This window comes from Leptonychotes weddellii, chromosome 5 (genome assembly GCF_054177405.1).
Source record: "Leptonychotes weddellii isolate Sample4059 chromosome 5, ASM5417740v2, whole genome shotgun sequence".
Taxonomy (NCBI): Eukaryota; Metazoa; Chordata; class Mammalia; order Carnivora; family Phocidae; genus Leptonychotes; species Leptonychotes weddellii.
The window spans coordinates 151,157,789-151,226,595 of record NC_138373.1 but is presented as its reverse complement, the minus strand read 5'-3'; the positions used below and the strand labels follow the sequence as shown (position 1 = coordinate 151,226,595).

Sequence of the window (68,807 nt, the reverse complement as noted above, 5' to 3'; positions counted from 1 at the left end):
ACCCCCAGGTGAGTAGGCCCACCTCACCAGGGCCCCTGGCCTGCGGAGGCAGTGAATCAAGAGTCCTCCTCATCTGAGCCGCCCCCTGAGGCCTTCCCCCTCCCCACACTGTCCTCCACACGGACTGCATCCCCCTCTCCCTCCCGAGGAATCCTGTGTCCAAAGTGGACACAGACTGCACCCGCTCTGTGAGCCGGGATTCCTCATGCCAGCCCCAGCCAGAGCCTCGTACACTGGCCCGTCTCTGGTGGGGGGCAGGGGACAGTGCCAGTGACGAAGGCTGCAGAGGGCACAGGGTCCCATGAAGGGACACACAGCCCACCCTCGCATCCGGGGTGGGGGGGGCTTCCTGGAGGAGATGCCATTGTCACTAGGATTTGAAGGTTTTTTTTTTTTTTTAAGATTTTATTTATTTGACAGAGAGACACAGCGAGAGAGGGAACACAAGCAGGGGGAGCGGGAGAGGGAGAAGCAGGCCTCCTGCGGAGCAGGGAGCCTGATGTGGGGCTCGATCCCAGGACCCCGGGATCATGACCTGAGCCGAAGGCAGACGCCCAACGACTGAGCCACCCAGGTGCCCCTAGGATTTGAAGGATTTAAGAGTGTGCGTGTGAGTTAGTGGAGTGTTAGCAGGAAAAGTGAGATGGGCCTCCAGGTAGAGGTCACAAGGGTGTGGAGGCTGGAAGCAGCACGAGGGGTGCGGGAACCGTAGGCAAGTTGCCAGGCTGTTACTGGAAACTGAGGACAGAAAGGAGCAGACTGGGGACAGGGGCTCGGGGAGGAGGCTCTGGGTGGGGCTTGTTGGCCTGAGTTGGTCCAAGGGCGGGTCCCCTAATCTTGCCTCCCAGCTAAATATGTCCTGCCCTGTGTTCACTTGTGCCCTAGAGAGTGAGCCCGGGGGGCCGTGGGAGCTGGCTGGCAGGCCATCGTTCCGGGGCTGAAAGGGATCACGTGCTCTGTGGGCCATCCGGGTGTTGCCCTGTCCCTCAGCTTCTTCCAGGACACGCAGGAGGCCCGAGCCGACTCCAGCCCTCCGATGCCTGGGCTCCAGTCCCCTGCAGCACCAAAGGGTTCACGCTCTGCAGCTGGCCGGCCGGGTCCAAACCCTGGCACCCCACTTACCAGCAGGAGCCCAGACCGGCTGCTCATGTTGTGTACTTGCTGGGTCTCGGTGTCCTTACGGCTGAAGTGGAGACAGGAAGACCTGTGTGCTGAGGCCAATAAGAGGCGCTCACCGCTGTGAGTCCCCTTCCCCGTGTTGCAGGACCTCCCTCCCTGCTGAGGCCAAGGGGAGGGACCTAGGCTGGCGGTGCCCTGCAGGGGGAGGAGAGCACAGCTGGGGGAGGGGGGCGTAGGCACAGAACCAGATGCCGGAGGAGGTGGGGGGTCATGTGAGGCCATGGCATCCACCCACAGGTGACAGTCTGGGCACGCGCCACCAGGGCTGGGGGTGGGCATCTCACTGGGGCTACGGGGCTGCCCCAGAAGGCAGGGAGCTCAGTGAGGGCGAGGCGGGAACCCGTAGCCCTCGGAATCCAGGTTGGGCTGCTGTCAGAGACGGATAAGTTTGCTGATCCCTGGGGTGGGCGATGAGAAAGAACGACTGATTGGTCACTTCACCGTGATGGTCCTTTCCTCCCCTCAGCCACCCCAAGTAAGGGCACTATGTCCATCTCACAGGCCAGGAAACGGAGGTTCACCGGCCCCTGGCCAGCTACAGAGAGGGGTCAGGTCAACAGAATCTGGGCCCAGGTGTAGCTGGGATCTGGGGAAAGTGGCAGAAATCAGGGGTGGTACGTGTACAGTCAGAGCCCAAGGGAGTCACTGCTTTATGGCAGAATGCGGGGGCGGAGGTCCTTCTGCCACTCCCCATCCCCAGCGCTTGAGTGGGCCGAGGCTGGTAAGGGACAGGAGCCGGGCAGCCTTTCCCAGGACTGGGCCGCATGCCCCTCCGACTCCAGTATGGAGCCCGGGCTGAGCGGTAGCCCCACACATCTGAAGGCGCCATGGGCACCTTTGTGCCCAAACCTGTCCGGCCAAATGTACGTGGTGCCACCCCGGAGATGCTCCTGCTGCAAGAGCCAGAAGGCCAAGTGAGCGGGGACAAACCTCTCATCTAGAAGAGCTCTGGTCAAGGCCATGGGCACCGGGTGTCTGCCAGGCCTCCCCCTCATTGTGCATGTGGTTCCTGTGAGCTCCAGGGCAGGCACTGGCCAAAGGAAAAGAGAAATGTGCTCTGGATTCAGAAAGCTCCGGTTTTATCAGTAACTGGCTATGTGACCTTGGACAGACCAACTATATCTCTGAGCACAAACACATCAGTTTTTTCATCTGTAAAATGGAGACAGCAATGCCCACCAGGGATGGTTGTTTTTCATTCATTCAACTGGTATTTGCTGAGCACCTACGATGCTAGGCACTGGGGAAGTAGCACAGTGAGTCGCTCTTATTAGGCAATGGTGGGCACCTTCCAGAAATCCAAGTTTCCAGATGCCAGCCAAGGGCCAGTCTTGAAAGCAGGCCTTTGTCGCAAGCCTGCTGTGTTCATTCTTTTCTGGGTAAGGTGGGGAGGGGAGACTATGAGGCTGGGGGGAGGACAGAGGCCACACCATGGGGGCCTTCTAGGCCAGGCTGGACTTGACCCAGGGCTTGATGGAGCCAGGGACGGGTGGTAAGCTAGAGGCAGCTGACAACGTACAGCCTGTGCTTAAGAAAGATTGTTCTGGAAGCTTTGTGGAGGCCAGAGGGAAAGTGTGGGGTGGGGGGAAGCTGGGAAGCTGCAGAAATCATTCAGAATCCAGTTCTGGAACCGGGGTTCTTAGGGGACGATGACAGCATGACAGGCCTTAAGGGGCAGAGGGACTGTCGGGTGGGTGAGGGGGGGGCACCACACTGAGGGGTCCCAAGGGGAGAGGCTGGAGCCTAGGGAGGGGAGCAGAAGGGGATGCAGGATCCAAGGGGCGGGTCCTGGGAGGGAGGCTGGCAGTTAGGGGTGAGGTGTGGGGTGGGGCAGGGACCCAGTTCTGAAGGGTCTGGGATGAGGGTGACAGCTGGGGAGGGGCTGGAAGAGGGAGACCGAGAAACTGCCTGAATTTCAAATAACCACAGCCACCTTGTCCCCAAGAGGAAAGCTGCCAACACAGGAGAAGGATGGATTAACAGAGAAGAGAAGTGGGGGCTGGGACAGGAAGGCGGGGGAGAGAACAGGAGAGTTTGGAGCATTCCAGACACAAAGGAGAAAGAGATGTGACCTGCAGGACCCTCAGAGCCTGTGTGGCAGGAGCCGGGGAGCCAGCCGGGGGGAGAGAGAGGAGGGAGGCTAGAGCAGGCTCAGGTCAGCGCCCCCCACCCCGACACCCCGTGTGCGCTGTCCCCGTGTGGCGGGCACCGGACCGGGTGCACAGGGAGGTAACTCACTGCCCGTCCTGGGGGCCGGACAGGTTCGGGCTGGGGTGGCCGGGGTACAAACGGGAGCGGGGGCAGCCACTGCCAGCCAGGACGGCTGAGCCGGGGATGGACTCTGGAACGGACCCCTGCCGCGGGCACAGGAGCACGCTGAGGCTTGCCTGAGGCCATGTCATCCCCAAGTGACAGCCCGAGACGGCTGTCCATGCTGTACGCACGCGGGCACGTGCACATGCGCTCCACGCACACTCGCCCCCAGCTGCTAGAGGCGAGTCTTCTGGACCCCATCCCTCTCTGCTTCCCCCGACCCTTCTTTAGCATCAAGAAGTCAAATGTCCTGACCCCCAGGGAGCCGTGGCTGCAGGCTGGGCTGGACACGGGGTCCAGGCGCATGGACCGGGGCCCTTGGAGGTGTTGGCAGAGAAGCTACCGGCTGGTAGGACTGAGCCGGGCAGAGGACCACGTGTGGGCGCTGCGGTCCCTGCCCCACCTGTGTGCCACCAGAGTCAGCCAGCCGGATCCCCCCACACCTGGGGAAGTACAGACCTCCAGGAAGCAAGGGCCGTGGGGGCAGGGGGAAGGGCACAGGGGAGCTGAACGAACTGGGGTCCCCAGATTGATACGCCCTCGGCCATGGGCAGAGGCTCCCAAGTCCCGCACCCTCTCTGGGAACCACACCGAGTGACTCACGATGACGGAATGTTCCTCCCCGAGCAAGCTGCCGTGCTGACAGCCGGGGCCGCATGAGGAGGGCCCTTCTGAGGTCTGTCCCTGCGTGGGAAAGCCATGCTGGCCACACCAAGAATAGCACCGTGAGGACGGCTGCCCCGGGGTCCCCGTGCAGCTCAGCCCAGCCTCGCCACAGCCACCTGGAGGGCAGGGCAGGGCAGGACGGCAGTCCCTCCCCCTGCCCCGCGGAGCTGGCCTGCTGGGGGCTGCAGCCCTGGAGGAGGGGGCCCGGTGAGGGGCGAGTGGCGGAGGATTTGTTGGCGTTGGGGAGGGGCTGGGGTGCTGCTGAGGCTTCTCACGTTAGCCCAGGGGACACGGGCAAAGAGTCCAGTGATGGCTGGGAGGGGGCAGAGGCTGTCTCCACACAATGTGCCTGGAGGGTCCGGCCATGTCCCCTGAGCCGAGTGCTCGCCCTGCTGTCCCCTCTGTCCCCTGGCTACTCCTCTTGCCCTGATTCAGGTCACTGTCTCTGGCAGCTTCCCTGACTCCCCAAATCTGGGCGAGGGGAGTCACAGCCAGTCCCTCCCTTACACGCAGCAGGCACAGGGCCAGGGCCCGCAACACACTTCAGGCCCGCGGAAATGCCTTCATTATTTTTTCAATCAGAAGGAAAAAAAAAAAATGAATACAATCCAGCCTGGATTATGTTCTCCTTTATACCAACACAGCCACAAAATAGAATTTTTAATATTTTTATGGAGGTCAAATAAATAAATAAATAATCTTAAAAAAAAAAAAAAAGAGGCTGTCTCTCCAAAAAAAAAAAAAAAGATATTTTTATGGAGGAAGGGGCCCATGAAAATGATACTGAGGCCTTGACCATGGGGGCCCCTAGAGGCCTGTGTCCCTCCTGGGGCCCCACTGTGTGACCTGCTTCCTCACGCCCTTCTCCAGCAGGGCCGGGTCCTACTCCCTGGCAAAGCAGGGATGCAGCAGGCCTAGAATACATAGATGCTTGTAAATTAAAAAGTAGTTAACACTGATGGAGCACTCACTCTGTGCCAGGCACTGGGCTAGGCTTCTAGGAAGTAGACACATCAATGTCATCCCCATTTTACAGATGAGAACATTGAGGCTGAGAAAGCCTAAATGGCCCGCGCTGTTCACCTGGAGCGTCTGAGTGTCAAGCCTGCGCTGGGAACCACTGGCCCAGCGATGTCCCCACAGCAGGTAGAGCAGCAGTGGGGGTGTCAAGGGGCTGAGAGTCCTTTCCAGGAGAGACAACCTCATGGGGATATCGGGCCAGTCCCTCTAGATGAGCCCATGAGTCATGACCCGTGGAGGCTCTAGCGCCACCCCTGACTCCTTCTGACCCCGGAGGCGCGGCAAGCCATTCCTCCAGGCACCCAGGTACCTTGCGGGGGCCAATGAGTGACTCATCGAAGCTTACACTGAGGGCTCGTGCTATCTGTAGGGGCCGTGGGTGACTGTTAGTCCCATTCCAGAACACAGCGTGGGACGTGCCTGCATAGAGGGGATGGGGAACGTGGGAACATGGTGCAGGAGCCATTCTTTCTGCCTTGGGAACTTGGAGACAGGGAAGGAAGCCTCCATGGGAGAAGTGCTATCTGAGCCCATCCTTGAAAGCTTCGTAGTATCTCATCAGGCAGAAAAATGGGGAAAGGGCATTCTAGGCTAACGCACAGCCCGAGCAAAGGTGTGGGAGTGGGAGGGGCCCTGGGTGAGGCCGAGGGCGGCTCAGCTCTGGGGAGCGCAAGTGGGGCGCTCAGGGCTCTGCGGCCGCCACACTAGGGAGTGGGGTGTTTGAAGATCGGGGAGCTGCAGTGAGGCAGTTAGTTGATGCGTGTTTATTGAGCAGTTCTTAGGAGCCTGGCTCTGTGATAGGCGTGAGGGGACCGAGATGACTTCAGGCACGCTCACCCATAAGAGCCTGGCTGGCCCGCTAACTAACCTGGATCCAGCACCTTTCCTTCCTCGGACTGGCCTTCCCCTTCCATAAAAGCCCAGGCTTTACTGGGCTTGTCACCAGATGACAGAGCTCTTTGAGGTCTTGGGATGAAAGATCCCGTAAATATGGAGCCCTGTCGCCAGCCGGGGCAGGGTGGAGTTGGGAGCCCACATCAGATCCCCGACAGGATAGAGAAACAGCCCCTGGGGGGTGGGAGGGCACCAGGATCCTCTGAGGTTACCGCCCTCCACAGCTGCCAAACGTGTTCCTGCTGCCAGGAAGCCTGACATTAAAGTCCTCCCCATCCCGCCCCCAGCAAGGACACTGCTTGGGGTGATTAAATGACAGACGCCGACACCCTGTCTGCTGACCCATGCTGACAGCAGGGAGGGAGAAATAGAGTTGGCCTTGGCAGCAGCGAAGTGACTAGAGGCTCTGCTGTCGCTTTCGTGTTCCTCTGACATGGGCACACTGAGTCCCTGGCACACGAGTCTGGAGCTGGGGCAGGCAGACAGGTGCACAAGTCACCCCACCTCCATGTGGGACGGTCACATCTCCCCGACGCGACTATGAGTCCAGGACAGACCAACAGCCCAACCTCCTCGTCTTCCCAAAGATCTCCGGCAGCAAAAGCCCTTTGTGTTGAAGCAGTTTCTCTCCTCACTTGACCTCACACACGAGGAAAGAGAGGCCAGAGGGCCTTGCTGACTTGTCCAAGGTCACGCACAGGACAGTTGTCATTATTCACGGGAGGAAAATGGCTCCGAGAGGTCAAGTGGCCACCCCAGGATCACAGAGCAAGCAAGCGGGGCAGGTGGCCTGGAGCCAGAGCTGCGGGTCCCACTTTGCTTTTTATCATCCCTACACGGACGTGAGACTTCCTATGGCTGCTCTGGGTGAGAGCAGAAGAGTGCTCAGTGGCCCGGGGGGGCCCCCCCGCAGGCCGGGGCTGGGGCAGGAGCCCATTTTGGCTCCCCTGGCTGAGCCGTCTGTTTCTCAGCATCTCCAGCAGAGCAGGCAGGGCGCCCAGGGCCCACGATAAGGAAATGGTTTCATTTTCATCCTTTTAACATCAGAAGAAAAATTCCGTATAATCATAATAATAAATACTTACGAATGAATCAAGCCTAGATTGCAGTCATCTTTCTGCCAACGCGGTCCTAACATATATGTTTACATATTTTTTTTTTAAATAAAGGAAGGGGCTGCCAAGGCAAAAGTGCCTGGTGACAAAGAAAGCCATCACGTGGCCCCCACCGCAGGGGCTGCATGGTCAGCCACTGAGATCTTGTTCCAGGGGACGAAGCGGTCCGCCTCCTGCCCCGCCACTGGGTATGAAATGATGAGGAGAGAAGGAGGAGCAAGAACGGGGCGGAGGCCAAGAGGAGAAGACTGGCCACATGAATGGCAGCCACGCAGGGAAGAGCCCGAGGGAGTGAGAGTTGCTGAGGGAGCCGGGGGAGATAGGTGAGGGGCCGAGAGAGGGGGAGACGGGTCTGCGTGTGATGGGCGGCACGGCACAAACACGGGACCCCCGAACAGTGAAGCCAAGAATTTCTCCTGGCTCTCACTACTTCCCTGTGGCTGTGGTAACAAGTTGGCACAAATTTAGGGACTTATAAGCAACAGAAACGTATTCTCTCACAGTTCAGAAGACCAGAAGTCCAAAATCAAAATCACTGGACCGAAATCCAGGTGTCAGCAAAGCCGTGCTCCCTCCCGAGGCTTTAGGGGAGAATGGGGTCCTTGCCTCTTCCAGCTTCTGGGAGCGGCCAGCATCGCTTATCCCATGACAACATCGCTCCAATCTCTGCCTCCGGGGTCCCGCTGCCCTCTCCTCTTCTCTCCCTCTCTCTTAAAGAACACTTGTAATTACATGTAGTGCCACCTTAATAATGCAAGATAATCTCCCTATCTCAAAATCCTTCATTTAATGGCGTCTGCAAAGATTCACCACTTTCACTCACATGCACAGTCTCCAGGGATTAGGACCTAATATCCTTGGGGCCATTATTCACCTTCTGCTGGCCCAGAGAGGCAACATGGTTCAAGAGGGACCTGCCTCCAGCCGGCAGAAGGCACGCCCCAGGAAAGGGTCCTTCTGCCAGGATCCTCGGAGAGTGAAACAGGCCTGCAGGGGCGAGGGTGAGATATGGACACTGCGCTGGAACTGATGAGGACAGGACTGGGGAGTTAAGCGCCCAGGTGAGAAGGTGTCAAGAGAGGCCCCTGGGAAGCTGGCCCTACATCTGATTTGCGTTCTCATTTCACTCATTCCACGGGCAGCAGATACTCAGACCCGAGCCAGGCCCCGTGCGGGGTCCTGGAGAGCCAGCCCTGTCCTCAGGGTCTAACCCTTGTCTTCAGGATGCTGCAAGTGCAGGTGAGGGCCCCCTCTTTTCCAGGGGGAGCAGTAGAGGCCCAGGAAGGTGGGTCGTTTTTGTCTGGAGTGCTAAATTGTTAGCCCAAGGGCTTCACTCTTCCTCAAGCCTCTACCTACCCCCCACCCCCCCACCCCGCCCCACCACACCTTCCTGTCCTGTCTCAGTGATTTTGTAATTTCTGGTCTCTTCCTCTTGGTGCTTTAAAAGTGAAATAACCACAGTTACCCCTAGAAGAACTTGCACAGGAAATGACTCCTCCTGAGCTGTGCACTTGTGCATCTGTAAAGTTGGCGGGAGGCGGGCTGCTGGAGTCTGGCAGCATTTGACCCGCTCAGTATCTATCTATCACACGAATCTGAGTGAGGGAGAGGAAGAGGTAACCAGCCTTGCCTTCTCAGTATCAAATGCAGCAAACTTCCTCCTTAAAGTGGAGAAAAACTTCTGCAGTGAAACTTGGACCTGGGAGCAGACGGGGAAGTGACGGAGCCTTCTGCCATGTCTGGAATCCCAAAATCAGCCCTAAAGCGGCAAAATCAGACTTGGATGTGAAGAGAATCTCCTAATCTCAATTCTGCCTCTTTCTAGCTGTGACTTTAAGCAAATCCCTTAAAACCTCTCTGAACCTGTTTCCTAATCTCTAAAATGGTTGTAGAAATGCCTTGGCTAAAGGGACAATTACGCATGCGCCAGGCGTTTAGCAAGCCTTCAACAATCCACTAACAATCCACTAAGGGCTAACTATCGCTACCCCTCCAGGTGGGCCTGAGGTCAGGGGTCTTCTACTCTCCTTGCTCCCCACTTCCTTGGGCCATCCTCAGAGAGGCTGTGTCTCCCCAGTCACCCGATGCCTTTAAGGCCCCGGCACCCGGGCTTGCGGAGTCGGCTTGCGGGGCGCTGGGACGCCGCGGCCGGAAGGCCACGGGTGGGGTGAGGCGCACGAGGCCGCGCTCGGAGCCGGATCAGGTGTTTTGAGCCGCCAGGCCGGGAGTCAAGTGCGCAGTCAGGCCCGACCGGGCCCCCACCCGCGGGCTCCAGCAGCGTCCTCCAGCGGCCCGCCGCCGCCCCCGCGCCTCCCACGCGCGGACTCCGGGCAAGGCGCGCCGGGCCACCCCCCTCCGCCACCGCCCACGCGGTGGGAGGAGCGAACCGGGGCCTTTGTGTTCAAACCGCCCAATGGGCGGTGGCAGTGGGCGGTGACGCGGGCGGGGCCTGGCCAATGGGCCGCGGCCTGTCAGCGCTGATTGGCAGGCGCACACATACACACTCGGCCACGCGCGCGGCGGCCGGCCCCACTGGCGCAGCGCGGTTGTGCGCGGGTCGCATTGTCTGCCGCGCCGTCCCGCCCGCTGGCCTCGTCCCGCGCCGCCGCTGCCCGCGCGCCCGGGGCCCCTCACCGAGCACCGCTCGCGGGATTCCGACGCGGGAAGGGGGCGCGCCCGGGCGGCGCAGCGGGCCTCGGACGCCCCCGGCCCCGCACGGAGCAGCCGCGGCAGCAGCAGGTAACCGCCGGCCGTGGGCCTCGGGCGGGTGGACGTGCGGGGCAAGGGTATGTGGGCCGGCCTCGCGCGCCTCCCCGCGGGCCGCCGACTCCCGGGGTCATCGTCGGGCCGCTCCGGCCAGGGCCGAGCTGCCCAGGCCTGCTTCTTCCTCTCCGGGCCAAGCTGGGCCGGGCTCCAGCCCCGCCCGGCGCACGCCCCTGGGCCGGTCGGGAAGGGCCAGCGCCGTGCCGGGGGCCAGCCGCCCTGACTCATCTCCGCAGCCCGCCCACTGGCCAGCCGGGAGGGCGGATGTCTCCAGGCGGGACTTCCCCGGGCACGACCTCCCCGAGAGGAGGGGAGCGAGAGCCGGGCCACCTCCGACCGGCCCAGGGGAGTGCCTGTTTTCGTGCCAGGCAGGCGGTTTCCAGGGACAGGCAGTTCCCTGCCTCTGCCTGTCAGACTCTGGGAATGGGAGGAAGGCCCATTTTGTTCCGTTCTTAAAAAAAGAAGCCAAACAAATAGGAGGCGGGAGTGTGACTTAGAACAGAGTGGCAGGGAAGGCGCGTGGTTGGTTTAAAAAAAAAAAAAAAAAAAAGCAAATGTCTGCAGGTTCAGCCCGGAGGGAAAATGAGGGGAGAAGGGAGTTAGCACCTGGAGCGTTTTACAGGTCCCACGAGGGAAAGTAGTGTGAAAACGCCCCGTGGAAAACGCCCGAGATCTAGGTTAAGTCTGAAGACTGGCTGGTTACTGCCATATAAGTTTGTGGAGGGGGGTGTGGGGGAAGGTGGAGTTGAGAGAAGGATGTGGTTCAGCCCAGAAGTGGGGAGGGATGTTGTGTTTGAGGGTTTCTTAACTGGGGTGTGTGTGTTGGTGAGGGTGGGGTCTATTCTGATATGCAAAAGATTTGAGCTCCTAGAGGCCCTTGTTTTGTTTTGGAGGATTCAGGCCTTGACCTTTCGCATCTTCTGAAACCCAGGCTCAGTTGCAAACTGTTTCGTGATACCAGGACTACAGGAAAGACTGGGAGGGCGGAGGAGGGGACTGCTGACAGTTTTCACCACCCCCTTCCACCCTCCACCCCACACACCTCCCTCTGAATATTTATATTCTTGCCAAGAGAGTTGGCAGAAACATTGTTTTGTTTCTGCCCCAGGGTGAAGGCTTCCTTCCCTTCAGCAGGCAGGGGTTAAGAGGAGGAGCCTGTATGGGCCTCTGGAGCTTTCAGGTGGGGAGGGCAGTCGAGGGGGTGGAATTACCTTATAAGGAGTGGAATATAGAAAAGGACCCAGGCCAACTTCCTGCTTTGGCTACTACCAATTGGTCCCTTTACCAACACAGGCCTAAAACCACGGAGGGATGCTAGGTGGGCATCCTACCTGGGAAGACGCCAGTAAGACCAAGACGTGAGGCTGCTTGTTTTTCAGAAGAGGACTTTCTAGAATTCTCCAGCTGGACTAACCAGAACTTCTGGTTTCCACATCCTTGAGTTGGGAAATATTAGAGTCTATGCCGTTTGTACAACATAGGGACCTAACAGTGTAAAGATCACCCAGGAATATTAGAAGTGATAATAAGTCAAAAGTACTGGGGACTCTTGCGTGGGTCTAAGTATAACAAAGACTTTGTAACATGGGCAGGCAAAGGCACCACGTTGAGACTCCTCACATTGGTCATCTGAGATTTTGAATTTGGGTTTTATATCTGGAAGGCTTATTAATCCTCCTCTGGTTATCAAACGCTGTGTTTTGCCTGGTCTCCTCACCTTGGCCTCCTTTGAGTCCTCGATATCAATTCCAGAGCCTTGATTTCTCACCCCATGTGCTGACTTGTTCCCTCCGGCAGAGACTGACCGAAATCCCACACCTGTCAGATCTACGCTCAAATCCTGAGTCTGTCATTCATAGGCTAGGTGACTGTGGGCAAGGTCACCCATCACCTCCGTGTCCCAGGGTCCTCCCTTGTACAATGGCAGGAATGGTACTTCCCATGTTCACAAGGATCAGAGATGGCTGTGTAAGGAGCCGGTTACCTAGGAGGCATTTAACAAAGTATTCTGTCCTCACCATCACCATCCTACCAGGATGCACTGCTGTTGCTGCACGCTAATCACTGAGGGGACACAGCATGCAGACCCCTTCAGGATGGAGGTGGGGCTTACCAGGAGAAAGGTTTTCTCCAGTCCAAGTTGGATTGGCGCTGTGAATCAATGAGTACAGCCACAAGGAAAAGAAAGTGTGTCCCCTCGAAGAGAAACAGTTGGAATGAGCGCACACATACCTCTAGGGGGAGGGCAGCATGGTGGGATGGCTGGACTGGAGCGTCTGGGTGAGGCAGCAGCGATCAGAGGCATTCAGTGAGCATCTATCGGGTGCCTGTCGTGTTCGACGTGCTCTGCTCCGTGCCGAAGGTTGCAGAAGGTCCGGGTCTGCCTCTCAGGCAGCTCAGCATCAGGTTAACTGAAAACTAGAAAAGCCTGTGGAAAGCACCCAGAGAGGCCACCCGGGTACTAAGTGAGCCCGACGCCGGGCAGGGACTGCGGCGGGGTGGGTGCCGGCAGATGCTTAATAAATGCCTCACGTCTCCACCTCTCAGGCTGGGTTGAATGCACAGGGGGTGGACTGTTTCCTGGGAGCCAGGTCCCCAGAGATGAGCTGAGAACAACCGCAGGCCTCACATGTCCTCCTTTCTCTCCCAAGCGTCTCTCCAGCGGGAGGGTCCCCATCCTACCTCGTCATGTCCCGCCGAAGCCAGCGCCTCACGCGCTACTCCCAGGCTGATGACGATAGCGGCAGCAGCAGCGGAGGGAGTTCGGTGATGGGGAGCCAGAGCACCCTGTTGAAAGACAGTCCTCTCAGGTAGGGGATTACCGTGGATCGCACAGGGCTCGGGCAGGTCTTCCTGTTGCCACCTCAGCGGGCAGAGATCAGATGCCCATCCGGTCGAGGGGGAACCTTCACACCTTTGAGGATGCCAGGACCCAGCACTGCCGCTTCTTCTCACCCTGTTGCAGGCCAGGCTGTTGTCCTCATGTTCGGAGGACAGGCCGCGGGGAGAGGCAGCTTCAAGAACAAGCCAGGCCAGAGCCCCCCAGAGTGCAAGTGGGGTTCACAGGAGCCCCTTCTGCTATGGATAGGTGTGCCCTTCTGACCCTCCGCCCCCGACCCATGTGTACTTTCTGTAAGGCTTCAGCCGGGCCAGCGAAGCCGCCCAGGGGAGGACCAAGTCTGAGGGGCACAGCAAATGAGCTGAAGCAGGTGCCCGCCTCATCCTGCCCGGCTGGCAGATATGGGGCCCAGAGAGCAGCTCACGAGGCTTTGGCTAGTCCTAGGAGGCCAGGTCGGGTTGGTCCGGGTTTTCAGTGGGCGGTAGAAATTTTTTTTTTTTTTTTAAAGATTTTATTTATTTATTTGACAGAGAAGAGACAGTGAGAAAGGGAACACAAGCAGGGGGAGTGGGAGAGGGAGAAACAGACTTCCCGCGGAGCAGGGAGCCCGATGCGGGGCTCGATCGCAGGACCCTGGGATCATGACCTGAGCCGAAGGCAGACGCTTAACGACTGAGCCACCCAGGCACCCCGTGGGCGGTAGAAATTGGTACTGCTTTAAGAAGCAGGAGAAGAAACTTTGACTTTGAAGTTAGGGACCTGGATTTGAATCCTGACTCCATCACTTAACTGCTGGTGAGATTTAGAGCTAATGGGAGCCAAGAGAGCACTTGTGGTTAGCACCCGCAGGAGCCAGGAAGCTGTTGGTTGCCTAGCAACAGGGCTGACCCACTCACTAGAGGCGGGCAGAGCGGCTTGCTTCCCTATTCCTGGCTGGGCTTACCTGCCTGTTCCCGGCCTCTCCCCTCCTGGCTGACCTCCCACAGGACCTTGAAGAGGAAATCCAGCAACATGAAGCGCCTCTCCCCAGCGCCCCAGCTGGGCCCCTCCTCCGACGCACACACCTCCTACTACAGCGAGTCGGTGGTCAGGGAGTCCTACTTTGGTAGCCCCCGGGCCTCCTCCCTGGCCAGGAGCTCCATCCTCGACGACCACCTGCATAGTGACTCCTACTGGAGTGAGTATCTGAGACCTTTCGCCTGGGGCTTTGCTTCCTTTGCTTCTAGTGGAAACTTAAGGTCCAAAATCTCCCCGAGTGGTTTCCTAAGCACTGCTGGGCCAGAGGAGGGGCTCCCCATCTTCAGAAACCCTTAGAAGGGGAGCCGAGTGTCTGAACTCACAGGCCACATCAGACAACGAAGTGGTCATGGAGCTGCTCCAGGCCCAGAGACCCTCCTATGGACCCAGGGAGCTCGGGAGAAGTGAAGGGCAGTCCCATCTGTCCATGAGAGATGCTCCTCAAGGTGTCCGCATGAGGCCGTGTGGCGTAGCCTCCTGGGAGCAGCTCTCGGCCCCCGGAGAACCCCACGTTCTTCCCTCCACAGGTGAGGACTTGCGGGTGGGGAGGAGGAGGGGCACAGGCGGCATGGAGAGCAGCAAACTCAACGGGCTTGCTGAGAACAAGAGCTCCGAGGACTTCCTGGGCTCTTCCTCGGGCTACTCTTCTGAGGATGACTTCGCAGGTAGGTGACGCCTCGGGGATACACTCCAGCAGCTCCTGGGACTGCTGGGGCAGTGATGGGGGAGGCCCAGGGAAGGTGACCCCCTGACCGCCTGAGAGAGCACAGTATCCGGCGGGCGTCTCCACAGGCCAGCCGGGCATCCGCCCCAACCCCCGTGCCACCACGGCTCCCTGAACCGGGCCTGGGGGGCCCTTAACACACCGTGACTGCCCTGTCCCCATCAGTTTGAGCAGCCTGTGGTCAACTCCATCGTGTTTGACTTGTTTCCAGCCAGTACTTAACGTGCGGCTTCACATAGAGGAGGGGCTTGACCCCTTTAGTCTAGTTCTGAACGATGGTTTGAAGGACTGCTGGTGAGGAGAGGGATGCAGACGAGAAGCTCAAAGCAAACAAAATGTCAGAAGCCTACCACTTCATTCCTTTGACAGACGTTTACCGACCTGCTGGGGGCCAGCCTGTGTGACGCTCTGGGGATGCAAAGGAGAATGATAGGTGGTCTCAGCTCACAGTCTAAAGGAGACAACTAATAGGCAGTCTCCATATCCCTGGGCGCGTAAAAGTGAGGACAGACTGAGTGTGGCCTCTCTGTCCCTGCAGGATACTCGGAGACTGACCACCGTGATTCAGGTTCACGGTTAAGGAACGCCATCTCCTGGGCAGCCTCTTGTTTCTGGACGCTTGTCACTTCTCCAGGTGGGTGCTGGCTATTCTGTGCACGATTATTTCCATTCTCTATAGCAGCCCCTTCTCCCCGCTTCTCCCTGTGGTTGGGCAGCCCACCAAGAGACCATAGGACCATCAGGGAAAGCTCATTCTAGAATAATCACTGGAGACCAGGAGCCATAGTAACACTCTAGCATTCTCGGGTGGAGGGGCAGGAGGAGCTGCAGAGCCGGATGGAGGATGTTGGCAGACCAGGCAGGTGGGATCAGAGGGACGGGGTGGCCTCGGACAGGACAGAGGTGCTCTGGCAGCTCAGAGTTGGGGGTGGGGGCGGGGGCAGAGAGGGCGGCAGGTGGACAGAGCGGTGCTCTGAACCATGACCTGCAGGCCTCTGGCTCAGGGTGACACTTGGGCCTTGCCGGTCCCTCTTGTAGGCCGGCTCTTTGGCCTCCTCTACTGGTGGGTTGGCACCACCTGGTATCGCCTGACGACAGCTGCCTCTCTTCTCGATGTCTTCGTTTTAACCAGGTGAGCGAGACCCCCACTTTGACAATGAATCCGGAAGGCCTGGGACGGAAGGGACCCATAAAGCTCCTAAACCCCTAGATGTCATCTCTCTGAAGGTGGTTGTCCCAGTTCACGGGTAGCTTTTATCAGTGAGCAGGGCGCAGACTCCCCAGAGCCCCTCTTTGCCTGACAGATGATGGGACTGAGTCAGGTGTTTTCCAAACCAATAGCTCTCTTCAGGGAGTATTCTGGAATTACGGGTTCCTGTTTCTTAGATTCTTCCTGCTAAATGCCAGCCCCGTCTGGCCACTTCTGTGTCTGCCGAGCCTGGCCTTCCTCCTGCTGGTCAGGTTTTAGGCTCCGGCCAACAAGTGGTGTTGCCAAGAAAGTTGGGTTTCCCTCTTGACCCCGTGGCAGTCTAGAACCCAGTGTTCTCCGAGGCATGTTCAGAAGCCAGGAATAGGTGCTGTGTGAGGATGCTGTGGGTTTCTTTCCCAAGTCCCTGAGCCAGCAGAGCCCGGAAAGAAGACTGAGCCAGGAAGTCCGGGTCCTCGGGCCGTAGTCCTGGCTGGGTGTTTGGCCAGCTGTGCTGAGAGGGGCAAGGATGGACCTGTATCACCAGAAGAAGGTTCCTCACTTTTCTAAAAGAAAACATTGTTTAGGGAGTTCTGGTTTTTTTTTTCCTAGAATTGCTTGCTTAGAGGACCTCTGTATATGAAAATTTCAGGTTTTTCAAGACCCCATGTTTTTAAGTAACATCAATAAAATTCAGAGAGTCCGAATTCTCCCCATTATTCCAAGACCTACAGGTAAAGCTCTAAAGTGTCCAGCCCTGGGGAGATGAGACACTTCAGGGCACCCCACTCCAACTCTAGTTTAGCACTCAGGAAAAGCCTCTGCAGACTCCCTGTGGGGATAAAGAGGCCCGAATGCCCTCTTGACACCTCCGCCGCTGCCCCCCCCCCCCCCGCTGTCCCCTCCTGTGGTCCAGGCGCTTCTCGTCTGTGAAGACATTCCTATGGTTCCTCTTGCTGCTGCTGCTCATGACCGGCCTGACCTATGGTGAGCTTGCCCGGGGCTGCAGGGGAGGGGTAGGATGAGCATGCTGGGCCGAAATGGCGCTGGCGTGCCAGAGGGGCAGGGCAGGGTGGGGTGGGGGCTGGCGCTGAGTGGAGATGTGAAAACCACAGGGACTGTGATGACCTACAGGAAAGGGAAGGAGGCAGGATGAGTGGGATCAGACTGAGCCTGGGCAGCTCCCAAGCCCCAGGCCAGTCCTGTCTGGCTCTCCTGGGTCCTCACTGACCCATGCAGCATTCTCAGGGTGCCCAGTGGGTGAGAGGGGATATGCCCCAGTCCACTGACCTGGTCCTGTTTGGGGGCCTGCTCTGGACTGCCTGGCATGTCTAGAGCATTCTTGGAGCCACCTGGCTCAGGACATGCCCTAATACAGCAGCACTGGGGTAAAAGCCAGGATCTTGACACTGTTATTAGTAGTCCTTTTCCCTCCATTTGAAAGCAGGACATCGTCTGGGTGAGTGAATTCGTCTTACGACGTCAAGTTCAATCTTTAGCTATCTTTGAGATCAAAACAAAGTAGTAAAGAGAAGCATGCTCTTTTATACTAATATAGCTCATTTATAAAGTGTTTGACATTGTTCCAGTCTCTATCCTACGACTATTTTGTGTGTTTTACATAGTTGTAATAATTGTGTGTATATATTTTGTGTTCAGCTTGTAATCTGACAATATCATAGGAGTCTCACAATTCCATAGGAGTTGTCTCTATGGCCCCCAGCCTGTTTTAATGATTGTACCAATCTACAATTAATTGATAGAGACCATGCCTTATTTTTTTTAGAGTTGATTTTTTTAAGTTTTTATTTATTTATTTGAGAGAGAGACACAGATTGAGGGGGGAGGAGAGGGACAAGCAGACTCCCCGATGAGCAGGGAGCCCCAGGTGGGGCTCGATCCCAGGACCCTGGGATCATAACCTGAGCCGAAAGCAGATGCTTAACGGGCTGAGCCATCCAGGTGCCCCTAGAGTTGGTTTTATAGGTTTAGCATCTACTCAACTTGTATTTACTGAATAGCAAGGTAGAAAATTTTTCCAAGTGTTGATTTCCTTTTCGTTTGCTGTTACAAGAACAGCTTGTTCATGTCCAGTGGAAACTGGGCATCACCCTTAAAATAAGAATGATCCTTTACAGTTGTATAGTGCTTTGTTCATGAGTTACCTCCGATAATTTGAGTTTCACCGCAGCCTCGTGGGGTCGATGGAGCTGAGTCCCAGTGGCATCTCTCACGAAGAGATGTGAGATGCGTGTGGAGAGTCTGAAAGGCGGGGGGAGTGGCCCGTTTCGGGAGGGGAGTGCATGAAGTGAGGCGCGTCCAGAGGGACTGACTGAAAGCCTGGTGGGCGTGTGATTCCCGCTGCACTTGCTCCCAGCCAGTGACTGAGTGGCAGGTGTGGTCCTACCCGGATGGAGATGCATGCAGCTTTTCAGATGCCCTCATCCCCACACACACACATGCATGTGCATAACTCAGGAGTAAACGCATCACAAGCAGATGACCCCTAAAGCAAGATGCAAGTGTCCCTGTGGCTGTAGCACCCTCTCTTAGCAGGTGTCTTGTTTTAGTGATTCTCAATCACAGTAGTCCATGAGAGTTACCTGGGGAGCTTGTTTTTCTTTTTTATAAGTAGGCTCCATGCCCAGCATGGAGCCCAATGCTGGGCTTGAACTCATGACCCTGAGATCAAGAGTCAGACACTTAACCAACTGAGCCACCCAGGGGCCCCTCCTGAGGAGCTTTTAAGACTCACCTACAGGGACAGTGCAGTGGCTCGGTTGGGCATCCAACTCTTGGTTTCGGCTTAGGTCATGATCTTGGGCTCGTGGAATCAAGCCCCGCATCAGGCTCCGCGCCTCTGCACGGAGTCTGCTTCTCCCTTTCCCTCTGCTCCTCCCCCAACTCTCTCTTTCTCTAAGTAAGTAAAATCTTTCACCTCACCTACAGAAGGATCCCCCAGACCAGTGAATTCATGCTCTAGAGAGAGTGGGGTCAGATACTGGGTATTTTAAAAGCTTCCTGGGTGATTCTGATGGACATTCGGGAGTGGCCTCTGGTTCTACCGCTGGATCATCCCTAGCTTATTAGAGCCATGTTCTCTGAGTTTTGCCATCCAGAGAAAGATGAGGGTTCCTGAGAGATGTGAGAACGCATATACTCTGGGACTGTCGGGTGGAAGTTACCGCCTCAAAGAATGATGGGAACCTCCATTCCACCATCCCTCCATCCCTTCCAGAAGAAATGCAGCTCACAGGAATGAGACAGGCTGCTAATAACCCGTGTTGATTAGGCTGCCCTCTTCAGCAGCTTGTGCCTTCCTGCTCTTGGCCACTGGCCTGGATAACCCCCTCTCCTCTGTGGACAGGCGCTTGGTATTTCTACCCGTATGGGCTGCAGACATTCCACCCTGCTGTGGTTTCCTGGTGGGCAGCGAAGAGCAGCGGCAGACAGCAGGATGTGTGCGAGTCCAGAGACTCCTCCCACTTCCAGGTGAGGATCTGAGGGTCGCGGGTCCTCGCTCTGCCTGTGTTTGTAGTTGATTTCCCTGCCCTTACACCTTACATACAGGGCTGAGAAGAGGCGTCGTCCTCGCTGATAAACTGCCTTGTCTCCCAGGACACCCCTTTCTATACTGTTTGGGGTGCAGGTCCTGGGGGAGCAGTTTGCTTGTGCTTAAATAGGACTTCAAACCGTCCCAAAGTTAGTTGCCGTCTTAAGCACAGAAAACCGAAGGAAAAAGAATGAGACCAATCGTTTTGTCTACTTTTATTCCTTTGTAATATAATTTCATAAATATTTACTAAGCATCTTCTACGAATAAGGTGATATGTTGGTCAGTTACCAATTACCATAAGTAAATCACCCCTAAAATCAGTGCCTTAAAACTACAAGCATTTGATTAGCTCACGAGTCTGGGGCTCCTCTGGGTGGCTTCTCTGGTCTAAGCAAGGACCGGCTAATCTAGGCTGGGCTCCCTTGTGTGTCTGCAGCTGGCTGTGCACCACACCTGCTTTTCTCGTCCAGCAGGCTAGCCTGAGCTTGTTCTCATAGCAGCTGACCATGGTTCCATGAGAGCAGAATCAGGCCTACATTCAGAACTGTCCCTTCCACCACATTCTAGGCCGAAGGCAGTCTCAAAGCCAGGCTACATTCCAAGAGGGGGACATAGACTCCACCTGCAAGCCCACACTGCGGAGGGTGTGGATACAGGGCAGAGGGTAGAACGGGGGCCAGTTTTGCAGCCCAGGCTGTGTCCTCAAGGAGCCTGCAGTCCAGTGGGGGTGACAAGTGCCCAGATAACCAGAATGTGTGCGTGTGACAATGAAAATTTAAAATTCTTTTTTTTTAAAGATTCCATCCATTTATTTGAGAGAGAGAGAATGAGAGAGAGCACATGAGAGAGGGGAGGGTCAGAGGGAGAAGCAGACTCCCCGCTGAGCGGGGAGCCCAATGTGGGACTCGATCCCGGGACTCCAGGATCATGACCTGAGCCGAAGGCAGTCGCTCAACCAACTGAGCCACCCAGGTGCCCCGAAAATTTAAAATTCTTTACTCCCTAAATATATTTGAATTTTGCTTGCATCTTGCTGAATCTAATTGGGTAACACATTTTTAACCATTTATGTTGGTGGATATTACTTTTCTCACCATCTTGTTATTTCATAAAATAATAACCTATTTTGGCAATATAACTTTCCTTTTTGTAATCATTAGTAAAGATGTTAAATACAATTTCAGGACCACCTTTTCTGTGCAAAGGGGGAGTATATCTTTGTACTTGCTTACATTTGCATAAAGACATGAATGAAAATCGTTGCTTGGTTTGGGAGCAGGTGGTGGTTGAGAGCACCAGGTGGATAGGGACACAGGTTAGAATAACTTACTGTTTGCTTTTTGAGTCCTGCAAATGTACCTATTTAAAAAATTTTAAAAATCAGAAGCAACTTCTGTGCTTAGGAGGTTCCTGTCTTTAACTGACAGTTGACAGATTATATCTTCCCTTGGCAAAGATTTTTGTTTTTAAGCCAGGAAGTTTCTAAAAATTCATACCATGCTATCAGGTGCAACCCTCAAGTCCAAACAACTTCTATTTTCTCTGTGGGCCCTCCAATTAAAGAGAAGAAAAGAAAGCCTTTTCAAATTATTTTGTCTTTTAGCCCTAGTTCTCTTGGACAGACTTAGTGGGAGCTGCTGAAGTCAGCAGCTGAACCCCTCGGCCCCTCGCTTTCTGGCATGCGCACCCATGTAGCAGAGGGAAGGGGGCTGGGGTCAGCCCAGCAGGCCACACAGTCCCCTGCGGCTCCCTCCTTGCTATGTCCCCGCTCACCTGGCCCACACCCACTCCTCCTTGGGGATCAGACCCTTCCGGGCCACGTGTGTCCAGCATCCTGTGCCGCACGGTCACCACACGTCAGCAGCCTTAGGGCACCCGGGCTCCCTGCTGGCGTCCTCCCCTACCTGCGGGGCACAGAGCATCCTCTGTCACTCACCTCCGTGGCTTTTCCCTCCCCACCCCGCCAGGCTGAGCAGCGCATCTTGTCCCGGGTCCACTCTCTGGAGCGGCGTCTGGAAGCTCTCGCTGCTGAATTTTCCTCCAACTGGCAGAAGGAGGCTATGCGGCTGGAGCGGCTGGAGCTGCGGCAGGGAGCCGCTGGTGGGGGAGGCCACGTGGGCCTGAGCCAGGACGACACCCTGGCGCTTCTGGAGGGGCTAGTGAGCCGCCGTGAGGCTGCCCTGAAGGAGGACTTCCGCAGGGACACCGCCGCTCGGATCCAGGTCTCCGAACGGGAGCGGAGTAGCGTTTGGGTGGCGCGGTGGGTGTATGGGATGGAGGGGCAAGGCCCTGCGCACCCTGACATGACAGAGACAGCAGTGTGTCACTTGGCAGTTACCTTCTCTAAGCCTTAGTTCCCTGTAAAACGGAGGCTCTCGTGTTTACCCTTGCACCCCCACCCAGTCGTGCGAGCGCAAGACTGTAGAGTGCCTGGCACAAGAGGTGTGCAGTAAGATCCAGGGAGTCTTGCGTGTTCCCGAGGAGCACTGGAGAAGAAGGGCCAGGAGCTGAAGTTCGCAGTCAGACAGGCCTGGTTCAAGTTCCCATCTGACCCCCTACTGGCTAAGTTCCCTCTGCCTGTAACTCCGGAAAGTCCTCAGCCTCTCTCTCCTCTGACAGGAAGAACTGGTCACCCTGAGAGCAGAGCATCAACAAGACTCTGAAGACCTCTTTAAGAAAATTGTCCAGGCTTCCCAGGTCGGTGGGGCCCTTATCCAGTTCAACATCTGCTCTTGGGCTGAGACAGCGTAGATCTCCCGAAGGGCCTGCTTAGACACCAGATGGGGGGGTAGAGTCCCCTAACTTCTGCGAGGGCCAAACCCACGGGCTCTGGAATGCTTTGCAGGGACGCGCTGGGGCATGCTTGAGGAAGGGGGGCTTTCAGGAGGTCTGTTGTGCTGGGTATAACATGCCGAGTGAATGAATGAGTGAATGAATGAATGCCGAAGTGTGCCAGGAGGGAGACTCTCTTGGGGACCTTGACCAGGAGGTGTTTAAGGTTTGCCAGGGTGGGGCTGTAGTGAAACAAAGACTCCAAAGGGAACAGATCCTGCTCCGGGAGACCGGTTGCTGTGAGCTTGGCATTTGTTGTATCTGTGCCTTCTTCTCGCTACAGGAGTCTGAGGCTCGACTCCAGCAGCTGAAGTCTGAGTGGCAAAGGTAATGGGCACTGCCATCTGGCCTAGGCCTGCTCCTCCCTGCTCCTTCCCCCCACACCCAGGCAGGCCTGGGGAGCAGAGCCTCAGAGCAGAGAGGGGATGGCTGAAACCTAGCTCAGGAACACCTGCTTAGAGCCTGTCCTTAAGATGCAAGAGAGGTTGGGTATAGGAGGCACTGCAGGAGAATTGGGATTTGTGGGTTTGGGTGTAGACATGCCATTTTTTCTGTACACACTCATGTAGGCTGCCTTCCCATACCCCAGACATGCGTATGTGTGGAGGGTGGGAGAGGCCGAGGCAGAGTGAATTATGGATCTGGGGTTAGAAAGGGAACAGGGTAAGAATTTATTCCTTGGGATAAGCAAACCAGTTCGTAGGCGCCGGGGCTGTGGTCCCCAGGCCAGGGTCCCCAGGTGTAGGCCTTGCGTGCACCTGCGGGTGATGAGCACACACTTCTATTGGGAGCCAACGAGGGGATCCTCTTGTGTTTCTCAGCACGGCCTCACCCCTCACCAGGGAGCCAAGGCTTATACTTTTCTCCTCTCTTCGGGAGTAGGATGACCCAAGAGGCCTTCCAAGAGAACTCCATGAAGGAGCTGGGGCGGCTGGAGGGCCAGCTGGCAGCCCTGAGCCTGAAGCAGAGCTCCATGGCAGACCAAGTGGGCCTCCTGCCCCAGCAGCTGCAGGCCGTGAGGGATGACGTAAGTTGGAACCACCCAAGTCCCCTGCTGAACACCCTGTCCTCGGAGGGCATCTGTCCTAGGAGCCCATATGGCAAAGAGCCTATTTGTCCAGCCGCCCCCTGCTTGGGACTTGGCACAAATGCTGGCTTTCTTTGACCAGAGTTCTTCAGTTTTGTTTTCAATAACGTGGAGGGTTGTGCATAACTCTTTCCTCCGTGTGGGTTAGCAGGATTTGCTGGCCCAGCCCTCCCCTCCCAGGCTTGTGCTCCTTCCCTACCCCTTCTACTCAAGCCAGGCACCACCCTGCCCTGGCCTGGGGCACCAGAGCAACACTGTCCCTGTGAGCCTCTCAGAGACTTTTCGGTCCCCAGGTGGAGTCTCAGTTCCCCGCCTGGGTCAGTCAGTTCCTTCTCCGAGGTGGAGGAACCCGCACGGGGCTCCTTCAGCGAGAGGAGATGCAAGCTCAGCTGCAGGAGCTGGAGAGCAAGATCCTTGCCCACGTAGCCGAGATGCAGGGCAAGTCAGCGAGGGAGGCCGCGGCCAGCCTGGGGCTGACGCTGCAGAAGGAAGGCGTGATCGGGGTGACAGAGGAGGTAAGGACTGTGTGGTCCCTGGAACAGCCCCACCCCCTGACACGGTGTTCTCTTCCCTGGGAGCCATAGACCTGCACAGTCCCAACTCTGCCGGCTTCCTGGTATATTCCAAGGCCTAAGGGTTAGCTACCTTACCTCTCAACATGCAAGAGGCTCTGATGTTGGCTTTGGGGCTGGTGGGGGTGGGGGTGGGGGGACACCTAGGGAAGTGGCGTGTGTGGCTGGATGCCAGTGTGTGGTGCAGGATAGGGGGGTCCCCCAGTAGTAGGGGCTTAAGGGTGGGCAAGTCTGCTTCACCTGGCAGCCGTCCTGGGTGCTTCTTTTAGCAGGTGCAGCGCATTGTAAACCAGGCCCTGAAGCGCTACAGTGAGGACCGCATCGGGATGGTGGACTACGCTCTGGAATCAGGAGGTGTGTGTGCACTCTCCCCCCTTTGCAGAGCCTTTGTCCTGCTGCTGGCCAGGTCCCCGTGCTGGCTGGCCCTCTGGCATCGGCCGGGTCAGCCATGTTGCTAGGCGAGTGGAGCTTGAGATCAGCACACATCACTCACAATGAAGGCAAGTGAAGAAGCTTAGGAGAAGTCTGGATGAACTGAACACCACTGTTGGCCAGGGAGAGGCTGACGTTTACAGTTATTCTGTAGTTGGATATAGTTGAGGTACACAGACTAGGCCCGGGGCATCTGCCCTCCATCCTCAGAGAGGACATGGCAATAGCCGTCCCCACCTGGGTTCCCTGGGCTGGTGAGATGCACTGGTGTCTGGGTTGCCCACCCTCCCTCCCCTGCCCACACTGCCTTGCTTTCCTGTCTTAGGGGCTAGTGTTATCAGCACCCGGTGTTCCGAGACCTATGAGACCAAGACGGCCCTCCTCAGCCTCTTCGGCATCCCCCTGTGGTACCACTCGCAGTCACCCCGAGTCATTCTCCAGGTAGGCACCCAAAGAGGGCAGCAGCAGGGGCCCCGAGCAGTCACCTGTGTAGCTGGGGGACTCCCATCCTGGGGTCAGCAAAAGCTGTGCTCAGGGTGGGCTATCTTTGTCACCAGCCCTACGCTGACCCAGCTTCCTTCCCCTCCAGCCAGACGTGCACCCAGGCAACTGCTGGGCCTTCCAGGGGCCCCAGGGCTTTGCCGTGGTTCGCCTCTCTGCCCGCATCCGCCCCACTGCTGTCACCTTAGAGCATGTCCCCAAGTCCTTGTCGCCCAACAGCACCATCTCCAGTGCCCCCAAGGACTTCTCCATCTTTGTGAGTACCTGTGGGGGGCCAGGGGGGCTACAGGACCCTGTGAGCCTCTACCGAGGACCAAGCTGGGATCTATTCTTTGGCTGGGAAGAAAGGAGCATATCTGGAAGAGAGAGCAGCAGGGTGGGAAATGGTACCTAAGTCCCAGTTATCTTAGGCTGCACTGGAAGAAACCGGGTCCAGGGCTCAGGCCCCCTACAGTCTCACTAAGGCTGCTGCCTGATCTGCTAGTGTGGGAAGGGACCAGTATGGGAACAGGAAGGGAGAACATTCCTCCCTGGGGGGGCCGGGGCGCTTGTCTAGTGCAAGATCTTCCCGCCATCCCTTGTTCTCTTTTCAGGGGTTTGATGAAGACCTGCAGCAAGAGGGGACACTTCTTGGCCAGTTCACCTACGACCAGGATGGGGAGCCCATTCAGACCTTCTATTTTCAGGTACAAGATTCTGCTCTGCTAGCAGACGTGGCGTACTCACTTCCCCAACCACTCAGCAGACAGTTTCTGAGCACTCACCCTGGGCCGGGCACTGGGGGCTCAGGGCAAGAAAAAGTGCAACCCCTGCCTTCCGAGAGCTCAAGGTAGGGAACAGGGACAGCTGTCCAAGTGGGACGAGAGAGGCACCACCTAGATGTCAGCACAGGGGAGGGTCCCATCCCAGACAGGGAGCATGGAAAAGGCTGCCCAGAAAGGGCAGTTGTCTGAGGGTGATCCAGCTGGGCCTCAGGTGGTGCAGCATGGCTAGGGCACGCAGGGAGGGCGCTTGCCTCAACCTGAGTGGGCATCAGTCTCCCAGGCCCTTGTTAGAAATGCAGATTCCCAGTCTCCACCCCAGGAGATAGGCTCCCAGGTTCCAACAGCCCTAAGGAATCAATGTTCTTTTTTTTTTTTTTTTTTTTTTAAGATTTTATTTGAGGGCGCCTGGGTGGCTCAGTCGTTAAGCGACTGCCTTCGGCTCAGGTCATGATCCCAGGGTCCTGGGATCGAGCCTCGCGTCGGGCTCCCTGCTCGGCGGGAAGCCTGCTTCTCCCTCTCCCACTCCCCCTGCTTGTGTTCCCTCTCTCGCTGTGTCGCTCTCTGTCAAATAAATAAATAAAACCTTAAAAAAAAAATTTTATTTGAGAGAGAGTGCACATGAGTGGCGGGGGGGAGGGCAAGAAGAGGGAGAAACAGACTCCCTACTGAGCAGGGAACTCAATGCAGGGCTCAATCCCAGGACCCCGGGATCGTGACCTGTATCCGAAGGCAGCTACTTAACCGACTGAGCCACCCAGGCGCCCCAGGAATCAATATTCTAACAAGCAGCCCAGATGACTGCTATGCAGGGGGCTTGAGAGCTACACCAGGGGTGAAGAATTGGATGAGGTGGCAAAGGGACAGTGGCAGGAAGGGAGGCTGGAGAGAGGCAGGCCTGGCTACCAGGCCAAAGACTTCTGGCCCTGATGGGCACTGCCATGTTTTCGGCAGAGAAGTGACAATACCTTGTTGTAAGATCACTGTGACCATGCGGAAATGGTGAATTTAGGGGACAAGACCAGTCAGGAAGTGGCTGCAGAGAGAGGGTGTGAGGAGGGAGAGGTGGATACACAGTTGGGAAGCCAAGGGTCAGGCTGGACAGAAGTGGGGAAGGGGGAAGAAGGGGATGGCTTCCAGAGGTGCCAAGAGGCAGGCTAATGCAGGGGGGGTTTGGCCACCAAGTCTGAGGCACCTGTGGGATGGTCCAGTGGAGGGATCAGGGGAACTAGACACAAAGACTGAGCGGTCAGCTCCAGGGTGGTAACTGAGCCAGCGGAGTGCTCAGGGATGGGTGTAGACTGAACCTTTAGGAGAAGGTAGAGGACAAGAGGCTGTGTGGAAGGCCAGAAGGAGACAAGAAGAATAGGAAAGCACTGTGCCTACTGGCATCAAATCAGGGGAAATTTGCTCCAAAAGCTCACTCAAAAATTGTGGCCTTTTTGAGCAAAGAGAACCAGAGGCCTGGGATCGAGCCCCACATTGGGCTCCCTGCTCAGCGGGAAGCCTGCTTCTCCCTCTCCCACTCCCCCTGCTTGTGTTCCCTCTCTGTCAAATAAATAAATAAAGTTAAAAAAAAAACAAAAACAAAACCAGAGGCCTGATGAGAACTTGAGAGAGAATAACTCTGCCTAATTCAGAGTAAAAGGATTCTTTTCCAGCGTCAACATCTATCAAACCCTCCACAACGGTAATTCTGTCCACTGACAGTAATAGCTCCTATGAATCTGTCAGTTTGGGATGAATTTCGCTGGTCCTCAGCTACACGGCCATTTGTATGTGGCTGTGGGGTCAGTGGCCCCTGGAGGACCTCTGAAGCCCCTGGAGCTCCTTGGCTCATAGGCTGGAAACTGCTTCATGGTCTGATGATGGGAGCTTGGAAGCCCACTTCTCTGTAGAGGCCCGTGGTGGGGGGCGGTGCATCTGACCCTGGGGGTGGCTGTCTCCCTTCCTGCCCTCCTGTCAGTGAAGTTTGAGGACTTGGCCACTCCTAACCTCTCCTTTCTCTACCCAGGACACTAAAATGGCCACATACCAGGTGGTAGAGCTACGGATCTTGACTAACTGGGGCCATCCCGAGTATACCTGCATCTACCGCTTCCGGGTGCATGGGGAACCCACCCACTAGGCCTTTTCTGTACTGCAGCCAGCCAGCTGGGAGTCCAGCCTCTCTCAGCACGTGCCCCCTTCTCTGGGAGTGGGAGAGCAGCACCCTGCCACTTCCCCACATGCTTGACCAGCGCACGGACTTCCAGGAGCAAGAACCCCTGGCCTGATGGAGCTGAGAACATATAGGGCTTTCCTAGCAGCGGGACAGCTCAAGGTGGACAGCAAGCTCCAGTGTCCCTTTTCTTTGTCCTCCTTGTGCCAGGCATGGGGTGTCTACTTCACCCTCTTGGGATGGTGTATATATGTAGCATATTGTGGGGGATTGAAAGACAGGGAGAGAGGCAATGAGTGGACATGTTCCAGCAAAGGTGGGTGAAACCTGTCTGCCCCTTAAACAGGATGGGGGCTGGCACCCAGGGAGCTGCTGATGGTAGGTGTGTGAATGAAGCAGGTGCCAAAGCCGTGGGTGGGCTATAAGTGAGGGCCTGGGGCAAGTGAGCTGCCCTCATCCGCAGGCAGGGAAGTGAGGTCCTCTGGGAGGAAAGTGCTCGTGGTGCAGGTTGGGACTGAGCCCCAGTCAGGAAGCTCCTAGAAGAGCCCGGCTGCCCTGTACAAGAAGTCTAGTGCCATCAACCTAAGGGAGCTTGACCCATGAGGTCCCCCAAAGGCCTCGCTACACTGTATTTGGTCTGGGTCACAGTGGGCGGTTGGGCTTCCCATGCCCTCGAGGGTCTGACTCCTGTGAGCCTCTGAGGGGCCAGGAGGCCAACCTGTAGGATTCCCACTCTGCTGGGACTAGTTGCTTTCTCTCGCTCTCCTGATGCTGGGACCAGGGCCCACTCTGCTCCCCATTCCTGCTAGGGCCTACCTGTGCCCCAGAGCAAGCTTGTCACATTCCCCCAGGGTGAAGGGAGCCTAGACCAGTTTGAGGCCATAAGCAGCTGGGGTAAGCTTAAAAGGATGAGGAGCAGGGTATTCCCTAGGCTCTTGCGGTGGTCCAAAGAGTATGATGGTAACATTCAAGGTGTCATGGTGGGAAGAGGTCTGTCTACTGTGGGCCCCCATCCTAGTCAGGCCCCTGACTATAAGGGCCCCTGATCCTCAGCTACCCCCTTGGGACTCTTTCAAGCTCTTGCTCAGATTGTTTCCTTTCTGGTTCATTTTCTATGGGGGGGTGGCATTCGGGGGTGGTGGGCAGCAGGGAGATAGGGCTTTTAGACCCAAGCAGGCCTGCTGTATTATGTATATATTTTTCAAGGTCTGATTTTTAACTGAAAAGCTTTGGGCTTGATTCCTAGCCCCGTTCTGTGGGGCACTGGCTGATTTCAGTTCCTTGTAACTCAGCTGCCGTGAGGGGCTGCTGTGGAGGCAGGTGCCCCAGGAGCAGGGCTGAGCCCCAAATGGGCTCGTAGGAGAGGAAGCTGGAAGGAAGAGGAGGCCCAAGGCCACCTCTGGTCCTCTGGCAGTGGCCCCATCCCAGACAACCAGGTTTCGTTTTGCGCTCTCCTGTCACAAATGCTGCACTATTGGTTCTGAATTTTTTATCTCCAGATTCTAATTTATGCCTATGCAAAAAAAATAAATTATGCCCAGGATTCATGGCGTGTGTAGTTTTTTATCTGGCCCTGGCACAGGGACTCTGCTCTTGGGAAAACAAAAGAATGAACTCTGAACCAAAACAATGCCCCAAAGACTTACCCCTGAACTTCAGAAACCCAGGCTTCTCCACTAAAACCCAGCTGGGATGAAGAACGGGGCTTAAGGCTGGCCCTGCTCTGGGATTCTGGGCTCAGGGGAGAGAAAGGGAGATGAAGAAAGAAGGGAGGTGGCTTTATTAGCCCTCCTAGACATCCCAGTAGGAAGTGGGCAGCTTTGCCTGCCTCTCGGTGTCACTTGAGCAGAAGGTAGACGAATCTACCTGTTTCACTACTGACCACGTCTGCCTTCAGTGTGGGACTGGACTCCACAGTAGGAACTGGACATTTGTCCCTTGTTCCTGTGCTGGGATAGCACAAGGAGAAGGGTCCCCTGAAGAGCCAGAACCTGCCAGCTCAGAGGAACAGGTCCTGGCCCTTCCCTGCCAATATGTCCCCAGATTCAGTGCCTCCAATAAGCTGCTTGAAGGGCCAGGGGTGGTTCCACAAACACGCTTTCCAACATACTCTGCTCCTGACCATGGCACCTGACCCAGGGCTGGTCCCCACCATATCTAAGAAAACAGAGGCTGGGATGGGTCAGGAGGGGAGGGGTTAGGGATAAACTGCCACAGGAGAGGGTACCAGGTACAGTGTAAATCCAGCCCTGAGGCCTTGGGCCAGTTAACCCCTCACCCCTCTATGCCAGGAAAGAGCTGGTCCTATGGCTCACCCCCAGTGACCACTCCCATTTTCCCTATTTCACTCAACACCTGCTCTGCATCTAGAACGTCTCTCAACAAAGGAGCTATCCCCCAGCTGCACCACTAAATGAGTGCCTGGAACTTACCACAGTCAGGGCTCAGTGCCCCTGGTTGTGCCCTCCAGGCCAGACATGTACCCTCTGCCCATCTACACATGTTCAAATCCTGACCCCTCAAGGCACAGCTCTCACCCCATTTTCTCCATGCCCCATGCCCCCAAACCTGTGTTTCCCCCTGCACCATGGCATAGTCCCATTCCCTTATTCTGGGCCAGGGAGGCCAATAAGCCAGAACAGGGGTCCTAACCGAACTAGACGCCACAAATGCTAGCTGTGCATACAGAAAGGTCAGGATCAGTCGTTCGAGATGATTAACAACTTTATTCTTTATCAGCTATAAAAGGGCTGGTGTTTTGTTCCAAAGTGAGAGTCGGTAGGGCTGAGACCCGTAGAGGACCTGTGGAGTCCCTGTTAATGACAGTAAAACACTGTATTCAGTCAGCCCCTGCTAGCAGGCGTGGGTCTGGTGACCACTGAGATCCAAACCAACCTCCTGCGCGTCTGAGGGCAGAGGCCAGGGTGGAGACCACAGCTTCCAAATGTAAAGAAAGTGGTTATGCTCTTAGTGGCAAAAGAGTTCAAACAAGGTCCCACCCTAGTGAAGTCCTGTGGAAACACGGGCTCCACAGCACCTGCCATGGGGACAGAGAGCAGAGGGGTGCTCAACGCTGCAGCCTTCCTCTTGCGAAGGTACCAGTGGGCAACAGCCCCTATAAGCAGGACCAGAGTCAAAAAGCAAGAAGGAACTAGCACACAAAGGACAGGCAGGGGCCCAAGGCCACTGGGCAGAGCGGCCGCCTACTGACGGCTGGGGCTGAGGGCTGGTGCGGGCAGGAACGTGCCCAATGGTGGCGCTGTTCCTCCGAGCTTCAGTTGCCTTAACTAGAAAAAGGGACCGCCACCTCTCTCCTAGATGACAGCTTCAAAATGAAAGCGCCTAAGTGAGGGAGACATCCAGCACAGACACATGTCAACGCCCCCTTTCTCCCTGCACGCCTGCCCACTGCCCCGAGGACCTTGGAGCCGGCGCGGCGGGCAGCAGCAGGGGGACCAGTCCGCGGCGCCTCCCACAGGCTGGTACATCAGAGCCTCACCACACGCTCTCTCGCTGAAGCCTCACAACCACCACGACACAGGCATTTGTTTACCTCTCGCTCTAGATGAGGAATAGGTTCAGGGAAGACTGGCAACTTGTCCCGTGTCACATCTGCCAGAGGAGCCTGCATTTTGAAGCCACGCGTGTCTGAGAGAAGCTGGGCTCCTCCCGCCCCCGCCCTGCGCTGCAGCTGGGGGCTCGGGGGCAGGCACAGCCAGCACTCCCCGTGGCGGCACCTCCACCTGGGGGGCCGGGGCAGGGAACAGGACACCGTCAACTTGGAACAAACTTTTATTTTTTGTGCTGGTCTGGTCAGTCCATGGCCATGGGTCAGTGGTAACTGGAAATAGCTGGAAGGAGGGGAGGTGAGGGGACCAGCAGTCCAGAAGCAGGAAGAATGAAGGACGGTTGGGGATGGGAGGGAGGCAAGGCTGAGGAAGGACCCAGCCAGCTGGGTGTCTGCCCTGGCTAGAAAGAACACATCTCCACCCACCAGTCCACCCTAAAACCAGGGCTTCTGGCCACAGCTCGGGCCAGGCTGGTGTGGGCCCCACACTGCCGTCGCTGGCCTGAGTGACCCTGACCCCACCCCCACCCCAGGCAGTGAATCTTCCAGAGGGGTTAATGCTCTGTGCTGGGCCTAGAACAATCTTTTTCACTACCCTTACCTGCCCTCCCCACACCCCAAATGGGGCTTCCAAAACTGGGGCTCAGGCCCTTCCCTGTTGTGCTCCTGTAGCAGCCATGCTGGGGCAACATGGTGGGGCTGCAGTGGGGAAGAAGGGGTTCCAGTCCTGGCCTGGCTCAGAGGAACACCTCACACCCCCACCAACAGGAGGTGCTGGTGAGCGGGACCCAGAGCAAGCCAATCCCAGTCCAGGTCATTAGTGCCCCAAGGCCCAATAAGATTCATAGAAAGTTCAAGGGCCAGAGCCCCCAGCTCAAAATCAGCACAATGGGAGTTGCCCTGGCCTGGCCAGGCAAACACAGGATTGTCTCCAAGGGGAAAGGAAAACCACCATTTGTCTTTGGGTCAGTGGCAAGGGTCAGAGTTAGGGGCAGGGAGGTTCCTACAACCCAAGTGCCACTCCCCTCCACACATCTAGAGGCTACAGCTTAAGAGATTTTGGCATTACCTGTTTTGGGGCTTAAGGGGGCGGGGAGAAGGAGGAGAGAGAGAAAAGGAGGCTACCACTCTCCATTCTGCTAAAAGCCCCCCAGTCGCAGAAGGAAGGCTCCCTGCTCTGGCAGCAGCACTTACGAAGCCCCTAAGCCCCGAGTCTGGCTCTGTGGAGGGCTCTGGGTGCAGAGGAGTGAGCACAGGGGAGGAGGGTGCTCTTCAGCTCCTGAAAGCCCCTAAAGGTTGTCAGACACACAGACGGATGGACAGATGGGCAGGCAGCCAGCTCCTGGAGGCTGGTGGCCAGCCACAGAGGAAAAAAGGAGAAAGACTGCCAGGGCCCTGACCAGCTACACTTCTGCACCCCCCACACACACGCGCGCGCGCACGCGCACCCACACATACACACACACACACACACACTAACGAGAGAATAAAAAGAATAAAAACTAAGGGCCCAGGTGTACAAAAAATGTGAGTAAGGAAGAAGGCAGGGAAGAAGGTGGATGATGGTCAGTCCTCCAGAAGTCTGGCCACCTTCCTCAGCTTATAAATTACAACCCCCCTGGAAAATGGGGGCAGAGGGTGGGGAATGATGAGGCTCCGCTGTGGCCTGGGGGAGGGCGGGTGGTGATCAGAGCTGCTCTGGCCCACGTGGTAGAACAGTGGCCAGAGTACAAGGATCCCTTGGGTGGTGGGGGTGGGCCGGGGAGATTCAGCAGCCGCTGGCAGGAGTCACGCAGGCCCCCTGGGACTTCACTTTGTGACGCTGGCCCCCCCGTCGCCGGCCCCCGCTGCTGGGCTTGGGCTGAAAGGGAGAAAGAAGGAGCTTGAGAAGTAGTGGCCCACTGGGAGCAGGGTAGGACAGCAGAGGGGCAAGGTGGCAGGAAAAGGGGTAGGAGAAAAGCAAGCAGGCAGGACGGTCCCAGCCTAGCCTGAGCAGTCATCTACTACTTGGAGCATGGCACTCCTCCTCTGTCAGATGGAGCCAGCACCCATCCTAGCAAGTGGGGCACACGTGAGATGGTGTGAGACAGAGCCGTTCCGAGAAGCACAAGGAGAGCAGGAACCAACACCTGCCCCCGCGGATAGGTAGAAAGAGAAAGGCTCAATGTGGGAGAGAGAACAGAAAGGACAGGTCCAGAGAGAAGTTTCCTTCTCCCAAGAGGGGTCAGATGGAGAAGACCCTAGAAGGAGCAACATGAGGGGGTGCCAGGACAGAACCAGGGGAAAGAGCTAAAGGGAGATGCTGAGTGAGAACCACACTGATACGGGGTCCAAGGCCACCAATGCCCACCCAGGAGGACCCACTAAGGCAGCGCCTTTCCAACAACCTTCTGGACTGCCACACACACATCCCACTCCCACAGACCGCACGCACTCTTACTTGGGAGATGGAAACCCTGACATTTTTCTATTGCTTCATTAATACCAAATGCTAATCAGGACCAACTAAATCAGCTTTAAGCAGGCCATAGCTCAAAGATTGGAAAATACTGCCCTAAGAGACAAACAGCACAACACTTAGCACTTATGTGCCAAGAATTGGGGGAGACACCTCCTATGAACTACAGACATGGGAGCTAGACACAGGCTCCTAAAGCTCTCCTGTCACCTCCACCAACTAGAGTAACAGTTACCCTCCCACTCCCACCCTGAGGTGGTCAGGGGACCAGACCAGCCTGAGCAGCACACTCACCTGTGGCTGGAGACTGCTGGACAAAGCTGGCTGCACAGCCCCTGGAGAGCAAGCTTCATCTCCAGTGGGGGGCGCCCCTACTGCTGGCCCTCCAGAGGGGCCTCCTTCTTCTCGTTTGGTCAGGGGACCCTTTTTTGTTGACTGCATTTTAATTTGCTGGGGCTTTGAATTCATCGGGGAGTTGTTGGTGGTCTGGAGGAGCTGCAGGAGCCAAGGAGTTGGGGATGAGGCTGGAGCTGCAGGCAGGGACGTCGGCTCAGCTGCCCAGGCCCTGTGCCCCCACCCCCAGGGACTCTCTGGCCTGGCTGGTCCTGAGTGAGGTGGACGGCAAGGGGGCCACGACAGGGGCAGCGGGCTGGAGAGACGCTGTCATCCCCATTCAGTGTCTCAAGGCTGCCCCTACCCTAGCTGATGTCTCACCTGCCTCAGCCCAGCCCGGCTCCATCCTAGTCCCTGCCCCAGCTGCTCTTCCCATAGACAGCCTGTGCAACTTGGTTATCCCCCACCTGGCCTAGCTCCTAGGCTGGAGTCTGGCCTGCCCAGAACCTTGTATCGAACTTGAGGCTCTCCTTCTTGCTAAGCTGGCTGAAACTCATCACAGCATCAACTGCATCTCTCCTACTGCCCCTATAACAGTCCGGGGCAAGTTTTAACTTCAGGCCTCCCAAAGAGACCAAGTGAGTGTTCAGCATCTGGAAACACTGATGAGTCTGGCTATCGGGGATCTTAAGAGCTACCACCCAGGAGGGACTGATTTAGAGCCTTCCCCTGTGGCCCAAGTTCAATCTCAAGGCAGACGGGAGGACTGCCATACCCTCAAGGGCACTACAGCATGTGCTGGTAGCTTCTGCCACTCTCAGCCAGTCCCAGAGGCAAGTAGCCTTCAAGGACATGATCAGGTCTGCATGGATGGGCCTGAGGAAGGCCGTTCTGGAGGCAAGGCCAGCCTAAGGGTGGCCCCAAGATCTCACACAGGCTGCTTGGAGCAAGAGTCAAATCACTCATCAAGTGCCCCTACCCAAGGCCATGGGTGAAGTCTGCAGAGGGCATGAAGTGGGCTCCAGGACACACAGACGGCTCAAGCCCCAAGGGAACTCAAGCCTAGGACCCCTAGCTGTCCAACATTCACTCTAACCTGACCCACTGCTGTTAAGGGTGCCACCCCAGCCAGGCCGCTGGAGCCTGCGCCTGGCATCGCGGAGGCCGACCAAGGCCCAAACACTCTCCTACCACTGTTTCCTATGTACGACAGCTAGGCCTCAACCCCACCTGCTCTCCTCCATGGTCACCACCAAAGCCCAGGGAGACCTCTCAGGGGGAAGAGAGAAAATGGCACTGAGACCGCACTTCAGCACTGTTCCAGCTCTCCCAGGGCGGGAACTAGAGCCTCTGTCCCTGGCAGTCAGGGGGATTCTGCAGGGCTTCTGCTGTTGTGCTCACAGGCTGAAACTGGAGTGGCCCCCATGCTTCCTGGGGCTGGGAAAGGGGGGCTGCCTGGCCATACCTTGGTGATGGTGCCCACGGCCTTGGTGCGGCCTTCTCGAAACACCAGCCGCTGGTCTATGTGCAGGTACTCAGGGGTCTTGATGAAGCGGAAGTGCACAGTGGCCTTGTCCCCCGTGCGCAGGCAGTCCTTGTCCATGCTCAGAATGGTAGCCGTCTGCCTGATGCTCCCACAGTGCACTGCCAAGAAAGCCAGGGGGTCACCACAAGACTGAGCAGCCCAGTGGCCTCCAGGCAGGAGAGGCAGGAGTGAGAACATGGAATATTGCTGGAGCTGTGGTCAGCTAAAGGCCTCAGGGGGCTGTGTGTGGTAAAGTGAGCTGAAGGTCCACTCTCAGGTCTGATCCTGTCACACACACTCAGACCCCACCTGTCCCTGCACCCACGGTCCTGGTTCCTAAATACAGGGCACTCTGTCTGCATGTGTGCCTTCTCTAGACTGTTGGCTTCTTGACAGCAGAGCCCCTGCCCAGCATTGTGTCCCCAGCACCTTGGCAACACCAGGCGGCACACAGCAGCATTCAAAAGATGTTTGCTGAAGGAGTGAGTATGAGGTTCTTGAGGGCAAGTCTGGGTCTCCAGAGCCCAGCACAGAGCCGGCACTCAGTTAATGTTTGCAGAACTGAATAAACACTGAGGCTTATGGGCAGAATAGAGAGGGTATCACTACATAGCATGGAGACCTGACTCTTGGCTGCAGCTGAAACCTTGGGGTTTGGGTAGCTGGAGCACTTTGTTGGGGTAGCTACAGCAGAGGGCCTCCTAGGCTGGCAGTGCCCTTAGACACCTACCCATGGCCTGGTAGCGTGGGCTAATCGTGGTGGGGTGGTGGAGGACAAGGATCTCGGCCTCAAACTCCCAGGATGCTTGGGGATTCAAGCGTGGGGAAACCATCACCATGCCCTTGCGGATGGACGAGCGCTTGATCTGAAAGAAAGAGGGAATCCCAGACCTCAGAGGCAATAATGCCCAGGGGTTCTTTCCCCCGGTCCCAGAGGACCAGGAGTCCTTTCTGGGAATGGAGACTACCCCAACTCAGCCTTGCCCTCTTACTGTACTAGACCACAGGCCTTCTCAGGTGGACAATACAGGGCCAACTTGAGGGCTATGTGGGAAGCCTAAACACTGCCACTGGGGTCAGGAAAGCCTTTAGTAGGAATTGGCATTTTCAGCTAGGCCTTGAAGGATGGTGGTGAGAGGGCAGAGGTAGGCAAGCTTTCAAGTGGAAGGGACAGGGCGAGCACAATGGGACTGTTGGAGGGAATAAGGAAAGTCCCACTCTGCTAGTTAATTTGGTTGGCAGGGAGGTAGGTGACCCTAGAGCTAGCACTTATCCCAATCCCTGAGGGACAGAAGGCTGACTGGGAGGAGGATTTGGCATGGACCCCAAGGACCCTATATAGAGGGACCAACTGCACAGGAGGGAGGTATCTTTCTGACCTTACCACTGAGCTTGGGGGACCCACCTCAGGCACTAGAAGGAGGAAAAGAGCTTAGGAAGCAGGCAGGCAAGCCTGGGCTCAAGTCCTGGCTCTAGAACTTACTGTGTGTTCCTGGGCAAGTCACTTGGGCTCTCTGAGCCTGAGTTTTCTGACCTATAAAAGTGAGGTCAGTAATCCCTGCCTTACAGAGCAGCCAGGACGACTGGGGATGGCCCAGAGCCCAGCGTAACAAACCCGAGGGGAGTTCTTCGTATTCTCCGCACTCACCTTCTTCAGTGCAAAGGAGGCTGTCTGGCCCCCCCGCACCTCCTTGACAGGCATGCGCTTGCGGTGGATTGATTTGACAGCAATAGACAGGAAGTTACCCAGGGGATCTGGGCCAAGCAGCAGTGTGTCATTCAGCTTGATCAGGCCTCTCAGTGTTGTCCCCGACACCACTGTCCCCACACCCTGCAAAGAAGGCCAGGGTCCAGTAAGTCGATCCCACTTATGTCCTCCCTACCATATACTTGCCCTGATGCCCCTGTAGAAAGGGCCCACCCAGCCTCCCATCCTGTTCAGTCCACCAGAAGCCACTCACTGGGACAGAGTAGGTGTCGTCAATCTGAAACTCAGCAGGCTCTTCCTCCCGGTAGCTGGTGCGGGGGGAGAGGAGGTTGAGGAACATCTTCAGCAGATCTAGGTTCTCACCTGTAACGTTGGAGATCTGGAATATCGGGCACATCCTAAGTGGAGAGTGAAGAAAGACAAAGGAGCTCAGGTGGCCAGCTCCCGGGTGACAGAGTAGGAACAGGAGAGCTTCTGGAACATGTGCTGCTGCTAAGGGCCCCACTGCCCCCTCACCAGCCTGCTCCAGCCTTCTAACTGCCTACCCCCTGCCCCAGCTTTCTAAGTGCTGGCCACACCTGCTCCAAGGCCTTCTTCTTTCATTCAGTTTTATCTCTGAAATCTGTCCCCTTGTCTCTGTCCCTCTACCATTGCCGTATTTTGGGCTCGTATGACTGCCTCTTCTTCCTAAAGCACACACATTCTTGCCTAAAATTCTTGCCTGCCTTTCCACTGCAGAGAAGACAGACAGAATTCCCTCTTCCCAACATCTCTGCAGGTTTATTTCTCTCAAATTCCTGTCTGCCAGCCAGACCACAGAACCTTCTCTTCTCCCAAAAGCTATTACTTTTTTTGCTCCCCATGTATTTCTTCATTCTGATCCTGCTGCCTGGACTCCTACCCTCTCACCCAACTAACAAATCCTCTCCTCCTTCAGGGCCCATCTCCAACGCAGATTTTTCCAGGAAACCCTTCTCACATGGGCACTCCTGACTCCTCCCAGATCTAGGGAGCACTTTTTGCATCTCTGTTACACGTGATTACACCTGATTTTCCGTCAGTCATCACAACAGCCTCTATGTCTCCTATCCAGGGTTAATCATACTCTTCAAGATCAGGAATTATATATTCCCCATTGCTCCCAGAGTAGCACCTACACAGAACAGGCACGAGGAATGAATGGAAAAGGGGCCGGCTGAAATGTACCCCCTCTGCTGGCCGCCTGATGGTACTGAAGGCAGCACTGGGACACAGCCACCGGCCAAAACGCCAGCCTGCTCTGGGTGCTGTATACTGACCAAGCCAGGAGGCAGATGGCTCCTAAGCAGCCCCAAGACTCTGGGAAAAGGGGCAAACTTAACAAAGTTCACTATTATCAAGAGAGTGTCTCTGACCAAGGAGGTGACCACCTTGAGGACAAGGATTATACCTGAGTCAACTCTGAATCCTCAATGCCTAGATGAGGAGCCTGGTACAGAACATCCAACAAATATTTATGGAATCAAAGGAAACATTAATGAATAAAAGCCAAATGCTAATCTGTGATTAGAGAGTTTTTGAGAGACAACAGTATAAAAACTTACTAAGTAACAGTTATAAAAAGGGCTGTGTCTGTATCACCCAGCATCCAGACACAGTGCCAAGTGCTTTACATACATCATTTCTAACACTTATGAGGCCACCATGGGTAGGGAATATTATTCCCATTTCACAAGTAAAGACACTGAAGCCTCAGCTGGGATTCCAACCTCAGCAAGGCCAGCACCTCAGAATCTGGATTGCCTGATATCGCTCCCAGGCAACACTGCCGGCCTGGGAGAGCCTGTACTGAGACCAGAATCTTCTATTCCATCCAATCTCTGTGCCAGCCCAGCAGTGAGTGCTCCCTACCCCATTACCTCTCAGAGCTGAAGTTGGAGGCCGTAACGATCACATCATCCTTGCTCTGTACCAACACAGGGATCTTCCGGCAGCCTGGGGACTTCAGCAAGCGCTGTAACAGCTTCAGGGTTTCTTAAAGGTTGAAATGGAACACAATTAGGGGGACACAGCTTTCTCTTTGGCCAGGCTTCCAGGGCAAGACTGGTCCACTCCTTACTGAGAGAAGCAGGAGACAGATGGACCAGTGTTAAATGCCATGCCTGGAGAAGCAAAAGGAGGATCAAAACTTGGGGTGGGTATGTGCTTGCTAGAGTAGAAGGAAGACATATAAGACCTGTCTGGTAAGGTTACGAGTCTGAAACCTGTTGAATTTCTCCAGAGTCTCTAAAAGACCCACATCCTATAAGTAAGTGACTCGGGGGGGGGGGGGGGGTCTCAGGGGAAAGGCAATGTTCTCAGAATGCTTTGCTTCCTGGATAAAAATTCATCTGACAAAGGATCTCTATGACATTTACACCTCTGCAGAAGCCCTTATGAGGCATTCCAAAAGAACACCTCTTCACTTCTCTTCTACCATCTGCAGCAATGAGGGAGAAATACGAGGCTATTCTGAAACCTTTGGTGGTAGAAGGCAATCAGACCCTCTGCCCAAATGCCTCCATATGTATCCTGTTCAGATGGTAAAACCCAACCCCCTGGCCCCGGGGCCATCTGAAAAGAGGTACCAGATTAGGAATCTCAAGGATCCTATATTTGGAACCAGAAGGAACAAAGAGTAAGGGATAATTCTAGGGTGTGCTTAGACCAAGAGCTAAATAAAGGAGGAAGCAGAAGATTCAGGCTTGATGGAAATTCAGACCAAGGTCTGAGCACAAGACAAAAAAGCAGAAGATTCTGGGCTGAAGCCGCGGCAGCACCACTAAGGAGCCACAGTGGGTGACAGCCCCTGCTACTAGACACAGGCTTCACTTACCTTGCAGGATGTTGGCAGGACACATGTCAATCTTGGTGACCACCACAAAGACAGGCACATTGAGTGCCAATGCCAAGCCCAGATGTTCCTTAGTCATCCCCACGATGCCAGCATTGCTGCCCACCTGCCCCAACACAGAAAGAAAGGTCAGGACAGGGAGACAGAAGTTGTTGCTGGGTGGGCACAGGGGCTCAAAGAAGGCTGGGTTAAGAGAGAGCTCTCCTCTGAGGCCCCCATCAGAACAGGACACGTGGGGCAGAAGTCTTAGACCAGAAACAAAAGAGCTGTAGATGAAAGCTGGGCTGGGCACAGATGGCTTTAACCTCTGATTTAATGATGTGGGCTGTCAAAATCTGAAGAGACTTGGAAACAATAAAAAAAGACAAACCCAGACAGTCCGGGGAAACAACTGTCTAGTGTCGTCAAGGTATATTCAGTCTAACATCACTGGTCCCCAGTTTCCCCATCTGTAAAATGGAGAGATAGTAACATCCCCTTTAGAGGGTCTCTTGAGGTTTAAGTGTCATAAAATATGTCAGAGATCACACAACTAGCATGAATTAGGTGTTCAAGGAATGGCAGCTCTTATTACTGTTACTATTCCTTCCCGTAACAATAAAGGTTTTAAATATCACCATAAAGGTTGGCTAAATGAAGGCACGTGTCCAAGTGTGCCATACAAAATGTACCAAATGTTCTATAGACAAGAAAGAGGAAACTCTTATCTACTGACATGGGATAATCCCTAATGTATGTTTTTAAGAGAGGAAAAAAAGCAAGGTGTATACTGCATGCTACCATTAAAAGGGTGTAGAATGGATCATTGTTTGAAAAAAGCAGCTGTAAGAGCTGGAAGACATCTGGGGAACATCTGAGATCACATAAACACAGCCGAGATATTAGGGAACTCTTGTTCATCTTCCTGGCTGCTCTAATAGCAGGAGACCGTTCTCACTTTTAGGAGCTGTGTGCTGAAGGATTTGGGTGTCAAGAGTCACAATGCCTATAATCTACTTTCAAATGATTCAGCCAAGACAACAACAAAAAATACACATACTCATCCACGACATATAAATATGAACAGAGCAAACGTTAATGATTGTTGAATCTGAGTGGTGGGTCTATGGGATTCACTGTATTATTCTTTCAACTTTTCTGACTGTTTTGAAACTGGAGGGAGAGAATATATCCCCATTTGCTGGTATGATTACAAAATCTCTCTCAGAATAACTAAGAAACTGGAAATACTGGTTGCCCCTGAGAGGAAACTGGACAGAGGAGGAAGAAGACTTTTCACTATAAGCCCTTTGGTTATCTTTTTGTTTTTGTACCACATGAATGCATTACTTACAAAAACAAAATTAAAGTTGCCACGACACATTTATATAGTGTTTAATGCATTCCAGAAGGTTTTCAAACGATGTTCTTATTTGATCCCAGGTCACAGGTGAGCTGCCATCCCCCCAACACCGATGTCCCCTGCATATTCCCTTCTGCCCACACCAAGATACCTCCTCTTTCTGCCTTCTGATTCTTCCCATTTCTTCCAACCACCTTTCCTATCCATCCCAGACTTGCTTTTGTTCTTCCCAACTGGGATAAGAGAATGCTCTATCACTCTGTTGTCTATATATTTTAAAGTTTTTTTTCCTGGAAATTGTCATGGGGCAATAATGATTTCAGTGTTTTCTATAGAAAAATTTGAATATTTAATAAAATATTAAAATAATAATATTTATAACCTAAAACTCAGATAATATATGACATTTCATCTAGGGTGAAGGTATTTCCTTTAATTGGCCTTGTTCGCTATAGCTTAGTTAAAAAAAATGCTCATTTTCAACTGGTTTCTATACCTTTCTTAATATAAACCCAACAACTCCCCCCGATACGCCCTATGGCTCCTCCTCTGAAATCCCTTCTTGTAGAACAGCTTTGCTTAGCCCAGTTGAGTTGGTGATGGCCCCTGGAAATGTTCAAGGATATGGGAAATGAAATCATGCTGAGATCCCAAGAACCTTGGGCAGAGAGCCGACAAGAGTGTTCACACATATGCTCTGCCTCTTTACTCTCCAGTTTGGGGAGAATTTGCCTGAGAACCTGTGTTTGTGGGGCAACTTGATCAATTACGCTCTCAACAGATGCCTGTGTTTACTACACTTATTAATACAGGCAGCTGGAGGAACTGGGAAATGGGGAAGGGCTCAGAGAAGGACTTGCCAAAGGAAAACTTGCTCACTTGTGCTCTCTATGAAAGCTGTGAAGCTGTGTGTGAGGCTGTGGATCCCACAGACTCCCATTCTCTGTCCGGAGAAGATCAGTGGGACCCAAATGGAAGCTTTGCAACATGATCCAACACAGAAGCCTCTGCTCCCTTCCCTTCTCAGGTGATCTACAGGATTAGCTGCTGAAAAGTCTCCTCTCACTAGACTCAACTGCTGTATCTTCAGGTCCAGCATGGTGCCAGGCACACAGCAGCCGCTCCACAAGTACCTTGGACTGGCTGACACTCCTCCCAGGCTTTGAGAGAGGCCACCTCCCAGGCCCCTCTTGATTGCTATCTGTGCTCTCCACCATTTCTTTCCAGGCCTCCCCTTCTCCGGGGGTGCCACCTCTGCAGAGTAGCCTAACCCCAGGAGAAACATTTCTGGAGGTAGTAAGTAAGCCCCAGGAGAAACCCTCCTCTGTGCCTCTCTGCAAAATAAAAGAGGTCCACAAATGGTACCAGGGAGAGAGATCAAGGTACAGCCCTCGAGAAGGCCATAGCGCTCAGAGGAGTAGGTATCCCTGTAAAATGTGTCATCCTTACCCTCCTAAACCCTCAGAGCCCCAAACCAACAGGCCTCTGCCACAGAACAATTTCTAACACTTGCACATAAGCAACCCCCACCCCCAAACAGCCCAGCTGAAGCCTCCCCTCCTGAGGACTGCCTCACACTTACCATGAGCATGCAGAAGTCAGGCAAATGACCTGTCATGCCAAAGACAGTGGTCTTCAGGTATTTTTCATGGCCAGCCAAGTCAATGAAGGTAATCACCTTAGTGGATTTCTCACAAATCTTTGTCCATTCCAGGCTGCCACCATGGCTGTCCGGCTTGTTCACCACATTGCCTTCACTGTCAAAGCCCAGAATGTCGTTGCCCACGCTGCTGGTGCGACCAGATTCAATCTCGTGTTTGTGGCGGAAGAGCTTCTGACGGGCAAAGCCTCGGCCATTGTCCAGCTCCCCATGTGTCAGGACCCCCAGGAGCGTGCTTTTGCCAGCATCCACGTTGCCTACTACTGCTACCCTGCGTGTACGTGAACCCAAACATCCTTGTGAGAGACAGCAGGGAAGCAAAGTGAACCCGAGTAACTGGAACTGTAAGGACAGACTTGCCCCTGAGCCTCTCCAGCTCATCGCTCCTCCCATTCATGGCTGAGCACATTGGGAATGACCCTGGAGGTACACCCAAGAATAGAAAGAATTATTCAGGAGGAACTAGGCTCCTGTCATGATGGCTTTCTCTCTTAACTTCCATAAGCCTCCTCAAAGCTGCCAGATAGGAGCCCAAAAACCGAGAGAGGCACAAAATGCTCTCCTCCAAGACCCTGGTTTTTAGCCTCACAGGCTGATAGGTAAGAAAACACAGCCCACACAATGGCCACAAATGTATGGCTAGCCTCCCACTCTTACCAAATGGAAATATTTAGGAATAGGGAAGTACAGAAATACAAAATGGAGCTATCATATCTCTGGACACTCTTTCCATGCCTCAGAAGGGGAAGGAGTGAAGCTGACATGCCAGGTGCCAAAGGCTCAATCACCATTCTCTGCGAAGCCCTAGACCACAAGGTCATGCTGCAGAGAACCCCTGAACTGTTCTGAGGCCTCCTCACCTGACCTCCAGGAAGTCATTGTCTCCTACTCGTTTCCGGACCAGGTAATCACGCACACGGCCCCCAGCTTCTTGACGTTCCCGCAGGAGGATGACATCAGCCTCTATCTGTTCCGCCATGCTCTTCACTGTAGCGTAGGAGGCCTCCATATCAGCTTCACTCAGCCCATACTCAGTCCCATCTGGTGACAAGAGCCCAGACATCAGCCTGCCAACAAGCCAGCCGGTCAACCACCCCTACCAAAGGCCCCACCCTAGGCACTGGAGAAGAACACGGCTCTCTCTACCTGACACTTTTCAAAAACTTGAGCACACACAGAGTTAATAAATAACAGTGCCACGGGCTTCCCCTTTAAGCAGGGTATTCATTAATTCATTCAACAGTAATCACTAAGACTCTCCAAGGTTTTATGCCAAGCCGCATGCTGGGTACTGGGAATACAGGTGCCCTTGGTGAGCTCACAGCCCAGCGGGAGAGACAGAAAATTAATTAATTGTAATACAGCTTGAGTGCTTTACTATATTACTGTACAAAAAGAATGTAAAGCGTGAGCAACTGGCATTGCCTGGGGAAGCTGAGGACAGCTTTGCAGGGTATTGACTCCAAGCTGGGTCTCCAAGTGTGGAAAATGGACCTACAGAGAAAGGAGTAAAAACATCCTAGGCAGAGGAACAAAGCATGGAGCATGGCAGATCATGGCACATTCAGGGACCAGTAAGCAGTTCGGTATGTTGGGGAGCAGGATGTCAAGTGGTGAGAGACCACACAAGAGGTGGGAGCTGTTAAGCAGAGACGTCAGAGAGCAGCAAAACACAATTATGTACCAGGCGGTGGGAAGCCTTGGGGGTTTAGGCAGGGGAATAACATGATCAGATCACTGTAGGTTAGAAAGATATCTTGAGCAGCAATATAAAGTGTGCACTGGCAAGCGAGAGACCAGAAAGGGGGAGCCCAGTTAGAAAATAATTCTAATAATCCAGGCAAGAGATAATGAGGACAGGAGTCAAAGGAAAATGGGGAGAGAATTTCAGAATGATTTCAGGGATAGATTTTTTTAACTGAGGTAGCTCAGGTGAAATATCCAGCAAGTGGCTGAAAAAAATGAGTCTGAGCTCAGGATGAGGAAGGGTGTCCCAAGGAAAGACAACGGACCAGTCAACCAATCACTTGAGTGCCTAATGTAAGGCAATTCCTGCAAGGTGCCTTCCACATGATGTCATTCAATGCCCACAACAGTTCCCTCAGCTTTTCCTCCAGCCTCTGGGTCTCACAGAACATCTCTGCTTCTTCCCTAGGCTGATCCCCCAGCATGCGCCCAACCTTTCTTCTCTTTTACTCCCTCCCAAAGACCTTGCAGTACCTTTTCTCACCTTCTCTTCCCTCCTTCCATGCTTCCCCTTACAAACGAGCTCATTCTTAAACCACAAAAAGGAAACCCACCCCCTCTTCCTTTGCCCCTGCTTACTTACTAAGCTACCATCTCCCCTGTTCCTCCTTTCACCACCAAGCATCTCAAAAAAGTGATTGCACCTGCTGACTATATTTCTGGTGACTGCAGAAGAAACTAATTTTCAAGGCATTAATGGACTTTAACCACTCATCTAATGCCCTTTTCTTGACCCCTACAGCATTTGACACTGCTGGCTATCCTACCTTTGCTTCTTGAAGTACCTCCCCCTCCCACTCTGCTTGCCTATTGCCTGAACTCTCCTGATTCATTTCTCTACCCTCTGGTTCCTTCTTCTCTGTTTCCTCTGCTGGCTCTTCCTGCTCCTGTCCCCTATATGCCAGTCTTTTCCAGTAATCAGTCAGTGGCCCTTTTCTCTAGCCTCTAAACATTTCCCTTGGCCATCTCATTCTATGGTTCAAACTGTAGTTTTGTAAATTACAGAAACATTCATTTCTAGCACTGTCCTCTTTGCAGAGCTCCAGACTGAATTTCCAATTGCCTGTTTGATAACTCTTAGAAGCATGGCATCTAACCTCAACCACTCCACCCTCCTTTTAAACAACAGCCCAAAAACTAACACCACTAACAAAGCATTTTAGACCTCCCTGCAATCCTAAGGAGTAAGCATTACTGTTCCCATTTAGCAGTGGGATAAAAAGAACCCAGAAGAGGTCTCAGAGTTGGTAAAGAGCCAAGGGGCTGTGTGAGCTTGGGTCTTCTGATTCCAAACCTAGAGCCTTTTCCTCTGGCAAGGGTTCCTCTTTGTGCCCAACTAGTTCCTCCCCTGCCTTCCTTACTTCTGATGACACCACCACCCTCCCCTCCCAGTCACCCAAGCTCAACACTCATCCCTCTAGTCCTGCTGATTCTAGCTTTAGACCTCGCCCTTCTGTTCTTGTCCCTGCTCTCTTGTTGCCAATCCAGTGAAACCAGCCTGACTCAGGCCCTGTTCTACCTGAATCACTGCAAGACCCCTAGCTGGTCTTAGCATACCCGGGCTCTATTCCCTGCAGCCCATCCTACATACACACAAGCTTAAGCTCCTAATCCAGGCACAGCTCTGACGTTTTCACTTCTAACTCAAAGCCTTGGAATGGCTCCCCCAACCCAACAGCATCCAGTTCCAATTCCTTAAAGGCCTCCCCCATTTATCCCATAGCCCCTCCTCAGTTTTGTCCCAATGCAAGTGGCCCAGTTGCCATCCCCCATGTTCCCTGCACTTCTTCAGCTCTATACCTTTGCTTATGTATTTCCTATCCTAGAAAGCCCATCAGTGCACCACATACTACCCCTTGTGGAACAGTGTTTTGGATGCATGTATTCCCCCACTATACATAGGCATCTTGAGGATAGGGTATATCTCAAACATTCCCTGGATGCCCCATGAGGGTGCTTTTCCTCCATCAAGTCCTCTAATGTTTGCAAAATGCAAAACAAATGAACAAAGTGGGAGCAGCTGGGCTGAGGAATACATGGCCAACTGAGCTCTGGAATTCTTCTAGATTAGAGAAGGGCTTGTTGAAAGTGTTCCTAAGGGGCGCCTGGGTGGCTCAGTTGTTAAGTGTCTGCCTTCGCCTCAGGTCATGGTCGAGCCGCACATTGGGCTCCCTGCTCCGTGGGAAGCCTGCTTCTCCCTCTCCCACTCCCCCTGCTTGTGTTCCTGCTCTCGCTGTGTCTCTGCCAAATAAATAAATAAAATCTTAAATAAAAAAAAAAGTGTTCCTAAGAGGAAGTCTGCTAATCTTGCCATTCTTTCCAGATCCCCAAATTCTATCCAACTTCCCAGTTTCTGGTACAACAAAATGCTTTCAGGTCCTGTTCCGTGCCAGGGGGCAATCATGAGTGTTACCTTGTCTATCTAGAGCTCCCAGAAAATGCTCCCAGTCACATTACCCTTCTCCAGCATGCACTGCATTCCTCACTCTGTAGGAGTGGAGACAAAGGTCAAGGAGAAAAGCTGCAGAGGTCCAATTACCCAGGGCCACATATTCAGCCACGTCCAAACCTAATCAGATTTCTGTCCTGCCATCTGACTTACCTTTTCTGTACGTACTCTCCTGCTCAACATGCTTTCAGGATAAAAGTCTTAACTCTTTGATATGGTATTCAAAAACCATCAAGATCTGGGCCCTGCAACCTGTCCAGCCTACTCTCCTGACACTCCAAACCTCACATTCTATACTCCCACTTTACAGAATCACTTTTGGGGGCACTTGGGTGGCTCAGTCGGTTAAGTGTCCAACTCCTGATTTCGGCTCAGGTCATGATCTCAGGGTCGTGAGATCGAACCCTGCATTGGGCTCTGCACTCAGCAAAGGGAGTCTGCTTGAGATTCTCTCTCCCTCTCCCTCTGCCTCTCCCCCAACCCACTCCCATGCAAGCACACACTCTAAGATAAATTTTTAACAGAATCACTTTTGGTCCACCAAATATTCCACAATCACCAATATCTCTGTGCCTTTGTGCATGTGGCTTTCTCTGCTCACTCACTACTGCCTCTATTTACCTGGAAAACTCCTATTCACCCTTGAGTATCAATTCAAGGGGCACCTCCTCTTTTGAAGCCCTTCCAGACTCCCCCACAAAGACCTAACACTCCTCCTATGTTCCCTGAACTTTTAATACAGTAGCTGGCTCTTGTAAGCCATGACTTAATATGAAAAATGAACAAAGTGGTTCTTGAAAGAAATCTCATGGTAAATCAACTATAACCTGGAATCTTTAAAAAATTATTACTGCAGGGCGCCTGGGTGGCTCAGTCGTTAAGCATCTGCCTTCGGCTCAGGTCATGATCCCAGGGTCCTGGGATCGAGCCCTGCATCGGGCTCCTGCTTAGCGGGAGGCCTGCTTCTCCCTCTCCCACCCCCCCTGCTTGTGTTCTCTCTCTTGCTGTCTCTCTCTGTCAAAAAAAAAAAAAAATCTTAAAAAATTATTACTGCAATTACTAATACTAAGTAACATTTATATAATGCTTACTGTATGTCAAGTATTAATCTTCACCATGACACCATGGGATAGATTCTATTATTAACCCCATTTTCAGACAAGGAAAAGAGCCAACAGGCAAATGCAGACCTACCAGGCTCCAGACCCTGAACTATCAGGCCACACTGCCTCTTTTTAAAATTAGGAATGTATACTTAAAGAGCACATTACTCTGCTTAGAATTTTTTAACACCTAACTTACCCATACAAAATCTCTCTGAGGTAGGGTGGGTAAGTATGTCATTATCCCCATTTTACAGATGAAGGAAGAGACAAACAGAGGTGAAGCACCAAGCACAGGAATTCAGTAATGAAGCTGATCCCTGGGGGCCTTGCACCTGGTTTAGTCCTCTGATGTTCAACTTGTTTAACTAGTTATGATCTCTTTCTCCCTCTAAAGAATTCCAGCAGGAAGGAGTCACTGTGAATGTAATAGCATCCAATTGGTAGATGCAAAGATAATGCCTGGGTGTACAGGAGATGTGATAATGAATATCTGACATTTTCTTATGCTTTGCCATTGGACGGTTAATTAGTTGTGAGTTGCCAAGGCATGGTAAAATTCACTAAGAGTCCACATTAAAGAATAAGTGGGAAAGGGTGGGGTCTTAAGAATTTAGATCATCAAAGAACAGTCCCAACACTTGTCAAAATTGATCTAGATGTGGTTTCTTCAATTCTACAAGCATGAAGTGGCCTTGGAGTGGTTCATCCTATTACCAGCGGGCCAGATGTGCACCTGAACAAAAGCTTTCAAAAGGCTACCAACAATGCCCTAGCCGCCAAACAGAATGGCTTTTTCTGAACCTGACTCTCCTTGCTGTCTCTAGCACTTGACAATGCTGACCAATTTCCTCCCTTTTTTGACAGGCAACCTCTCAGTTTGCCTATCTCTCTGACCATGCTTTCTTTAAAGTGATAAGACCCAAACAGGAAGGTGGCAGCAAGGATGGAATGAAAGGGATAGATAGGAGAGACATTTCAAAGGAAGGCATAGCAGTATTTGGAGATCAAACCCTTCTTCCATGTGTCAATCTTGCAGCATTTCCAAATATTATTTTCTACTGAAGTTATCTATGTATATGCCATCTTTCTGGGACAGAGACCAGATTATAAGTATCCAAAAATACTTTGCAACAGTATCAAGCCCTTGGAAGATACTTAATAGATACCTGTCAAATAGTTAAAGAATGATTTTGAGATTTTTCTCCATCTTAGACTAAAAGGAATTATTACCTGCCTTCACAAAGCCTACATTCAGCAAAGAACTGTTCCTTTACTGATGCATCAAGGCCCACCAAGGCTTCCTGCATCCTGCAAAGATGACAGAGACAAGTTCTGGTACTAAATTCATAATTGTTAACAAGCCCAGCTGCCATTTCAGCAAAGATAATGCCGTAATGAAGTAAGGGTAAGTAGGCCTTGTATCGAGGTTATAAACTAGGAACAACCAAAAAAAAACCCCAAACCCAAAAAAACAAAAGCCCAAGATACAATCTGCAATGGGGACTGCCTTCCTCTAAAACAGTGGACCCCATTACAATGGAATAAGTAGGCTGGAGAACATTAATCCGCCCCTTCCAGAATGGTAACAAGGCTACATATCTGACAGGATCTCATAGAGACGAAAAGAGGACTTCTGTTATCACAACTATCCACACTGAATGGTCACTGTGGTCTGAGGCAAGGTAGCCTTGCTGAAGAGAGGAATTCTGGGTGTCCCTTTCTTGCGGACGTCAAGAAGAATCACAAAGGTTCTCTGTGAAGCAGGCAATAAGTAGCAATGGAATCTGTAAACCAGGCCTGGAGAGGGAAGACCTAGAGCTTCGCAAGGGAGGCTTCTTTGTATACCTAACTGTGATTTGCTCTATTACCTGAGATAAGTTTTCTTGCTTTGTGCTTTCCCTTTATACAAATTGAGAGTACTGGAGGTAGAAAAGAAACATCTGTAAAACCGCCTGGAAAGTGAATCTTTGAAGTCAAGCATATTATGACCACTAACGTGGGAATTAGCATTATCATTTTGTACTTTAATGTCCTCCCAAACAATTCTGCAGATACTAAAGAATCACTGCAACTGAGACACACGAACAGGAAGTCAATAAAAGAGGGAAAATGTGCTCTAAATAATTTTTTAAAAATAAAGCGAAAGGAAAACTATGCTCACCTGATCCCTGCCCAATGACATATATGGTCTCTCCGCATCCCTCGTCCATCCTCTCCCACATCTGCCGAAGTAGGCTGTCATACTGCTCTGATGTAGGGCTCACTAGAACCAGCTAGAAGAGAAACCAACAGCCTTAAGACCACACTTACTAAAGAGCACCACAGCCAAAGCAGATCAATAGCCTGACCAAAGACCCTGACTGAACCCCCACAGCACCCTGATCTAAAATAGCTACGCAGCCCCCTCATGCCCTCTCTGCCTCTCCTGAAATAGACTTTGAGCCTAAGCCTTCTATGAGTTAAGTTACATGATATACTAAAATGAGTACGTCTGAACCACAACCCACAGAAAAGAGGGTGAGAGGAGCCGGCTTCCTGCTGCTTAACAGGAGGGGCAGGACCCACAATAACTGAGAATCTGGACTGTGGACAGAAACTAATGAGCAGTGCTTTATTACCTACATGTCAAAGTCTTCCACCTTGCGGCTTGCAGTTCACAGGACAGAGATCTCATACACTGCCATGCCCTCCCCCAAGGCCAAAGGTTCTTACAGTAACAAAAGAATTCTGTTCCACCTTGCCTTGGCTAACTTGATTATTTAGGAATCAACAGTTAAAAGTGCTGCAAGACTCATCTTCAACAACAAAACACCATTACCACTAAGATGGGTATTAGCACCATCATTTTGCAAATTTCTGCCAATAACATTAAAATATGAACTATTTATGTGAGGAGGCCAATTCCATCTTCTGACTACTAGTGTGTGACCTTGGACAAAGAACTTAACCTCTCTGAGTCTCAGTTTTTCAATCTACAAATAGAGATAATACTACCTGCATCCTAAACACACTGTACAGACCAAGTAAAATAACATGCAAAGCATCTGGTCCACACCTCAGTAAGTGGTAATTAGTTTCCTTCACCCAATCATTCCTAGAAAAACTTTCTTGGATGAAACTAGCTGCTACAGTCCTCTAGTTGTTTCTCCCTTTGAGAGCTCTCAGAACTTTCCGTCTCCACAGCTAATTGTAGCAAGTGTATAAACTTATAGCTTCTAGGCTTCTCCTCAGGAATCAATCTATTCAACACATCACTTCTCCCCCTCCACATTCTCAGTTTTTCTTTTCAGTATCATCAAAATTTATATACATATAGCTTCTCAACTTTAAAACAGTGAGGAGGACTTCCCTAGCTCTGTGATGAAGTAACACTTCCCTATCCCAGAACGCTAAATAAGTTGGTCAGGAAATGAAGGTACTACTCTCTTTGCAACTTTGCCTTGCAATTTCCCACTGTGTTTTCAGGATTCTTCAGCACCTTGACCATGAATTGACATCCAACTCATCTGCTTTTGAATCAAGTGCATTTCTTACAATTTTCTGAGTTGACTCATTAGGGCTTATACTTGTAACCTGGGTGCTATCTGGGTCTTTTGCATCATGTCACATCACCTCACACACTTCCTCTGATCATCCCCCCCTCTGAGCTTGGCCATTCTCATTGTGGCAGTAGAGACATCAGACAGGAAAATTGTAATAAGGCAGATAGCTGGTTTCTTAGTAGGCAACTGCGACTAGAGGGAGAGAGAAGAGTTGAAATTTGGCTGCCTAGGTTGCAAGGGAACTTCTCTCCAGTTTGGGTCAAGTTTCATGCAGTTTTGCCACCACAGACCTTGAAAACTCGCAAATGTTTTCAATGCTCTATAAACGTCTTTTTATTGTAACTATCCAACAACAGGTAGGAGGTGGCGTTGGTGTTCTCCCTCGGCTGCTATTGAATCTGCACAGGGAATTACCAGTTATTTGGTTCACTTTAAACATTTACTCAGTAGTATGTATCAGGCACTGCACTAGGTGTCGGACAGAAAACAAAATTCAATCCAGTACATTTCAAAATCTAACTGGCTTTATTCTAAATTCATGAATCAGGCAGCACCCTACCGAGCAAGGAGAAAGCAGTTCCAAGTAGCTGTACCAAAACCAAAGATTTTAAGGCAGAAAGGGGGTGAGACAAGGTTATTAGGGAAAGAAAAGAAAGGGTCATTTCAGGCACGGTTATCTTCCCTTTAGGAAAGGCAGGGGGTTTTATCAGGCAGATTACCTCGCTAGTGCTGACCAGGAAATTTCACTCCTGGGAGAGGGTGAAGCTGCAACTAAGTACCTGTCTGTAGTCCAGGGGCCAAATGACCCCATCTTGGGCCTGTTGTTTTTTGTTTTTGTTTTCTTAAATGTCATATACATTTCTCATTTTTACAACACATCTGTACTTTAAAAAAGATGGAGCTGGAAAACCGAGAGGTTAAGAAACTTTCCCAAGGTCACAGAGCCTTTTTAAGTGGCAGGGCAGGAAAGGGAACCCAGCCCAGTCTGACTCCCAAGTTGGCGTTCTTTCCTTTAGCGATGTTTTAAGCACCTTCAAAACACCAGTCACATCCTATACTTACTTTTTCATCCTCACAATGCCAAGCAGAAGCTGAGCCCTTAATTCCTGCCTACCTTCTCACAAGCTCAGAAGCCCCGATTTAAAAGGTCCTTCATTATTCCATTCATACAAGATGAGGTTCCACTCCCAGTATGGCGAGTTTATGGGTCCTGCCCATCTTTCAGTTTTGAATTCCTCAGACAACCGTCTCCGCGACTGAGCAACTACTTTCCGTCTCCTATTCCGAGACCAGGAAGAGCCCCGGCGGCCTTCCTGCTCCCCGCGGGGCTGCCTGATCCTCCCGCGCCTCCGCTCCCTCTGCCTCAGCCACCTCCGACTCTCCGCGGCGTGCCCAGTGCAGGGAGAGGACCACCCCCTCAGTCTCGGGGGAGTCGGCATTGCTCGGGGACGGCGACCGCGCGGGGCGCTCCGGGCGTCGGGCGCCCCTGTTCCACGTGGCGGAGCCGAGGGGTTGTGATCTCGGCGGGAGCCGGTCGGTGGGAGGCCGGGTAGGCGCCGCCGGGAGAGGACGGCGGTGCGCGGCCCTCAGGGGCCGCCCGTCGCCCGGGAGCCCCAGACGCTTCCCGCACCGGGAGGTGGGCGGACTCGGCGCGGCCCCTCCCGCCCCCACCGGCGCCGTCGCCGTCGCCCCGGAGACGGCTCGGCCCGCCGCCCGGTCCCCTCAGCGCCGCCGCCGGCGCCCGGGCCTACCTTGCTGGTGAGGTCCAGCTCCGGCTCGCCGTTGAGCGCCTCGCCGTCTTCGCTGCAGTCCGAGTCGAAGCCGCCGTGGAGCCGGGCGGCAACCGCCGCGGCCCTGGCCGCTCCCGGGGAGCTGGGTTCGGGGGCGAACATAGAGGCCGGGACCGGCGAGTCCATTGGGGAGCGACTCCGCTCCGCCGCCATCTTTAATAACTTAGGCTAATTCGTAGCCGGCCTCCCCTCCCTCCTCGGCGTATTTGCCTAATGTATGCGTGGCCCCGCCCCGCCCCTCATCGGATAATTTATGCGAAACTTCTCCAGCCGCGTAGAGGGTGACACGTATCTCTAGCTAAGGAACAATCGACCAGGCCTCTCAGCTACCAATCACTGCAGCCCTTTCAAGTACCTGATGAATAATTAATGAGGCCCAAACCCCAACAACAAACGCCTGAGACGTCACGCGCCTAGTTCGCAGCTCAGGAGGGGGCAGCACCGCGTCCACGCTACCTGCCTGGAGCCTTCCAGCCAACGAGACTGGGCAGAGTATGACTGACACAGCAGCCATCCAATGAATGGGGAAATACGCACAACGTTTACCCTCACCTCCCTCTTTTCCATAGGCGGTGTTCAGTTTCCAAATCTTACTGCAAAACAGTCACCGCGGAGAGCCTTCCGATGATGGACAGGGGCAAGGCCCAATCTAGTCACCCGATCGGTCCCGCGCCTCGGGCCACCGCCCACCGAGATAGTAAACTGCACAAGGCGCCTCCCTCCTCTCAGTGACTCACGGCAGTCCCTGGAAGACCGAGGTCGGACGTGCTGGCAACCTCCAGACAATTTTAAAAAGAAGGATCGATGCTTGGAATACTATAGCAGCCAAAGCGAGGCAATTAATTAAACGCTGACCTTAGGGAGAATTCTCCATTCACCGCCTCTGCGGAGAGAGCAATTACAGGGCCAAAAAGAGGCAACCAGCTAAAACACAAGTCCAAAGTACCTCGCCACATTTGTGAACTGTGAAGCTGAGATCTAGGGTCTGTTAGGGTAGTTTCCTATGGATGATTTTTCCAGAGTATCATCAGTTGTGGAAAGTCCCAATCTGCAATACCATCAGCACAAGTTTTAGGTGTCTTGCCCTGTCTCAAAAGTCTGAAAAGCGGGACGCCTGGGTTGCTCAGTCAGTTGAGCGTCTGCCTTTGGCTCCAGGGTGCTGGGATCAAGTCCCACATCAGGCTCGTTGCTCAGTGAGGAGCCTGCTTCTCCTTCTCACTCTACCTACTTGTGCCCTCTGTCAAATAAATAAATAATCTTAAAAAAATAAAGTCTGAAAAGCTTGATAAAATGAGGGATTAGCTAACATTCGCATAATGCTGGCCTTGGCCACTCGTCCCAGGCAGCAATCAAGAAAGAGCAGCCATTGAGATGGTAACACAGCCAAGATTTAGGGTTTGGAACACAGGATTTAGTAAGAGTCGGGGTTCAAAATGGCCTTCAGTTTTTCAGGGATACACCTGAAAAAAAAAAAGGCAACCTCTGCTTGCTCCTGTTTTCAACAATTTTTTTTTTATACAATCAAGTTTTATGTGCACAAACACAGCTGGGAATTTGGGACAAGAAGTCTTCAACTCCAAAGGTCTTGATAATAGCTCTTCGAATGCTTTTTTTTTCTTTTTCTGCCTAAATTGCTCACCACTATCCTATATATGCCTCTATGAGGTAGTTAAAAACATTAAAATCTTGATTTGGCAGGAAAGCCAAATATCAAGCCTTAGTACTCTAGAATAATAATTGGTATTTACCATCTTACCGATTGGCTCTTCCAGAAAGAGCTTAAGTTCAGAATGTGCTGACACCTATTGGTAGACTAAAAAAAACCATGTCGTTCTCACTATAGGGCTTGCCCATAAAAAAACACTCTGTCAAGAGTAGGTGCTTCTTAAACAGAGAAATCTAAAATTACATTTTGGGAAGGGAATTCCCTACCCATTTTTACATCCTCTTTCTGAAAACGTTCTAGAGTTCCGGTTCCAACTCTGGGCCTACTACTTACTAGCTGTGTGACCTGAAACAAGTTAATTAACTCTGAGATTCAGTTGTCTACTCTGGGAAGAAAAAAAAAAAAAAGCAGCTGCATAGTTAGCTATAAATAAATGAACAGTGCTTGCAAGACTGTCTTACAAACCTGTGTTGTAAGCCTAATCTTATGAAAATATAACTGCAACCCTTAGGTGGCTTACAAATTACAAAAATTTAAGATAATTCAAAAGTTGTCTGGATTAGGGCAGGACTCCCAACCATATGGTAAGCACTCAGGCGTGTGTTAAAAGTGGTAACTGTCGTGAGTGTCATGGTGTTAGGAGAGTCGTGTTGTATAGCAAGGTCAAAGAAATGCCTGAATTGTGTAACCTGTTTTTCCAATTCTCTGCACAAAAATCCCAAAGAAGGGCAGCTAGGATAGATAATGCCTTCCACATGACCTAGAAGTAGGTAAAGGGAAAAAAGTCTACACGGAACTGGGTGTTTACCTTCCTGACACACGATAACACCTTGAAAAAATCCAGGGAGTAAAGTTCTGTGTCAGCCACCGTGAGGTGGGAGCCCGAGGGCAAGAGGACAGTGGTCAGTGGGTAGTGCACAGAATTCGACACCACTGAAACAGGACTCTCCATTTCACTTGAAATCTGACTCCGGGCGAGGCACTTACCCTCGGGGCTCCCAGGCAAGTGCGAGGCGGCCGGGCCCGCTAACCAAGACAATTTACTCCCGGCCGCATCAGGTCACCTGGTGAACAGCGCGCCAGACAGAAAACGCTCAACGAAGGAGTAGCTAATCCAGGTTCTCGAAAGCACTCCGCTCGAGAAGCCCAGCCCACAGAGGGAAAAGGGAGGGGAGGACGGCGAAATGCAGCCGCAGGCCGGGTCGCCGCCCCGGAACGGCGCCGATGTCCGGGGAGGGGTGGGGAGCGGCGGGCGTCGAGGCGAGACTCCTGCCGGCCGCCCCGCCCTACCCAGCCCCGGAAAGAACCGAACCCAGGAGCCGGGCACCAGCTCTAGCGGCCGCCGCCTCCGCCACGCTCTACGGCTCACGGCCCACAGCCCCAGGCCGCCTCCCCTCAAGGCCACCCACACCCACTCAACCGACGGGTGGCAGCCTCAGCCTTAAAGCCGGCGCCGCCTGACGACAGGCTGACGTCACACGTGACGCCGCGGCGGGCGGGAGCGGGGACGGCGCAGGAGGGCGTTTCCGGAGCACGCGCCCGGCGAGGGCGGCTGACGTCGGGCTCAGGTGCGCGCGCTTGCCCGCCCGCCCGAGCGCGGCCCAGGTGGCGGCCCGCAGCGCCAGGTGGTGGCCTGCAGCGGTGAGGGGGCGACCCGCGGCGTGGGTGGGGGCAGCGGCGGGAGGGCATGTCGGCTTGCACTCACGTGACGGGCGGGGAGGTTGGGGTGTGGGCGGCGAGGCGAGCCGGGTGGGCCCGACCCCACCCCTCGCGGGCCTGCCAGTCGCTGCGCAGGACCTTCCCTCGGGCTGGGGCCGGGCCCGCCCCGCCCCGCCCCGCCCCGCCCCCCCGCCAGCCTGGTTCTCCGCGGCGGTCCGCTTGACCGCCGGAGCTGACCGGGGTTGTTTCCTCCGCAGGGCCGCGGCGAGAGGGTGAGAGTCCGCGCGTTCCGAGGGAGCCGCCCCCGCCTCGGCCCGTGTCCTGCGGGGCCCCACCGCACCAGAGGGGATGGAGAGCCGACCCCGAGGCCCCGGCTCGGTCCGCGATTCCACGCTGGCTGGCCCTCGCTAGCGGCTCGAATTTTGCATTTTACCCACCACCTAGGCCTTGTCTCCTGAGTCAGTGGCGTTGCGGTTTGAAAGAAATGGAAGAAAAGGAGCGATGTGACCAATTTCGTTCGGTCCTCCTGCATTGAGGTCTGGTTGGCATTTGCAGAGAGGAAAATACGGCAAGAAAATCGTGGGTTTTTTGTTTTTTGTTGGTTTTTTTTTTTTTTTTTGGAGGGGAGGGTGGGAGAAGGGAAACAAGGTCTTAGATCGTCTATGATTTTTTAAAAATTCTGCACTTTGACAGTGGTGGCGAAATACACTAATCCGAAAGTGATCTTTCTGTTGATGGAGGTGGATGTTTTTTTTTCCTTTTGATTCCAACCTTTCTCCCCGTGACAAAGCATAAATCATGGAGACCAGAAAATAAGGTGGACCTCAGGAATCCTGAAAAGACTGAGAAGCTTACATTCTTCCTCTGGAGGGAAGGGTGGGGTGTTTTTAGTCCTCTCTGGAACCTAAAACGAAAACATGAGTTGCGTGCCATGGAAAGGAGACAAGGCCAAATCTGAATCTTTGGAGCTGCCTCAGGCAGCACCCCCACAAATCTACCATGAGAAACAGCGCAGGGAGCTTTGTGCCCTGCATGCCCTCAATAACGTCTTCCAGGACAGCAATGCTTTCACCCGGGAAACGCTGCAAGAGATTTTCCAGAGGTAGGGGACCTTCTCCTTGGCATTTTTACACTGTTTGCTATTTATGAATTTCTGTGGGTGGGGCAGTGTCTCAGCTACATAAACCTTCAAATCAACAGGTATTATTAGCCAGATGTTAGCAGTTATAAGGGACGCAGAGATGGGAAAAATAATCACCCTCGTTGATTGAGCACTTACTATATAGACAAGGCACAGTGCTAAAAGCCTCAGTTGTGTGATGCCCTCAACGATCCCATGGAATATGTGTTATTTCCATTTTATGGACATAGGCAGGGCTCAGAGAAGTAATTTACCTGAGGTAACATGACAAGAGATGGAGCCGAGTTTGAATTCAGGTTTGTATCTGTGCTGTTGACCACTAGGCTGTAATGCCTCTCAAGTCCTGCCCCCAAGCGGTTACAGTCCCGAAAGGGGACGAGAGCTGTACACACTCAGTCACCTCTCCTCACAGGTGGAATGCTGTGGGTTTTATAAGGAAGGTGCTCAGCTATACACAGTGCTCAGTTTCTCTATGCAGCCATGTGCTGGCCGTGGTGCTTTTCATAGGTTGCTTTGTATAGCCCTCCCCAGCAGTTATTTTACTGTCTCTAGTTTACTGATAGAGCAACAGACAGAAAGGTCAGGTAGTTTGCCCAAATAGCTTCTAAGTAGCAAAGCTATGATTTGAAGCTGACTCTAGATCTCTTCCCCTTTCTACTTCATTCTCGATGGCCTTTTATACCCACTTTGCTAAATGCTACCTGACAGGTTGATAGAAGTTCAGCCTTTTCTCTCTCTACTTTGATGTTCTAAAATTCTTTTATCAAAGGGTTTGAGAATTAGTTCTGCAGTGTCTGGATGGACACAGCAACTCGTCTGCTCTGCTACTTCCTGAGTATTGGAAAGGCATGTCAGAGCAATGGTATGATCAGTACCCGTTCACGCTGCTAGTAAGTTGGGCCTGGGTCTAAAGATACGGACTATGATTGTAAGCTGTTTGTGGATAATTGCTGTTTGCGGATACCCGTTCCAGTTAGTTGTGTTTCCCCTGAATGAAAGAATGCTAAATATTTGCTAAACACTCACATGGAACCAGAGTTCTATTCCTGGCCACTAAAGCTCTAGAAAATTTGTACTACGCTCCCCAGTTTCCTGTCAGCACAAGGTAAAGATCCATCTCAAAGTAACAGCAATAGCAAATACACTCAGCTTCCACTCCAGAGGCAGAATTCTATGTAGAGCATTTTGTCTGGAAAGATTCAGTGTGGATAGAAACAAGCATGAAAGGGATCAGAGGAAAGGGAGAAGAGGGAATTTTATAAACAAACATTTACTAGCGGCTTGCCCTGTGCCAAGCACTGCTAGGCACTGTAGAGGAAACAAGTTGAACAGGACTCAGCTGCTAAGTACATCCCAGGCTCTACATTGACCAGACCTTGAGAATAAACTTAAGTGAAGTTAGAACCTTGGAATTTAGAGCCGTTTGAAAGGGAAAAGATGATGTTTGGATCTTTTTTTTTTTTTAGGATTTTATTTATTTATTTGACAGAGAGAGAGACAGTGAGAGAGGGAACACAAGCAGGGGGAGTGGGAGAGGGAGAAGCAGGCTTCCCGCGGAGCAGGGAGCCCGATGCGGGGCTCGATCCCAGGACACTGGGATCATGACCTGAGCCGAAGGCAGACGCTTAACGACTGAGCCACCCAGGCGCCCCTGATGTTTGGATCTTAATGGAAAGAATAGTAATGTTGGCAGGTTAAACTAGATAATTTTAAATTCTCAGATACAAAGTTTTATGCTCTTTGGAAGATGGGGCTGATGAATGGGAGAAATGGGAGAAAAATTTTGATGAATGCTGTTTGTTGAGAGGAAGTTCATCTTAGCAGTTGAATTTTAGCCAGATAAAAAAGGAGAAATACAAAAGCAGGGTGGAGTTTGAGTAGTTGTGGATATAAGATGACTCATGTTTGGAACAGAAATGAGTAGGGACTAAGAAAAAACTAAAGCCAGTGGCCCAGCAGCATGGTGATAGGGAAGAGAGGAGTCAAGGTGGCAGAGTCTCAGTCTAGGATTTGAACATAGTGGTAAGAACCACAGTGAGCAGAAGAGGTCACTGGTTTGAAAAGGATCAGTTTTCAACATGTGTGTGAAATTAGAGAAAAGCTCAGAAACTGGCAGCTGTCATCGTGCACATATACAGATGTGGATATCTGATCTCGTACATCTCATCATATATGTGCCTGTGCTTTGAAAAAGGAAGGATTTAGACGTCAAATGATGTAGTAGCAGCTTTGCTGAGTTGTTTGGAAAATCCTCAGCCTCAAACCATTTTCAAAGACTCATCTCAATTGTTCAGTGATTAAATGTTCTCGCAGCTGGGTATGCACCCCCCTGCAAAAAAAAAAATAGCTATTAAAATCTAAATAGATGAAAACTAGGTTGGTACCACTCAAAAACTCTAATGCAAGCTTGACGGGACAAAGAGATTTTAGATATTGGTGAACAACCAGCATTCTTCTACCACAGAGGAGAAGTCTAACCTCCCCATTAAAAGGTCCCTGAGCAAGTGAAAGGAGCCACATTTAAAGGTGTGGTGTTGGTAAATTGCTAAAAGGTATAGAGTGTTAGCCTCTAGAGATTTAAATCATTTTGTCCAAGGGCCAGGCAAACACATCATCATCATTGCCAGTACTTAAGAGTTCATCGATGTGCCTGGCCCTGTGATCTGTGCTTTATATATTTAATAATTTAAAGACACATCATGAAGTTCTGAGACATATTTTCTAAGGTCACATTTCTTCAGATGTGATAAAAAGGAAAATAATAATTAGGAGAGAAAAGGAATCTTTTTTTTTTTTTAACATTTTATTTATTTATTTGACAGATACAGCGAGAGAGAGAACACAAGTAGGGGGAGTGGGAGAGGGAGAAACAGGCTTTCCACTGAGCAGGGAGCCCGACATGGGGCTCAATCCCAGGACCTTGGGATCATGACCCGAGCCAAAGGCAGACGCTTAATGACTGAGCCACCCAGGCACCCTGAGAAAAGGAATCTTGGTGAATGTCTCCACATCTCCTTTTTGTTAAAATCTGAAATCCTCACCGTAGCCGGACACAGGAATAACCACCAGGGAGGACCAGGAACTCACCTGAGGGTATAGGCATTAGTGAGACCTGGCTAGAGCCCATTTTCTCACTTGGAGATCACTTCAGATCCCATGGCTCTAACCTGTGGCTGTGACAACAGAAGTGAGAGGCTTGCTTTCTAAGTCCAGACCTTCTATCCAAATCACGAAGACCGTCCTGAACAGGAGTTTGCCAAGGAGTCTCAGGAAAAGAATCACAGAACAGGATGCCATGGAGTTCAGTGGGACCCGTGTGTCAAACTGTCCAGGAGACCATTGAGTGTATTAGGTGTAGGGGTTGGATCCTAGAGCTCTGTAGCCCTCACCAGCTGCACAGGGCTGTGCAAGTCACCGTGGCCACGCTGCATCTCAGCTTCCTTATTAACACTGTGGGATTAAGTTCTGTCTTAAGACTATTGGAAGGATTAAGAGATAAAGCTCATAAGAGTAGCTAACACAGTGGGCACCTGGTTAGGGTTAAATAGAAACGAGTACTGGTATAATGGCCCACTGGGCGGACCCCACTTATTCAAATGACCACTCTAGGAATGAGATGGAGGCCATTCTCTGCATTCCCTGTAGTGATATCATCTAGGCCAACGCATGTTTATTCAGTTGCCACTGCTTTGCCGTGAGGGCTGCAGAGTAGAAGAGCCATCCCCTGTGCTTCGGGAATTTGCTATTTGGTTGGACACATATAAGATAATGGAATTCTTTAATGGTCTTGTAAGATGGGGATTATTCCCATTGTTGCAGATAAGCCCGCAGGCACGGAGAGTAAATCACACAGTTAGTGTTGCTGCTGCTTGCTGGGATACTGTGTGGTCCTCCCCATCTCCCTGTGTTTTCTACACAGAAGCCAGGAAAGGGTCCATGGAAGAAGTAGGATGTGACATTGACCTTGAAGAAGCTTTAGGATTTGGCTTGGAACAGGAAACAGGATGAAAGAATAGAGGCCCACATGGTCGTGGTGTCTGAAGTGCACTAAAAGGGGCGCCTGGGTGGCTCAGTCGTTAAGCGTCTGCCTTCGGCTCAGGTCGATCCCAAGGTCCTGGGATCGAGCCCCGCATTGGGCTCCCTGCTTGGCGGGAAGCCTGCTTCTCCCTCTCCCACTCCCCCTGCTTGTGTTCTTTCTCTCACTGTGTCTCTCTCTGTCAAATAAATAAATAAAATCTTAAAAAAAAAAAAAAAATGAAGTGCATTAAAGCCCAAGGAGGGGGGAACGGCAGGCCCAGTAGGGCCAGGAGGGTTGAAGTTAGCCAGTGGGCAGTTGGCTCCAGTGGCAATTCTTACATGAGAGAGTGAAATGATAACTTGGTGAATGTGGCAGGAACATTTAGGTGACTTGGTGGAAGGGGAGTTTAGGAACAAGAAGATCACTTTATTTTATTTATTTATTTTTTAAAGATTTTATTTATTTATTTGACAGAGCGCGCGAGAGAGGGAACACAAGCAGGGGCAGTGGGAGAGGGAGAAGAAGGCTTCCTGCTGAGCAGAGAGCCCGATGCGGGGCTTGATCCTAGGACCCTGAGATCATGACCTGAGCTGAGGACAGACACTTAACAACTGAGCCACCCAGGTGCCCCAAGGAGATCACTTTAGCAACCTGTTTCAAAAGCCCAGATATGGGGCAAGGAAGCTCCAGCTCGGGGAGAGCAAATGGGAATAGACAGGAGAGGGTTGGAATCTGAGACAGAAGATGTGGGACATGGAGAGGAGACCCTGGGAACACTCCTGTAAGGTGTACCTCAAAAAAAATGTTTGGTCATATATGTTTGGGATCTGAAATCTACCCTGTCTCAAGACTCAAGGTGAAAAGAAAAAAAAAAAAGACTCAAGGTGAATATTAGCATATTAGGGACTCCACAAATTCCTGCAGGAAACCTTTTTACTCGATTCATTCAGCCATTAATGTGTTGAACACCTTCTGTGATCATCTGGGAACACACTCAGGAAAGCGAGGCTCCGAGTTGTTTTTTTTTTAAGATTTTATTTATTTATTTGACAGAGACACAGTGAGAGAGGGACCACAAGCAGGGGGAGTGGGAGAGGGAGAAGCAGACTTTCCGCTGAGCAGGGAGCCCGATGTGGGGCTGGGTCCCAGGACCCTGGGATCATGACCTGAGCCGAAGGCAGTTGCTTAACTGACCGAGCCACCCAGGTGCCCCGCGAGGCTCCAAGTTTTGAGCGTGGTAAGGAGTTAAATGGTGAACAAGGTAGAAGACCCAGAAGTTTCTTTGTTGGAGCCTTCATGCATCTCCTAGCTAGAGACTTCTCTGAAAGTAAGGAGAAACTATTGAAAAGTTGGTGAAGGGGAAGGAACTTGATACACCTTGAGCTAGGCTTGCTTTCATATACTTTCTTATTTAATACAAGAGCCCACTGAGAGCCTTTGTCCTTTGAAGCTGCATTTTAGGTCCAGACCCCAGGGAGTCCGCTGGCCTTTCCTCTTCTCACCCAACTACCACCACCCATTTTGGTTCTTGGGTCCTCACCATAAGACAGCAAGCACAACATTGGAGTCAGACAAACCTGAGTATGAATCCTAGTTCTGTCATTTGTGAGATAAGTGATCACAGGCAAGTCACCATTTTAAATCACCAAACTTCAGTTTTTTAAGCCTATAAAATGGAAATAATTTATAGCTTCATAGGTTTATTGTGGAAATTAAATGAGATACACATAAAAGCATCTTGCATTGAGTGTGGCATGGAATTTTTCAATAAATGGTAGTTACTGTTACAGTAAAATACAATTTGGTTGCAGAGTGAAGTTTTGTGTCCTCTGATCCCCTTCTTTGCCAGCTCTGGAGACAAACACACCACCTCTTTTTAAGGGTCTGCCACCAATGTTTACAAAGAAAGAGATAGGGTAGCAAAATAAACATGGCGAACATGTCAGTAAACATTTCTTGAGCACCTGTCATGTGCCAGGCACTCTTGGGTCCTGGTGATGTAGTCCTAACAGGATAGAGAAGGCCCTTGCTGTCATTCTAGTGTGGAAAACACATGTCTGGTTGTACCAAGGGCTGTAATTAAAGCAGGTGGAGTAAGAGCTGGTGCCTGGAAGAAACTAAAGATTGGGTGGTCAGAAAAGGCCGCTAAGGTACTAACACTTGGGACCCAAATAATAAGGAGCAAACCAAGTGTAGATCCAGGGGAAGAACATTACAGACGGCTGAAACAGTGTGTGCAAAGGCCCTCAGGTGAGAAGGAGTTTTGTGTGTTTAGGTAGTAGGGAGCAGGTGTGTGTGTTAAAAGAGGTGGGGATGAGGTCAGCAGTGTTCTGAGGGCTTTGCAGGGAGAGGAAGTAACTTAGACTGTATTTAAGTGCTTTGGGAGCCATTGGAGGGTTTAAATAGTGGAAGGAATGTTTTATGTTAAGAAAATATCAGTATAGTTCTGTGTACAGAGAAGTTTAAAAAAAACAAAAACAACTTTTTGTAAGATTTCTTGAGTGTTTGGAGTTGACCTAAAGTCATGATTCTCTTCTAGAGATGGCCCTTAGCAGCCTCCTGGACATCTGCCTTCCAATTTTATTCCTGAGAAACTCACCCCATTTCCCTTCTTCCCCTTCACAACAAGGTGGAAGTAATCTACCCCTTCCTTCAAGATGGTCTTTCCTCAGGTCCTGGCCTGACAAACCTGTGAAAGCAAAATCGTAGGACTGGAAACACCTTTAGAGCTGCTATCCTTGCCTTGGATGAAGGAGTGGCTAATAAGGCCTGGCCAAAAATGACTTAAAGCTCGGTGGGCAAGTTTAGTTTTGTTTGGCACATTCATTTTTTTTTCAGTTGATTCATTGTGCTTTAATTTTTTAAAATTTTTTATTCAGTTATTATTCAGTTATTTTACACACACATGTATATTTGAAATACTTTAGGTGGCTCATGCATTCCAGTTCAATACAGGCCTTACTACTTCTTACTGCTTTACATTTGGCCCCAGTTCATACATTTGTTACCTGTCTGAGCGTCTGTATGCCTTGGAGTATTTAAGGATTAATGATTACCAAGCGTGCAAGCGTTAAATAGAAAGCATTTCAACTGTTAAAAAAAAAAAGAGAGAGAGAGAGAGTCCAAGATGGTGGAGGAGTAGGAGACCTGAGTTTCGTCTGGTCCTAGGAATTCAGCTAGATAGCTATCAAATGATTCTGAACACCTGCAAACTCAACTGAAGATCTAAGAAAAGAGTAGCTGCAACTCTACAGATAGAAAAGCGACCACCTTCTGCAAGTTAGGAGGTGCGGAGAAGTGAATCCGAAGTGATATATCAGAAGATAAACCGCAAGGGGTGGGAGCCTCTGTAAGCCGGCCCGGGAAAGTGAGCAGCAGAGCACAGAATCAGAACTTTGAGAAGTCTGCTCCAGTGAGGGATGTCCCTGCCTGAAAGGTGCTCAGGTGGCAAGGCGAGTGGAATCCTAGGTGGGACAGTGTGGTCTCAGGATCTGAGAGGTCACAGGAAGACCAGGAGTGCCTGAGTATGGCAGAACTCCCAGACATCGGAGCGGGGAAGCTGGCTGCAATCAGCAAGCTCAGGAGTGGACTCTCAGCCCAGGGTTGCCATATACCATGAACCACAGTATGGTTGGGTGACCGCTCTCTGAGCAGGGGCCCAGCAAGCGGCAGAACCTCAGCGAGACCCTCCCCCCTCCCCTGGGGAGGAGGGGTGCAGGTGCGCACTGCAGGAGTCTGCAGGGTTTGGAGACTCAAAACGGGTTGTGTACCTGAGACAGAAATGTCTGGTCACAGACTGGGTGAGCATGCAGTGCAGACAGAAACCAGGGAGACAGGAGTGATTGACTGCTTTTCCCTGAGGGCTCACTGAGGAATGAGGCCCTGAGCTCTCAGCTCGGGCTGAAGATTGGGAGGCCACCAGTTTCATTCTCATCCTCTAAAGCCACGTGGAAAGCCTTCAGGGAATAAAAGAGCAGTCCAGAGCCGCTTACTTAGCCTGGCCCCAGGCAAGGGTGGTGCAGTTCCACCCAGGGTAGACACCTGAGAATCAGTGCAACTGGCCCCACTCCAAGAAAATCAGCAAGAACATCTGCCTAAGACCAAGTTTACTGATCACACAGAACTGCAAAACTCCAGTGCTGGGGAAAATATAGAATTCATGGGTTTTTCTCATGATTCTTTAGTCTTTCAATTTTAATTTTTTTTCCCTTTCCTTTTTCAACCAATTTCTTATTTTATCAACTCTTTTATAAAATCTTTTTTAATTTTCATTTTTACAGTTACATTCTATCCTTTCATTGTATTTAATTTTATTTTTGTTTATATATGTTTTTCGTTCTTTACAATTTTCGGATACAGTTTCTTCTAACAAACAGACCAAATTGCACCCAGAATCTAGTGTATGGCTCTGTTCTCTTCACCTATCTGATCATGTTCTTTTTTTTCTTTTTTTTCTTTTTTTTTCTTTTGCTTAGGCTTTTTAAATTTTGATCTTTACACTTGCATTCTATCTTTTCAATGTATTTAATTATATATATTTCTTTTTTTTTTTCTTTACAATTTTGAGATGTAGTTTTTCCAACAAACTGACCAAAATATACTCAGGACATCGTATATTGCTCTGTTCTGTTAACCTGTCTGTTTATATTCCTTTTTTTTTTCTTTTTTGTCTTTTAATTTTCATTTTTATGGTTATATTCTATTCTTTCATTTAACTTTGCTTTTGTACGTATTGTACATGTTTTTTTTCTTTACAATTTTGGGATCTAGTTTTCTAACAAACAAACCAAAATACACACAGGATCCTGTGTATTGCTCTGTTCAGTTCACCTGTCTGATTATATTTTCTCTTTTCTTTATTTTATTTTTATTTTTTTGGTTTTTAGTCTCTTCTGATTTGTTTAGTGTATATTTCTCTGCTGTCATTGTTGCCATTTTAGTATTTTGTTCTCTCATTCATCTTTTCTTATCTGGACAGAATGACAAAGACAGAAAAACTCATCTCAAAAAAGAGAGCAAGAGGCAGTACCGACTGCCAGGGACCTAATCAGTTTGGATATAAGTAAGATGTGGGAACTAGAGTTAGAATAACGATTGTAAAGATACTAGCTGGGCTTGAAAAAAGCATAGAAGACAGTACAGAACCCCTTTCTGGAGAAATAAAAGAACTAAAATCTAGTCAAGTCAAAATCAAAAAGGCTATTAATGAGATGCAATCAAATATGGAGGCTCTAACTCTTAGGATAAATAAGGCAGAAGAGAGAATTAGTGATATAGAAGACAAATGATAGAGAATAAAGAAGCTGAGAAAAACATAACTACTGGATCACGAGGGTAGAATTCGAGAGATAAGTGATACCATAAAGTGAAACAATATTAGAATAATATATAATATTATTAGAATAATATAATAATATAATCCCAGAAGAAGAGGAAAGGGGGGAGCAGAAAGTATATTGGAGCAAATTATACTGGAGAACTTCCCTAATCTGGGGAAGGAAATAGGCATTCAAGTCCAGGAGGCACAGAGAACCCCCCCACCCCCGCAAAATCAATAATAGGTCAACACCCTGACATATAATAGTGAAACTTGCAAATCTCAGAGACAAAGAGAAAATCCTGAAAGCTCAGAACAAGAGGTCTGTAACCTACAAGAGTAGAAACATAGGCTGGCAGCAGACCTATCCTCAGAGACCTGGCAGGCCTGAAAGGACTGGCATGATATATTCAGGGTGCTAAATATGCAGCCAAGAATACTTACTCCATTCATTCAAAATAGAATGGCTATCATTCAAATAGAAGGAGAGAGAAAAAGCTTTCAGGACAAACAGAAACTAAAAGAATTTGTGATCACTAAACCAGCCCTCCAAGAAATTAATTAAAGGGGATCCCTTAAGTGAAGAGAGAGCCCAAAGGTAACATAGACCAGAAAGGAACAGAGGCAATATACAGAAACAGTGACTTTACGGGTACTACAACTGCACAAAATTCATCTTTCAGTAGTTACTCTGAATATAAATGGGCTAAATGCTCCAATCAAAAGACAAAGGATATCAGATTGGATAAAAAAGCAAGACTCATCAATATGCTTTCTTAAATAAGAGACTTATTTTAGACCCACACACCTCCAGATTGAAAGTGAGGGGTTTATCATGCTAATGGACATCAAAAGAAAGCTGGGGTAGCAATCCTTTTATCAGACAAATTAGATTTTAAACCAGAGACTGTAATAAGAGATGAGGAAGGACACTATATCATACTTAAAGGGTCTATCCAACAAGAAGATCTAACAATTGTAAATATTTATGCCCCTAACATGGGAGCTGCCAATTATATAAACCAATTAATAACAAAATTAAACACATTGATAATAATACAATAATAGTCAGGGACTTTAACACTCCACTCACTGCAACAGAGAGATCATCTAAGCAGAAGATCAACAAGGAAACAAGGGTTTTGAATGACACACTGGACCATATGGACTTCACAGGTATATTCAGAGCATTCCATCCTAAAACAACAGAATACACATTCTTCAGGAGTGTACATGGAACATTCTCCAGAGCAGATCACATACTGGGTCACAAATCAGGTCTCAGCTGG

General features: G+C 51.9%; 3 protein-coding genes across 15 annotated transcripts in view; 2 read left to right on the top strand and 1 right to left on the bottom strand.

Moving 5' to 3' along the window:
• The first annotated feature begins 9,697 nt into the window (after positions 1-9,697).
• On the top strand, positions 9,698-29,161 carry SUN2 (Sad1 and UNC84 domain containing 2). 7 transcript variants are annotated; one of them, XM_081822475.1, is made up of 19 exons: positions 9,700-9,926; positions 12,602-12,760; positions 12,916-13,038; positions 13,776-13,966; positions 14,334-14,471; positions 15,069-15,164; positions 15,569-15,662; positions 16,633-16,703; positions 19,084-19,208; positions 21,240-21,494; positions 21,892-21,969; positions 22,388-22,432; positions 22,982-23,131; positions 23,485-23,706; positions 24,033-24,117; positions 24,521-24,636; positions 24,785-24,952; positions 25,290-25,382; positions 25,849-26,056. In XM_081822475.1, the coding sequence occupies exons 2-19, from the start codon at positions 12,639-12,641 to the stop codon at positions 25,909-25,911; spliced, it is 2,235 nt and encodes a 744-aa protein (XP_081678601.1). In that variant the 5' UTR covers positions 9,700-9,926; positions 12,602-12,638; the 3' UTR covers positions 25,912-26,056. The 7 variants fall into 7 exon arrangements, with proteins under 7 accessions (XP_081678605.1, XP_081678604.1, XP_081678601.1 ...); XM_081822474.1 differs by lacking the exon at positions 25,849-26,056 and adding an exon at positions 27,472-29,161 and having other exon boundaries at positions 9,702-9,926; positions 22,388-22,431; positions 22,987-23,131; XM_081822480.1 differs by lacking the exon at positions 25,849-26,056 and adding an exon at positions 27,472-29,161 and having other exon boundaries at positions 9,702-9,926.
• Positions 27,469-53,906, bottom strand: GTPBP1 (GTP binding protein 1). Of its 4 annotated transcripts, none has more exons than XM_081822481.1 (12): positions 53,679-53,903; positions 50,547-50,658; positions 43,945-44,125; positions 43,007-43,355; positions 40,065-40,188; positions 39,109-39,223; positions 37,464-37,608; positions 37,151-37,333; positions 36,233-36,368; positions 35,443-35,621; positions 33,939-34,139; positions 27,469-33,047 (listed from the first exon to the last, which is right to left on the bottom strand). In XM_081822481.1, exons 1-12 carry the CDS (start codon positions 53,868-53,870, stop codon positions 32,955-32,957), a joined length of 2,010 nt encoding a protein of 669 aa, XP_081678607.1. In that variant the 5' UTR covers positions 53,871-53,903; the 3' UTR covers positions 27,469-32,954. The 4 variants fall into 4 exon arrangements, with proteins under 4 accessions (XP_081678607.1, XP_030874135.1, XP_081678608.1 ...); XM_031018275.2 differs by lacking the exon at positions 53,679-53,903 and adding an exon at positions 53,042-53,473; XM_081822482.1 differs by lacking the exon at positions 33,939-34,139 and having other exon boundaries at positions 53,679-53,906.
• A 2,914-nt stretch (positions 53,907-56,820) lies between these two features.
• JOSD1 (Josephin domain containing 1) overlaps positions 56,821-68,807 on the top strand; it is an 18,285-nt gene continuing 6,298 nt past the window's right edge. Inside the window, exons 1-2 of one of the 4 annotated variants that reach the window (XM_081822487.1) lie at positions 56,821-56,951; positions 57,300-58,144. In XM_081822487.1, the coding sequence (XP_081678613.1) occupies positions 57,960-58,144 (185 nt within the window). In that variant the 5' untranslated portion in view covers positions 56,821-56,951; positions 57,300-57,959. Of the gene's footprint in view, positions 57,025-57,245; positions 58,145-66,993; positions 67,264-68,807 lie in introns of those variants that run through there. The other 3 variants (XM_081822486.1, XM_081822485.1, XM_006747421.3) reach the window with 3 other exon arrangements.

What these genes read in the sequence shown, in the direction of transcription:
- SUN2 (XM_081822480.1), top strand. Translation starts at nt 12,639, where the DNA reads ATGTCCCGCCGAAGCCAGCGCCTCACGCGCTACTCCCAGGCTGATGAC. An exon ending in GAGACTCCTCCCACTTCCAG is followed by an intron (nt 19,209 to 21,239) that starts GTGAGGATCTGA and finishes CCACCCCGCCAG; the next exon opens with GCTGAGCAGCGCATCTTGTC. An exon ending in CACCCCGAGTCATTCTCCAG is followed by an intron (nt 24,637 to 24,784) that starts GTAGGCACCCAA and finishes CTTCCCCTCCAG; the next exon opens with CCAGACGTGCACCCAGGCAA.
- GTPBP1 (XM_081822481.1), bottom strand. Translation starts at nt 53,870, where the DNA reads ATGGCGGCGGAGCGGAGTCGCTCCCCAATGGACTCGCCGGTCCCGGCC. An exon ending in ACGACACCTACTCTGTCCCA is followed by an intron (nt 37,334 to 37,463) that starts GTGAGTGGCTTC and finishes CCTTCTTTGCAG; the next exon opens with GGTGTGGGGACAGTGGTGTC. An exon ending in CCAGCAGTCTCCAGCCACAG is followed by an intron (nt 33,048 to 33,938) that starts GTGAGTGTGCTG and finishes TCTCCCTTTCAG; the next exon opens with CCCAAGCCCAGCAGCGGGGG.